The 72,089-nt window shown below is 34.5% G+C and overlaps 4 protein-coding genes and 1 pseudogene across 4 annotated transcripts; 3 read left to right on the forward strand and 2 right to left on the reverse strand.

Moving 5' to 3' along the window:
* Positions 1 to 14,257: 14,257 nt before the first annotated feature.
* LOC120128873 lies at positions 14,258 to 40,400 on the reverse strand (annotated as a pseudogene).
* A 2,155-nt stretch (positions 40,401 to 42,555) lies between these two features.
* On the reverse strand, positions 42,556 to 43,062 carry LOC120128782 (chaperone protein dnaJ 11, chloroplastic-like). The gene has a single exon (XM_039146414.1). The coding sequence runs from the start codon at positions 43,045 to 43,047 to the stop codon at positions 42,616 to 42,618; it is 432 nt and encodes a 143-aa protein (XP_039002345.1). The 5' UTR covers positions 43,048 to 43,062; the 3' UTR covers positions 42,556 to 42,615.
* An 8,354-nt stretch (positions 43,063 to 51,416) lies between these two features.
* Positions 51,417 to 52,145, forward strand: LOC120128874. Its single transcript, XM_039146486.1, has one exon. The coding sequence runs from the start codon at positions 51,417 to 51,419 to the stop codon at positions 52,143 to 52,145; it is 729 nt and encodes a 242-aa protein (XP_039002417.1).
* A 4,730-nt stretch (positions 52,146 to 56,875) lies between these two features.
* Positions 56,876 to 57,711, forward strand: LOC120128875 (probable protein phosphatase 2C 42). The gene is made up of 2 exons (XM_039146487.1): positions 56,876 to 56,997; positions 57,327 to 57,711. The coding sequence occupies exons 1-2, from the start codon at positions 56,876 to 56,878 to the stop codon at positions 57,709 to 57,711; spliced, it is 507 nt and encodes a 168-aa protein (XP_039002418.1).
* Positions 57,712 to 65,007: 7,296 nt separating this feature from the next.
* Positions 65,008 to 65,798, forward strand: LOC120128876 (probable protein phosphatase 2C 42). The gene is made up of 2 exons (XM_039146488.1): positions 65,008 to 65,129; positions 65,360 to 65,798. Exons 1-2 carry the CDS (start codon positions 65,008 to 65,010, stop codon positions 65,796 to 65,798), a joined length of 561 nt encoding a protein of 186 aa, XP_039002419.1.
* The last annotated feature ends 6,291 nt before the right edge of the window (positions 65,799 to 72,089 follow it).

Here is a 72,089-nt window from a genome sequence, read left to right on the forward strand (position 1 = left end):
AAAATAAATATTAAAATATGATTATATTTCATAAAAGTAATTTATATAAAATTAAATTTATAAATAGGATTTTTATTTAAATAAAAAATAAGTAAATAAATATTATTTATTATATATGTTTATATGACTACATAGTAATAAGAACAATAATAATTAAATATATAAACATATAAAATTAAAATATAAATAAACAATGACTAAAATAAATAAAGTTGAAACTAGGGTCTTAAAATATAAAAAATAATAAATTAAATAAATTAAATTTAGGGATTAAATTATAACTTATTAAAATTAAATGGTCTAATTCGTAATATTATGAAATATAATAATTAACAGTGTCATTTAGCCTTAATTATTTAATTAATGATCAAAATAAAAATTATTAAAGCGTAAGGGACTGAATAGGGTATTTTATACTAAATATATATATATATATATATATATATATACATATATAAGAAGTGATTAAATTATAATAAAACAGAATTAGAAAAACGAATTAAAAGGCTCAATTGATATTAGTGACCATAATGTAAATTTATAAAACTTGAATGACTACGGAAAGGGTTTTACCCGTATGTAAAATTAATGCTACGGTCCCTCCCCAAACGACAAGGGAGGGATTTATATATCCCTTAAACGGCCATTTTAGGCCTAAACTTTCATTTTTCTTTTTTTTTCTTTCTCTCTCTAGACGAGAGAAAAGATTTTCTCTCTACCTTCTCTCTACACCGGAGGGAGTCCAGTGTCCGGCCGGCAGCCGTGCTCCTGTTGATCGCCGCCGCTGGCCACCGTGAACGGTGGCCGGAAATTACAAAACCCACCCCAAATCGAAGCCCCTATTTTTCTATACCCGGATCTAAGGTTGTTTTAGCTTAAAACCTTACCAATCGTCGTAGATCTAGGATAGTTCCCTTCGACGTTCTGGTTCTCCGATGGCTCGTAGAGGCTCATCTTTGGTAAGTTTCTTTCCCGTTTCTTCTCTATTTCTTTTCTGGTTGGTGTTGTGGTTATTTTTCTCTCTTTTGTCGATTGTTTGCTATGGTTTGGTCTTTGTCGACTGTTAGTTGCTCTCTATCGTTTATTTTCCTTGGTTGTTGTCGCCTCTGTTTCCTGTCGTGTCTCTCTGTCGTCTCCTATTTTTTATTTTGTAGGTGCGATGGCTTTTATTACTATGGAGGTACGCCCTTCAGACCAGTTTCAGTGGTGGTTGCCTAGGTGAGTTACCATAGCTATGGTGGTGACTCACCATAAGGCTTCGACGTGGGCTGCCATCTGGTGTTTTAGAATCTATGGCGACGAGGTGGTGTGACCAAAGGATTCGGTCATGGTGGTGGCAGCAAGGAGGCACCTGGCAGAGGCTGCAACTGGCCTTCTGGAAACATCAGAGGCGGCTGAGGGTAGGGTTAGAAAACCTTAGCTGAAATGGTAAACCCTAATTGGGTTTTGGGTCTGTTAGGCTTCTGTTGGGCCATCCGGGCCTGATTGTAAATAATTTTTTATTAATAATAATAATAGTATAAATAAAATAATAATATTAATATTAAAAATAAAAATAAAAACAAATGGATAAAAATTAGTATCTTCAGTTGCCCCTCTTTGCTCATTCTTGTGTTAACAAGAATAAGGCAAAGATGAAAAGATAAATTTTTTTATCCATTTGACTTCACTTGATTATGATGGTAATGTTGAACCAATTCTTCTTCTTTGGGATTAGTTCTTCTCATTATGAACTTTTCCACTGGGGATGGCAATTTATCTCTTTCTGTGATTTAATCTAGCAAAAAGTTGAACAAATTCTTCTCATTATGAACTTATTCTTCTTTTTCAGATGAGTTCTTCTCATTATGAACTCCTTCTGGAAATGTTGATCTTCAAAAGAGGTATCGTTGATTCAATTTCAATATGTGATGAATCAAATTAAGGTTGAACAAGTTCTTCTCATTGTGAACTTCTTCTCCTTCTTCAGATGAGTTCTTCTCATTATGATCACTTCTGGAAATGTTGATGTTGATCTATCTCCTTCTATGATAGAATCAAACAAAGGTTGAACAAGTTCTTCTCATTATGAACTTCTTCTTCCTCTTCAGATGAGTTCTTCTCATTATGAACTTCCTCTGGAAAAGTTGATCCATCGAGTGATGAATTTAAGCAAAAGATTGAACAAATTCTTCTCATTATGAATTTCTTCTTCCTTCTTCAGATGAGTTCTTCTTATTATGAACTCTACCTGGAAATGTTGATCTATCAAGCGATGAATTCAAGCAAAAGGTTAAACAAATTCTTCTCATTATGAACTTCTTCTTCAAATGAGTTTTTCTCATTATGAACTTTACCTAGCAATACTGATCCATCAAGTGATGGGTTAAAATTTTTTAAATTCCTGTCAAATATTCAACATGGATAAAATGAATGAAAATTCCCCTATTTCGCAAATGTCTAAATATGATGCATGAATGTTAAGTTCATCTTTATTTGATTTCAAAGTGGTGAACTCGATCTTCCTTTACTTAGTCAAAATGTCATTTCAAGCTGGCATTTTTGATTTGGAAGAGCAATCTTTGTGTCTTCTTCATTTCATTAAATTCTCAAAAGAAATGTTTCATTTGTGGAACTCTTACCTTGATCAGAATTATGATCTAGATGCCTCATTTTTGTCTTTGATAACATCGGCTTTATTCATATGGACTTGTGTAGAAATCTAATAAAGCTTTCATCTTTGAAGAGATAATCTATCATCTTTAAAGAAAGAATCTATCACCTTTGAAGAGTGTAGATGTATATATGCCTGACTCAGCAGGGATTAATTAGGAGAGTAGAGTCTGTTCTAATTTGACTCTTGAAACACATCACAAGGAAGATTTATCCTAATTCTCTTCATGTCTCCACATCTAATCAGATCTCGAACAAGGTAACTTGGACCATATCATGTAGGGATGTTTAACAACAACTTGTCGTTCACATTAGTTGGCTCCACTAGTTTCTTGTTGTTAAAATTTCTGCTTCCCTTCTATGGAAAGAAATCTTCATCATATCTCACTTCAAAGCTTGGTGTTGAAGAAGACAAACTTCATCTTGGATCTATAAATGGAAATGCCATATGATGACAACATTGGTTCAGCATCGTAATTACTGGTTCGTAAAACACTTGACAACACATTCATCATTTCCTGTGGCTTCTGCTTAGATGTTCGTAAAACATTTGACAACACATTCATCCAGCTGTGACTTCTGTACAGATTTCTGGTCAGGGAAGCTCTTTCATAGTGTTAAAAACTTTTGTATGATGTCACAAGACCGTTTGAGAACAAAACTCAATGGGAATTTAAGTGAAATGTTGGTGTGTTTCATGACCAAAAAGTTGATCAAATTCACAAATATATGCTAATGCCGAATTGAATAAGAGATGTCAACTGATCTGGATATCATCTTGAGCAAGGAAAGTGTGATACCGGTCACGTTTTTTTCCGTAATGAGTATTGTAGAAAGTAAAAACACATCATCTATAAGATCCATGTATAGAAGGAGGTTCATGGAATTTTTGTTGTTAGAGATGAAACGCACATGATAAAACCAAATTGATGAAAACTCAGTTCAGTCTGACTGGCAATAATAACCCCAGTAACAACAGGAATAAGGGTAATATACGTAAGTTGAACCTCTTTATTCAATGTCATCAAATAAACAAAAACTGATGTGCAAAACAACTTCGTAGCCCCAACAGTATGGTTGAAACTAACTGCCAGGAATCTCAAATAAATATTTCCAATCATCACCGACATACCAAATACCAAACTCGAAGCTGAGTCTCGAGGAATTTAACCCTGGATCGAATGGTCTACATGGGGACCATCTTTATTCATGCAACCATGATGTATCTTAACAAAGAACACGTTGTCATGTGACACATGGTTAATGTGATTGGGTATTGGAAACCATACTTGTTGAGTAAATATTTGTTCAACATCAGGACCCTAATACAACTGTTTGATGAATGAAGCAATTATGTATAATCAGCTCGACTGCCACTGTTTCACCATTTTCATTCTTCATTCCTTTCTATCTTATTGGAAATATTTGTTCAAAGCAATGAATTTTCCATATGATTATATGGATCTTTAGCATGCCCCAACGTTTGCTGATACAAGCGTTCAGAATGCATTCAAAATTGTTGATTCTGACTGAAATGGGTTTTCGGCATGTCCCAGCGTTCAAAGGCGTTAACATTCCTGATTCTGATTAAAATAAGCTTTCAGCATGCCCCAGCATTTGGTGATACAAATGTTCAAAATGCATTAATATTCCAACTTCTGATTGAAATGGGCTTTCAGCATGCCCCATCATTTGCTTCTTGTTGATGTGAGCTTTCAAAATGCCCAAATATTCATATTGACGTGGGCCTTCAGAATGCCCCACATGGATCATTTCTGTCTGAAATAGGCTTTTGAGATGCCCCAATATTCTATTTCTGGTTGAAATGGGCTTTCAAGATGTCCCGCATGGATCTGTCTGAATTGGGCCTTCAAAATGTCCCAACCTTCTAAACTGTAAGGCCTACTTTCAATGTTTGTTTGATTTTAATATTCATAATTCCCACGAGGTCCAATTTTGATAATGTACTATTGTGGGTACTTGCGGCTTTATCCGTGCCTAGAATCTGTTTATCTTGAATACTCTCATTCTGGTGTCACTAAACAGCAGTTGTCAAGTAACTTGAGGAATTCTCTTCATGTTGTCACAAACTTAAGAAATACTCAATCATTCTGACGAAAATGTCTGAGATATGTGCCTCTTCTGAATGAGATGCTCATTCTTTGGAACTGTATGAATCTAGTCAGACAGAGTGGTATAAATCACTTGGTAATTCATTTCAGGTTGACACAGTGAACCTTGTTTTCAGTGAAGACTATTTCTGGAATATACTTTTCTCTGATTATGAAGCGATCTTTCAGGATTATTTCACAGATATTGATAGTTCTTATGATACCGAGGAAATCCTGAATTCTAATTCTGATGAGGAGAATAAACTGTTATACTTGACAAAAATGGGGTACTCAGAGGTTGAGGCTTTAATAGCCATAGAGAGATCTGGTCTGGATTCATCAATTGCAGAGTTGACAGATTTTATATGTGCTGCTCAAATGGCTAAGGCTGCTGAAACACTTCTTCCGGTAGAAGATAGAAAGCCATTATGCAATGACCCCAATTACAAGCGAAACTTGAGTTATGATTTTTTGGAAAAGAAATAAGTAGAGGAAGCTTGAAAAGAAGCCTCTTAATGAAGGTGATAATGCAGTTCATCTTCCAAATCTAATTATTGGTTTTGGGGTTCCTACCGAACCAGATCAGATAACTCAAAGAACACTTCCAAAAGATGCTATTGGGCCTCCTTATTTCTACTACGAGAACGTGGCATTTACTCCAATTGGTGTTCGGACCGAACTGTCATGGTACTTATACGATGTAGAGCCATAGTTTGTAGATTCAAAGTATTTTTATGTTACTGAACGGAAAAGGGGCTACATTCATAATCTGCCAATTGAGAACAGATTTTCTCTTATTTCGCTTCCTCCACGCATTATACATGATGCTTTTCCATTGACAAAAATAAATGATGGCCTTCCTGGAATCCAAGAACAAAGTTGAACTGTTTACTAACATGTACAGGAAGTGCCAAATTGACAGAAAGGATCCGTAAGGCTCTTGAAGCTTATGACGATGAGCTACCTTCGAGTGTCCAGAAGTATGTTCTTGATGAATGTCAAAAATAGAGTCTGGCATGGGTTGGAAGGAATAACGTTGTTCCACTTGAACCCGATAAAGTGGAAATACTTCTAGGTTTCCCTAAAAACCATACACGATGAGGAGGATCTGCATAGAGACATGTTCCCTTGTGGTATCAATGTCTTGTCTCTTTTATTTGGGATCAGTGATGCAGAGGTTGCCTTCTACTGTCTTGGCATACATTTGAAAACAAATGCACAAGAACTGAATAGTGATCGGTTGGAGCAATTAATGAGTAGATTTGGCGAATTCAACCTTGTTGTTGGTGGCATCCAATGTAACAACCTTACCGGAAGAAATAAACATCATCGGGATGAACTTGAAGATTTTTGTTGTTGCATTTTCTTACAATGACTGATACAGTGACTGGCTCTTCTGCTACTTCAAGATAGATACCTCCATATCCCATTCTTCCCGAACCATGGAAAGGTTTAGTTGAAATGGGCTTTTAGTATGTCCCTTTAGCACAAGGTAATCATTCTTGATGAGTTGCTGATAATGTCACAAGAGAGGGCATTACAAGTTCAATTCTCAAGACTTTCTGGCTTCTTGGACCACTTTCTTTCAAGAATGTGAAATGCTTCATCTTTTTGGCATCACTTTCTTTTTTTACAATAAAGGTAGAACATGCAACTTTCTTCAAGGACCTTCCTCATTTGAGAATGTCCTGTTTGAAAATGTTTTTTCTCCTTTCTTTATCAAAGAATGAAAGAATTTTGTAAAATATTGCCTATTATAGGTTCACAATAGAATCAAATCATAAGACATGAAATTAATGAATATCAAATAAATCAACTACTCTTTTAAATCATTCAAAAATCATAGTCATATGGTAAGTGTCAAAATTATTGATTGATTTAAGGCTTAGGTTGATTCTGGTAAAGTAAGGTCTATCAGGTTGATCTAGCCTATATGTCTCTTTGAGCTTCCATTATCTTGAAAGAATGGTTGTTATGCTCAGCTTATAGAGATACTTCTTGGTTCCAAAATCTCAGGAACATCTTTGGGATGTGCGGTGCTTCATCAAAAGCTTAAGATTGTCTCTTATGTCGTTGTTGCACCATTTGATATTCGAGCCACCTTTTCAGGTTTTCAACTCGAATCCTCCTTTGGTTTCAAGATGTTTATTTAAAAATTTACATCTTGAACCCCCCTTTTATCATTTTTCATATCATGCATTAAAGATTTTAAAAAACAATTTTTACAAATAAAAATCAATCCTGAGAGGCAAAATGAAATCTGAAGATATTCTCTTTTAATTAGATGCCTTCAATCTTGCTTTGCTTGACTTGGATCTGCTTTGCTGGAGATTTTTCCATAAGATTCATTCATCTCCAGTATTTCTTGCGCTTTTTATTGAATATGAATCTTTGAACTAATTGTACTTGATCAATCTTGTAACTTGAGGCTATATGAGTCACCTATTTTGATTCAATTTTTTTCTTTTTTCCTTTTTTTTCTTCAAGTATAATATTTCTTGACAGAATCTGAGCTTATTTGGATTCTCAAAACTTTCTCATCCATTTCTGGCAAAATCAATGCTTCTCCGGAAAAGGCCCCTTTTTTACAACATATGACCCTTCCTAATTATGCATCTACTTCCCATGGAAATCTTTATGCATAGGCAAGATTTTTTTAAAAAACTAGATCACCCTCTTGGAACTCTCACGGATGTACTTTCTTGTTGTGATCTTTCATCATCCGTTTCTGATGCATCTACCCATGGTAAATAGCTTTCAATCTATTCTCATCAATAAGGTTTAATTGTTCAAATTGAGCTTGGATCCCTTCAACCTCCTCCAATTTTACCTCCTTCAATATACAAAGTAGTGGGATCTCAACTTAAATCGGTAAAACTGAACAATAGGTATTGCCTTAGTGATGTTCGAACAGTATTTCGATATGCATATAAGGCAAAAGGTAGCTTCTCGTGCCAATCCTTGTAAGTTTCAGTGGTCTTGGTAATGATCCTCTTAACGTTCTTATTTGCTCCTTGAACTGCCCCATTCATCTTTGGGCGATATGTCAATGAGTTTGCATGCTTAAACTGTGCACTAAGTTCAGTCGTCTCCTACATAGAAGTCTTTGTAAAAAGTGGTATCTCCAGGGGGATGAATATTCAAGATTAACTTTCATTTACATGAAAACAATGTAATTAATGCATGATATATTTATTTAAATCAATCCCTTTTTTCTTCTTTGAGTATGCCCAAATAAATTGATCTCTGATGCTTCATCTCATCTCTTCTTGTATGAAGATTCACAGATAATTGAAAGTGTAGTTCTTTTGAAGTCTTTTGGTTTTACCAGTATGATGGTTTTGTATTTGGAAGGACAAAAGTTTGACTTATGAAGTCATGTATATGGTGGAAGGTAGTATCATAAACTAGTAAACATCTGGAGTTGGTCTCTCAAAAATAAGTAGAGACATTTCTTCAGAGTCTTAGATAATTGTAATGTCAGGATTTGGTTTTGGTAAGGGTTAAGTAATTGGCGTTGGATGAGATATGGAAGATATAATTTTACCACTTGCCAAAGATCTATAACTCTTGAAAAATTAAAAGAATATTTAATCTACTTGATACTCAAGGATTTCTAGATTAAAACTTAATTTCTTGTTCATAACCATAAAAGAAACAAAACTTTATTTATTGTAAAAAAAGGGAGAAAAGGAACAAAAAACAAGTTCAAACAAGATGCTGAAAATGAAAGGTACTATTGTGGTAGATATCAACTTCTACTTGTTTATCTATCATGTCTCATTATAATGTTGGGTGTGTAATAGGACTAAGGTTTTTTGTCCTCATTTGCCCCCTATTTCTTGATCATCTTTTGTGTCAACTTCTTTGGATAATCTCTCAAATTTACAAATCTTTGCTTCTTCCTGATCAGTCTCTATCATCATCTTTTTCTTCCCCGAGTGGAAATTGGGCTCAATTTTATGTTCAGAACAGCTTCCTTTGGTGATGACAGTTTTGTTCTGATTCTGAATGCATCTTGCAGCTGTGATTGGAGTAGTATTCATTAGACTCTTTACATTGTCCACTGCTTCACTTGTCCTCAGAAAATCTGATATAAATGTTTGAGGTTTCTTCAGAGTTACATTTTTCCCATTCATTCTTAAACTTGTGGGCCAGTCTCGAATTACCTCTCTTTTCATTTATTTCTCATTTTTTAGCATCGGAGAAGTATCAGGAGTTGAATATGTCATACATACTTCATATTCCTCAATTTTTCCTTTTTTCTTTTCAATATCTTCTGCTGTATGATCTTCATTTGCATTGACCCTATTAACTTCATTTTAAGGTTTGAATCCCAATTGTTTGATCAAAATGGATTGACTGTTAACATCCACTCTTATGATTTTATGAACCAAAAGGTCTTGAACTTGTCGTTTGAAGTTACCGCAATTCTCGATGGAGTGTCCTCAGATTCCAGCATGATATTCACAAAAGACCTTCTCATTATACCATATCGGGTAAGGAGGCAACAAAGGCTTAGCCTAACATGGGCTTTGAGTAACTCAGGATATAACTTGCTGCATGAAACTAAGGAAACTTGGGTAGAATTTCCCCTGACATCACAGTCACATTATAATTATTTACTTTGCTTTCTTGAAGACCTTGTGACTGACGATCTAGATGTTTGCTTTGTTTAGCTTTCTTCAATGGCACTGAAATTTCTTCCATGCTTCTCTTTAACTTGATTTTTTTCGCATTTTCTGGGGTCATACCCGATTTTTAGAGATTTATCAAATTTATACATCTCTTGACACGTTCTTGGTCATCTATTTCTATTGCATCAGCTATATATCATTCATAATCCTATTCAAATCTTTCACAACAGGATCCTCTAAGGGTTTTTCTCCATGGATTACAATATTCACCAAGTCCATCAATTTTGGTCAGTTGTTCCTTTGAATCATCCTGGAACTTTTTTACTTGATCAGTCATCTCTTGTTGTGTCTCGATAAATTGCTCTTGCAGTTTCTCGATTCTACCAACCCTTGCTAAAATCTCATTCATGGCTATTATCCTTCTTTAGGAAGACCAAGTTAGCTCCACTTTGATTTCAAAAATTATGTCATGGAATTCTCCACGAATTATTCCAGTTGTCATGATTAAATGCATGTAAAATAGTTTAAATAAAATTTAATTATACAAATATGTAAATGCAAAAATGAAAATATAAATACAAACGTAAAAATGAAAAAATACAAAATGCAAATGTAAATATGTGAATGTAACAATAAAAATGCAAATTGTGCAATACAAAAGCAAACGTAAAAGTATAAATGAAAATGCAAAGATGCAAAATGCAAATGCATGTATGAAAAAGTGTTACTCAAGAGTGATCATCTTAGAACATATTTCAGTCTTAACTTCAACAACACTTTACCTATATGGGAATACTTTCCCATTTTCTTTTCTAAATCCAAGTTAGTCTATCAGTTTATGGGTCATATTGCTTGTCTGGACTGCAGCTTCTTCCATGACATTCTCTTTTTCCTTCATCTTCTGTGTCACTTCTCGGAGTTGCTTATTTTCCCTTGTAAGAGAACCTTTATGTTCAAGAAGTTCTTGGACAAGATATTCATATATGTTGCAGTTCTTCTTCAATTTGGTGACCCCTGTTATCCACTCTTCTAGGATGTTTCCTAGGCCAGCATTTTGAAAGACTTGACTGATCCTTTGAAAATCTTCATGCATGGTTTCCACTTCTGTGCTCAATTTCTTGTTTTGATCTTTCAAATAACATGCTTGAGCTTTATAAAAACCGCCTTTATTCTGAATGCCCTGACTGATAATGCCCTGACTGATACTCTTGTTGTATAATGCTTTTGGTATCAATCTAACAAGATCTTTATGGAATACTTTTTGTATTAATATAACAGGATCTCTGTGTGCATTGCTTACTTCTATCCTCGGAGTTTCCTCAGGATATCTTTCCTTAGCCGCATCATAATTTGTTTGATCATAAAACGTTTTGTCCATTTATGATTTCTTTCCAATTTGATGAACAATCTTTCAAGTCAACACCTTTTGGTTATGCTATGATCATGCAATGCAGATAAAAGAAATCAATATAAACAAATTAAAGCAATGTAACATGCATGGGAAAGAATAAGAAAAATAAAATGGTTAGTACCACTAATGGAAAGAAAAAAATTCTATCTACCAAGGTATAAATCCTAACCTCATGCTTTCTAGTTCCATGCTTTGTTTGGAAAAATTAATCTAACTGCATGATTTCTAGTTCGCATGTATTTATTCAGGAAAAAGAAAATAAAATAAAATAAATTAAAAGCTAAAGCTTATTTCTCCTTTGTGTAAACCTACGGACAGAGGTTCAGTACTGTCTTAGATCAGGAGAATTTCTAAGGTTTATTATATACAGGTTTTCGGTTCTAAGAGTAAAGGTACTCGAATTGTCCTTGTTAGTGCCCCTTGGGCTGCTAACCCTCAATCCTAGTCCACTACAGACTTAAGCGGATCGAGTTCAATTCGAGGGGACACATTTCTCTATGCCTGACACAAAGAATAAATTCTCACGAAGACAGAGCATATGAACCCCGAAAGCTACTTGCTAGGTCTAACACGGAGAATAAATTCTCACGAAGACGTCGATTTCACTCTCATTTAAAAGGGACAAGCTTGATTATAAAGCTTATGTTATGAAATGCATATGTTGTGTGTGAGGAGAAATATTCAAACCTTTGACAAATAAAAAAAATGAAATTTAATAACTGAAAATAAAATAAAAACAATTAATAAAGAAGAATATAAAAATATTATGAAAACCATAAGTAATACAAATTTTGAAAGAAAAGAATTATAAATTAAATACATATGAATTTTTAATTTCTAATTTATAAAGACAATTTATAATTTATTTCAAAGCTTGACTAGTCCCCAGCGGAGTCGCCAAGCTGTCGTAATATGTTTTTGTCCGGGCACGAATTTTTTACCTGGCGGGAAAACTAAAATGAATAAATAAATGATTTTGAAAAAAATATTTTTGGAGTCGCCATTGACCTTTTTGGGTTAGGTAGGTTAAATACCTAAAAATAATCTTTTAAAATAGTTTTTAAGAAAACATAATTTAAAAGATAAACTGATCTACGTATAACCAAAAATATTTTTAGTAAAGAAGGGATTTGTGGTCGATTACGTTTAGGGAATGATTAGCACCCCTATAACGCCCAAAATTGGTACTCATTAATTATAAATTGTCTCTATTATTAGAAATTTAAAAATTCAAAAATATATTTAATTCATAATCCTGTTATTTTAAATTTATTAATATAATTTTAAGAAAATATACATCTTTATTTTTATAAATAAGATATTTATTTACTTAGAAATATCATAAAAGGACTTCTAGGTGCTTTAAGACAGCTCATTTCTTAATATATTAATAAAACATTTTTCTAAAAATAATTAAAATAAATTAATATATATTATTTATGAAAATAAGATATTTATTTATTTAAGAATATTAGAAAATGACTTCTAGGTGCTTTAAGACAGCCTATTTCTTAATATATTAATAAAATATTTTTCTAAAAATAATTAAAATAAATTAATATATATTATTTATGAAAATAAGATATTTATTTATTTAAGAATATCAGAAAATGACTTCTAGGTGCTTTAAGACAGCCTATTTCTTAATATTAAAAAAAATAAATATTAAAATATGATTATTTTCTTAAAAGTAATTTATATAAAATTAAATTTATAAATAGGATTTTTATTTAAATAAAAAAAATAAGTAAATAAATATTATTTATTATATATGTTTATATGACTACATAATAATAAGAACAATAATAATTAAAATATAAATAAACAATGACTAAAATAAATAAAGTTGAAACTAGGGTCTTAAAATATAAAAAATAATAATTTAAATAAATTAAATTTAGGGATTAAATTATAACTTATTAAAATTAAATGGTCTAATTCGTAATATTATGAAATATAATAATTAACAGTGTCATTTAGCCTTAATTATTTAATTAATGATCAAAATAAAAATTATTAAAGCTTAAGGGACTAAATAGGGTATTTTATACTAAATATATATATACATATATAAGCTGTGATTAAATTATAATAAAATAGAATTAGAAAAACGAATTAAAAGGCTCATAAATTGATATTAGTGACCATAATGTAAATTTATAAAACTTGAATGACTACGAAAAGGGTTTTACTCGTATGTAAAATTACGCAGGGATCCCTCCCCAAAACGACGTCGTTTGGGGAGGGATTTATATATCCCCTAAATCGGCCATTTTAGGCCTAAACATTCATTTTTTTTCTTTTTTTCTTTCTCTCTCTACCTTCTATCTACACCGGAGGGAGTCCGGTCTCCAGCCGGCAGCCGTGCTCCGGCTGATCGCCGTCGTCGGCCACCTTGAACGGTGGCCGGAAACTACAAAACCCACCCCAAATCGAAGCCCCTATTTTTTTATACCCGAATCTAAGGTTGTTTTAGCTTAAAACCTTATCAATCGTCGTAGATCTAGGATAGTTCCCTTCGACGTTTCGGTTCTCCGGTGGCTCGTAGAGGCTCCTCTTTGGTAAGTTTCTTTCCCGTTTCTTCTCTATTTCTTTTCTGGTTGCTGTTGTGGTTGTTTTTCTCTCTTTTATCGATTGTTTGCTATGGTTTGGTCTTTGTCTGTTGTTGGTTGCTCTTTGTCGTTTGTTTTTTGCTCTTTGTCGTTTGTTTTCCTTGGTTATTGTTGCCTCTGTTTCCTGTCGTTGCTCTCTGTCGTCTCCTTTTTTTCATTTTGCAGGTGCGATGGCTTTTATAGCCATGGAGGTACACCCTTCGGACCGGTTCTAGTGATGGTTGCCTAGGTGAGTCACCATAGCTATGGTGGTGACTCACCATAAGGCTTCGACGTGGGCTGCCATATGGTGTTCTGGAATCTACGGCGACGAGGTGGCGTGGCCAAAGGAGTCGGTCGTGGTGGTGGCAGCAAGGAGGCACCTGGCAGATGCGGCGGCTGGCCTTCTGGAAACATCAGAGACAGCTGGGGCTAGGGTTAGAAAACCCTAGCTAAAATGTGTAAACCCTAATTGGGTTTTGGGTCTGTTGGGCTTCTATTGGGCCATCCGGGCCTCGTTATAAATAAATTTTTTATTAATAATAATAAAATATAATAGTATAAATAAAATAAAATACTAATATTAATATTAAAAATAAAAAAACAAATGGATAAAAATTAGTATCTTCAACACCTATTTCAAAACAATAAACGGTTGATGTAAGTGTCCCTCCAACTCCAAGGGTCCTCTAAATACATGATAAAACTTGGAATGAAATGAACATATGCGTGCAGGGTACAAAACCCCAAATAATATAGCTTAAAACTAACTAATGACGGAATGTCCTTATTAGCTTAACGATAAGCTTGTGTTCAGACGAATTTGAAAATGCAACAAGAAGCATGCAAATGATAAACATGAGTGAGATGCTGAATAGGCGATCACTAACCAGAAGACTGTCCTCCAGATTGCACATTAGCATTCTTCTCTGTTGTTCCAGATGTCACCTGAAGAATCAGGCAATAGATCAGTGCCAACAATATGTGTGTGTTTATATTGTTTGGAGCAGATAACAAAACAAGAAGACTTACAGAAGCTTCTGAGCTCGATGCTTGCTTTGCATGCCTTTCTTCGTTGAGGAAGCGAGAAGGGATGTCCTTTTCTGAGAAGAGTAAAATAATTGGTTAATTTCCATTATAAGAAAAGAAATTCAGTAGCAGGAAGCCTGAAAAATGATTAACATCAAAGACCACTGGTAATCAGAAACTTAGCGACACTTGTGCAATTACAGATTAAAGTTACCAACCTTGCAAAAACGGTACGGAAACTTCTCCTCCTCCGACTCTAAGAACATTATCCTTCAAGTCAATAATACACTGTACAAATATAGGCAATAAGGATTATGCAAAGTTAGTGTAAAGTACAAAAATGGAGGTACATGTCAGATATTAAATAGATATGCTACCTGGTGCTTACGGAGCATATCCAACCCGAAGAGGAACTCCATATTCGGAGAGTCCAAAACCAAGAAGGAGCGAGGATAAAATATCTCTCTTCAATCTACAATAACATGAGAAACCAAGAAGTTAAACGGAACATTAAGCATGACAAGTGTATGGTTGTATCATCTACTATTAGCATGCCAGTAAAAGAATGGTCATATAAAAGCAACAAAAACTCAAAAAAAAGATTACACATCGTGTTTTATGCTAGAAAACCAATAGACAACCTTGATCGGAGCAACATGTATCTGTCCTAGTATCTCCGATTGGCCAACTCCATGAGCAATACCTCTATATCTTTGATAAAAGCCTCAGCAATCTGAAGGAGAGAACAACGAAGCAAAGCACGTGCCATCATCGATTCTAAAGTCTGAAGTGACAACTATAATTGCAATGATTTAAGGAAACATTTAGTCAACATTATTGCTATTTTTAAGAAGCAATAAAACGCACCTTCTCCATGTAAGAGAGAAATATTTCTATGACTAGCAAAAGGAACTTCCTAGATAACAAAAAAGGAAAATAGTTTGAAGTACCTGTGCACCACTATCGACAAATGCCTAAAGGAAAATTATAAAGCAACAGATTTAACAAACTTATCAGAGTACAATATTCAAACGGTATAATAAACCTTACAGGGTACTATTAAAATATTGCATAAAATCAACTAAAACATTATGGTAAACTGCAAAAGAAACGAAAATTAAGATCATAATACAGTGACCCTTGTGAAATATACATGTTATATTTAGGACTTGCCATCATATTTACCTTCAATGGGACACCGTTAACCTCCACACCCACGTACAAAATAACCTGATTAGAACGAAAAGAAACATTATATTCTAAAGTGGAAGAAAGCTATAAATTTTAATAGGTACACTTCACAAGGGAAGCAAGACTACATACCACCCTTGCAAAGCCTTCGGGATCATACTCTAAGGCAGCAGCCCAGTTCTCATCAATCACTTTCTGCATCACGATATTGTAAGATGTTAGCCAAAATATCATATCATCCAGAAAGAAAATAAGTATGGAAATACCACAACCCTTTGTCAAACCATAAACTAACATATTACATATTTCAAATTAAATTACGTTTCAATTAAGTCAGATATATAGAATGTTATGGAAAACTAACCTGCCGAATGGCAGCTTCAATTTTCTTTTGTGCTTCAACATCAAAAGGATCAGCCTGAAGAAGAGCCTATGGAGCAAGATTAAATAAATGTGTATCAATCAAAGACATGATCGGGAAAATATGATTTTATCACAAGTATGATCAAGCTTTAGTATTTTGAAAGTTCTGTGTACATTTTTTTATCAAATTATGATACATTCACCACTGGTTCACAACCAACTATAGGCATAAACAACTAGGATAGGTTACTTACAAGCTCCTCCTCTTTTCGTCGCAATTCAAATCTTCGTTGATTACGAGCTCATAGAATCTCCTGCAGTTTGTTGAGGTCATTTCCAACAACAGCTTGGGCAAGCTCAGGATCGGTCTGAAATAGTTGTCCAATTAGATTAGAATCTCGTCGAATATGTTGTTAGAAAGTTGCAGGGTTCACAGCAGAACCATCGGGATTGAAGCTCAAGTCATTGTCAGATGCTCTGCAATGAATCATACATTACACATCCGTGTTAAAATCTCGTAACAAGCATCCAATTCAGGTCAGCAATACTACAACATATAAGATTAAAAGAAAGCAACCCTAAACCAGATATGTGTTGGAATGGTAATTTGCACACTGTAGTACCGCATAACTTGTATATATTTACTGTTGAGATATGTACTGGTTTATATACACAAGCATGAACAACATATAGGCAGTTAACTCTAACTGCATTGCTAACTAACAGCTGATTCATTCAGCTAATGCCACGTGCATGGCTTAGTTACAAGTTTGTTATGATCAGCTGCATACTCATATTCATCATTTACATTAGACTGTTAACATTTTCCCTGCTTCTTCTTGTTTCCTTTGTTCAAAGGAATGCACGCATACTTTTGATCTAAATTCCTCAAACGCAACTCGAGCTAATGGTTTAGTGAATCCATCAGCAATTTGATGCATTACAGGGACATAGTTAACTCGCAATTGACCAGTTGCCACCTTTTCCCAAACAAAGTGCACGTCAAGGTCCACATGTTTGGACTGAGCATGGTAAACTGGATTGGCACTCATAGCCACTGTGATGGTATTGTCACACCATATAATCGGTTCACGACATTGTTGAATACCAAGGTAGTTAGGAGAGCATTTATCCAAGCTATGTCAGCAGTTGCATCTGCTACACTCTTGTATTCAGCATCCATTGTCGATCGAGAGACAGTCTTTTGTTTCTTAGAGCACCATGTAACAAAGCATTTTCCCAAGAACACACCATATCCAGTTATGGATCTTTGATCATCAACGCTAGCTCCCCAATCAACATCGGCAAAGGCAACTATATTTAGTCCACTATCGACAGGTGAAAAGACTAGGCCAAAGTTTAGGGTTGCACGTAAATAACGAAGTATTCTTTTAACGGCAACAAAGTGAGCTTCACGTGGAGCATGCATGTATTGTGCAACTTGTGCCACCCTACACGATATGTCTGGTCTGGTGTGACAGACATACAATAATGAGCCTACAACACTCCTGTAATCACTTGCATTACTTAACAAATTTCCTGTTTCATTGGAAAGTTTAGAAGCAGCTACCATAGGTGTAGCACACTCTGCAGCTGCCATCATTCCTGTATTCTCAAGTAACTCAAGGATGTATTTCTTTTGACTCAATAGGATCGAGCCACCAATACGCTGGACTTCAATGCCCAGAAAGAAACTTAAATCCTTAAGAGAAAAATGAGCTTGAAGTAGTGATATAACCTCTTCGATCTGTGTAGACGATTGCTCTGTCATAACTATATCGTCTACATATACTAGTACATACATGTATTCATTGCATGATTGTTTAATAAACAATGAAGGGTCTGCTCGAGACACTATGAACCCAAGTTGTAGCAGGTTTTCCTTAAGTTTTACATGACAATTACGAGGCGCCTGTCGAAGACCGTACAAATCCTTTTGAAGCTTGCACATGAGAGGCTTGCCATTCTCATCAAGTTGCTCAAATCCAGGAGGTTGTTGCATGTAAACGTCTTCATTTAAATCTCTATGCAGGAATGCATTGTTTATATCAATGTGTCGAAGCTCCCAGCCCTTAGAAACAGTAATCGATAGAACAATGTTGAATGTAGAAAAATGAACTACTGGACTAAACATGTCTCCAAAATCAAAACCATGTGTTTGAGAAAAGCCTTTAGTGACTAAACGAGATTTATATTGAAGTACAATCCCATCCGGATTTCTTTTGATTCCAAATATCCATTTGCATCCAACTGTGGTTCTTTCTTCTGGGAGTTTCATTAACGACCAGGTGCCATTCTTCTATAGGGCATTGTACTCTTCGTGTACAGCAGTAGACCAATGTGGTGACTCTAGTGTTGCATTTATTGTAGCTGGGACATCCTCCTCTTCAGCAGTCAAAAATATTTTGGGTTTAAAAATTCCACATCATGGGATGAACACGCACTGAAGGTCCCGTAGTACTGGATTCAGGAACAATGTCTCGATGATGATCATCAGCATCAGGTTTAGTTGGATTGCTGCACGAATCTATTACTGGCGTGATACTTCCAGATTCTGCAGCAGCACTAGTACTTTCATGAACATGATCGACTTCAGCGTGACTTGTACCAATATTGATTTCATTAGAGTCTATAGGTACAACACTTCCTGATGCAGCATCGCTTGAATCAAAACCGAGTCCATCATTTGCAGTAGGTTGTTCAACAATGGATGACATATTTCAAGCAACAACTCGTAATGGTTCGGAGGGCCAACGTACTAATTTTGTAGATTCAAACGATTTCAAGGATTCACAAGCTTCTTGACCTACAAAAGGGAAAATAAACTCATTAAATACAACGTGCCTAGAAATAAAAGTTTCCCATCTGATGCCAAGCATTGGAATCCTTTATGTCGAGGACTGATGCCCAGATAGGTGCAGGCTTGAGACCTAAATGTGAGTTGTGCTTCTGAAATAGTCTCAGATGGGGAAAACATTGGCAACCGAAGACCCTCATCATAGTGTAGTCTGATTTCTTGCCATAAAGTTTCTCGAAAGGAGATACACCTTGTAATACTGTAGTAGGGAGGCGATTGATCAAGTACACTGCTGAAACAACAGCATATGACCAGTATTTGACTGGAAAATATGCTTGAGCTAATAAAACAAGTGCTAGCTCAATAACATGGCGATGTTTAGTTTGACACCTCATTCGGTTCAGACGTGTGGGGGCATATTAATCGATGTGAGATTTCTTCACTGGCTAACATAGGTGATAAGGTGCGAAATTCACCTCCCCAGTCAGTTTGTAAGGCTTTAATGGAGCTGCCAAACTGATTTGCCACAAGTTTTTGAAACATACGAAATGCCAGCACAGCTTCATCTTTACTTTTTAACAGATATATCTAGGTATGTCTTGTAAAGGCATCTACAAATGAGACATAGAAGCGAAATCTATTCGATGTCACATGAGGTGGCCCCCATAAATCAGAGTACACAAGATTGAAAGAAGAATTAACTGATGTATTCGACTCAACAAAGGGCAGTCTATGACTTTTTCCCATATGACACGCTACACAAGTCTTATTTACATTAGTATGGACTTTGATGCCTATTTCTTTAGCTATCTTCATTATTGTTTCAGTAGTTGGGTGACCAAGGTGCCTGTGCCAAAGATCTTCTAAAGAGCAAGAGATTGAACTAGTGTTGGCTTCAGCAAGATTCACTCCTAAGGAGTTGTTAGTCATGGCAAACGAGAATAGGCCTTCATGGTCCTCACCCTCAAGTAGAACATTTCTGGTTTTCTCATCTTGGACATAGCATCTATTTACATGAAACTCTAGAAAAACGTTGTTGTCCCTAGCAAGCTTGGACACAGGTAGTAGGTTCTTGGTTATTTGAGGAACAAGCAGTAAATTATTCAGCAAAAGTATGCGTGAATTAGCAAAAATATGAGAGTGACCAATAGAAATTACATCAAGTGGCATGCCGTTGCCAACTAGAAGTTTACCTGGGCCAAGAAATTCAATTGCATTTAATACTTTGTTGGAGTCTGAGGTGACATGGTGCGTAGCACCAGTATCTACAATCCACCGATCAGAGGAGATGGAAGATGCATGAGCTTGTGGTTGCCCAGCCACAGTTAAACCGGACTTATGCTTTGCACATCACTCACACCAGTATCAGAGGATAATAACGTGGAGTTGTAAGTAAAGGAAGCTGACTTACACTCCGAGTGATTGGATCCTTGATCAGTAGTAACACAAGAAAATTCTCATCAAATCTATGCCAGCATCGATCGACAAGGTGGTCGATTTTCCCACAAAGTTGGCATTGCAGTCTTAACCTACCACGACCCCTGCCACCAGTTCGAGTTCCTAGTCGATGATCATAGCCTGAACTTGATATCGCAGAATTTTGATTTTCCCCCTGGCCAACGTTGGCACTCATAGGTAAGGTCTCCAGCTGGTCATCAAAGCTTGCAAGTTGAGTCTCTGCATCAAGAAGCATTATGTAGATGTTATCTAAGGATAGTGTTTCCCTCTTGGAGGTTATAACTGCCATGAAGGGTTGGTATTCCAGAGGGAGACCTTTCAAAATGTTTGCTATGTGTTCGACTTGAGGCACAACACTGCCACAAGAAGCTAAGGCATCGCAGACCTCCTTAACCCGAGTAAGATAAGTACGCATACTATCACCACCTTTCTTTAATGATTGAAGCTTGTAATGGAGACTCATTACTGCAGTCGTGGATCGATTGGCAAAGAATTGAAGAATTGTGTTCCATACGGCTTCTGCAGTTGCAGCCCCAACAAATTGAGGAAGCAGATGATTGTTGATGGTGGATAACAACCATGAGGCAAGAGCACTATCTTGTGCAACAAAATCTTCATAGGCTTCATTGACTCGAGTAATGCCATCATCATCAACAATTGTTTCAGGTGGAGTTGTCACGACACCGGTAAGAAACCGTTCCAAACGGTGGCTCTGAATGGTGAGCAAAATCTGCTGCTTCCAAAGGATAAAATTCATCTCAAGAATGACATTTACTTTCTTTTGAGTGAACGATTTGATGTTGGCGTTGAACTCCATCAAGAAGGGCTTTAAGCGGTGAAAGAAAGCGCCTCAAGATCTATGGCGAGAGATACCATGTTGGAATGGTAATTTGCACACTGTAATACTGCAAAACTGTATATATTTTTTGCTGAGATGTATGGTTTATATACACAAACATGAACACATATAGGCATTAACTTAACTGCATTGCTAACTAACTAACAGCTGATTCATTCAGCTAATGCCACGTGCATGGCTTAGTACAAGTCTGTTATGATCAGCTGCACACTCATATTCATCATTTACATTAGACTGCTAACAATATGTAACGAAATTACCTCGAGGCAGAACCAGAGACCATCATACTAGATCATCATCCTAATGCACTCAACTTCTCGAAGTTGTTCATTTCCCTCCCATTAAACAAAGTTGCTGCTGCTGTAATGGCACCATAGTCTGCCCATAAACCCCAAACAACTTTAAACAATCAACATTAACATATCCCACAGTCAACTCTCAAACTAAAAGAAAACTTCTTTCAGAAAAAAGGACAAAAATTAATATTATCAACTAAAACATAATGAATCTCAATAATCAACTTTCAAAAAACCACATAAATCTAAGAAGAAAACGGCCTCGCTTATTAACATCAAAGACCAAATAATTTAAAAAAGAAGCATGAAGATAAACGGGTACTAATATCTAACCTCAACTTCAAGCAAAGCTTTCAAATTTTCAACCTATCAGAAACAATGAAAGCATAAAATCAGTAAAAAAAAGATTAAGATATGAATAAGGATATAGACGGGATAAACGGGTACTTAACAGTTTCTGAGGATCATATTATGTGATTCTTACTAGAGAATTTCGGTTGTGTCCAGGCTTTAACTTCATCTCCAAGTAGATAAACGAAGTGCAAGTTATTTCTACAGTACGAAGTAGAGTTAAGCGCTTACATGACTTATATTAGTGGTAATCTTTGTTAGCTATGTGATACTATTGGGGTTTCAAAAATGATATCAATATTTCTTTTTAGGTTCCCAATTTTTCAAGTAGTATATTTGTCAATCCACGATTTATCACGTTTATTTGTATCTTATATTTGAGTATTTGTAAAATTTAGATATTCATATTTTCGAGTCACGGGTATCTAACTTATATATTTTTTTATTTTTTTAATTTAAACTTTTAAAAAAAATCATATGAAATACATAAAAATTTAAATTTCAAAATACACAATTCATACACAAAAATTAATGGTTTGAAGTTAGTTTAAGGATAAATATTTGATATATTTAGATATATATTAAAGTTATTTTCAAAAAAAAATATTAAAATATTATTATCGATAGTGATTTTTTCGTTTCTATCTCATATTGACAAATTAATAAGAATTTAAAAAAAATTAAAACTTAAAGTACATAATACAAACTTAGAAAAAAATAGAGATTTAAATTAGTTTAAGGTAAATATTAAATAACCTAAAATAAAAAAGTAATTTAAACTATATAATATATATATATATCTATATATATATATATTAAAACTACTGAGTCATATATGTTCAAATATGTAATATCCAAAAATTTAGATAATGACCAAAATGAAAATTTGAAAGTTTGATGGTCAAAGTAGAAAATTGGGAAAAGATTAAGGAATTAAGTGGTAATTCCCAAAAAGAATGTTATTCCATAAATGGATTTAGTGAATGACCAAATTATAAATTTTTAAAGTTAGTGATCAAAGTATAAACATAGAAAAGTTTAGGGACCAAGTGGTAATTTTAAAAAATTACCATTTACTTCGAAAATAAAAAGAAAAATATTATTTTCACATTTTAAATGTTGGAAAAAATAAAATATTTGGATTTTAAGATTTAATTTTATGTTTAATTTGGACATTGGATTTAAGTGGCAAGATTGAGATTTTGTTAAAAGGCAAGGCCAAATCGGTAAACTAAGATATTTGTTTCAATTTGACTTATGGACGAGGATAAGGTTCAAGTGTCAAGATTGGAAGATGATAAGGATAAGTATCTAGGTTTATGGTAATTATTAAGTTTCATTAAGGGTATATTTATTTCTCAATTTAATGAATTTAATATTCATTAAATGATTATTAAAGGATGATAAGCATGATATCAATCTAAAATATCATGCCAAGATGTTCATCTTCTCCAGCAAAGACGTGAGATAGCTTCCAAGGTAGAAAATATTTTATTTTCAATTTTTGAGCCAATTTCTTTGGAATTCGAGTTGCCGTGAAAAGGAAAGTGATCTACGCGAAAAAAAAAAACACTATTTGGTACTAATATTCTTTCTAATCTTGCTGGAATTCAAAGATCCAAATCTAAGGGGTTTAGTTCATGATAGGGTTCATGAAATGATGATGAATATTGATGTTTTTGAGGTTGTAGATTCATTTTCAAGCTTGATTATGGTTTAACATGTTCAATCTTCCTAGAAATAATTCTAAATTCGGACAAATTATAAGTTGAAGAAACTTTGTGTTCTGATGATAGTGATAAAGCATTTTATTTTAAAGATATAAGGTGATTGAAAGTTGATTTCATGCTTGAATCGAATCAAAATCGATGAAAACATAGTTTTAAGGATAAAGAATTCGGTTATGATGTATTGAGTGAGAAAAATTATGGAAAATATAAGGTCTGGAAATTATGTAAGAAGTATTCTACAAGCCTTAGAAAAGCCGGAACCATTTTATAATTTTTGAAAAGTTGGGGACCAATTTAGCATTTTGGAAAGTTATGAATGTTGTATAATTGTTTAATAGTTGATGTACTATGCTCGAAAATATTATTTTGGAATTTAAATAGTGTTTAGATGTGAAATATGATTATTTTAGAAGTTTGGAAGTTTGAAAAGATTGGTGATTTAAGTACAACATTAACTAGTTGGGGTACTTAAATGTAATTATGCCTTTGTAAAAGCATTTGAATGGTAATAATTTCAATGCTGGAATTTTTGGTATTAAGATCTAAGTGATAAAATGGTGAAGGACCATTTTGTGTAAATTGGAAAAGTTGGTTCAATGTTAAAAGGAATTAAAGTGTTAAGTAATTTGATAGAAAAATAGTTTCAAGTATATTATGGAGTTATTTTGGGATATGTTTATGTTAGTACAATACTAACATATGTATCATTATGAATTTGTGATTTTACATATCGTGTGATTTTGATTTGAAGGAGTCAAGTAGTAAAAGGGTTTATTGTGGAACATAGTGAGGCACATATTTTGGATATATAAAGTTTCAAGGTGAGTAAAATAATACATGACATGGTACATAGATGTTTATACATCATGTACATAGATGTTTTATACATCACAGGAAGACTTGCGACAAGTCTACCTATTTTATCAGCATGATATTATGTCATTTATATCTTCGACATGACATTGATATGTCATAGTGTGAAATTATAATGCATGATCATGGATAATGATATTTTACCATGAATGTTATTTCGGGTATGAATTGCCAATGTTAAATATGATAATATACTTTGCCATGGATGAATTGAATAAAATAGACTTATGCCCAAGTAAGTCATTGAGGGACAGGGTATAGTTGGCATGCCATAGAGTATAGCAGTTGCAGGTTTATAATACACTTCGGTGTATATAGTGGGCACAACCTTATGTGTAATACACTTCGGTGTATATGGTGGGCACGACCTTATTGTAATACACTTCGGTGTATATGGTGGGCAACCTTATGTGTAATACACTTCGGTGTTTATGGTGGGCACGACCTTATGTGTAGCACTACGGTGCAAATATTACTCGAATACCCAGGGTCCTCAGGGTTTTATAATGGGCTATTGTCTATGGTTATGGTTTATTGGTTAATAAAGGTAAGCATGCAAATAGTCTTACGAGCTTATGAGATAAATGGAAAGTATATTGATAAGAAAATTTATTTCATTTATATTATTTTGATCATGGTAAAATATTGGATATACAGGTAACATGATCTTATGACAATTGTTTTATGACATTAAATTTCATGCATGAGTTGTATTGCACTGTTTGTTTTAATTGTCTCACGAAGTTTATACTTAGCATGTGATGATTTTACGCGTAGGTAAAAAGCCAAGAATAGAGTAAAGAGTACAAGGCACTCCGAGCATCCAGGAATACACTACAATATTCGTAGACATCCTATGATGGAATTTGATTTGTTAGTGGCATGTAATTATTATGTCCTAATTGCTCTGTTAAATTATTTTGCAACTGGTTTGTAATGGTTAAACTAAACTGTTTTACTCTGTTTCAATATGGATATATAAATCCATATTAATAGGTTTTAAATAGTATGTGATAAAATGATATGATATTTTATATTATCAAATACCATTTTAAGGAAATAATTTTTAAATCACTTTTACTAAAAAAATACGTAAATTCAGGTGACATCTAATCTGTATATGTATAAATACGGGTTATGAGTGTTACATTATTGGCATCAGAGTACAGGTTCAAGCCTATCTAGGACTAAACCGAGTTTGTTTGAGTTAAAAAGTGTATACATGCCACTAGAATGTCAAAAGTACTGTAGTGTATATATATATATATATGATGATGCTTATTGAGAGTAAAGTTACTCTTTACTAATGTATGATGATTCGACTATGTTCAAATGTCAAAAATTAAAGACAAAGGTTAGAAAGTTGATAATGTTGAAAAGAAAGTCGAGATTGAAGTCGACAAAAAGGAACTTGAGACGACTGTTGTAACACGCCTTAAAAGGGTGAGTACTGTTAGGGATTTTCCTCCATTTTGTGGAAGAAATGCTCCAACTTTCAACGAAGTTTCTGAATTGGAAGAATCGATTAAAAATTTTGAACGGCTTACAAGAAAAGTCGAATCGGATGAGGATCCAGAGGAGATTTCTAAAACTAGTGATGATTCTGAGGTTCCTCCAGGTAAGCTTAAATAATTAACACGCCTTAAAAGGGTGAGTACTGTTAGGGATTTTCCTCCATTTTGTGGAAGAAATGCTCCAACTTTCAACGAAGTTTTGAATTGGAAGAATCGATTAAAAATTTTGAACGGCTTACAAGAAAAGTCGAATCGGATGAGGATCCAGAGGAGATTTCTAAAACTAGTGATGATTCTGAGGTTCCTCCAGGTAAGCTTAAATAATTTAGAAATATTTAAGTTAAGAATTAAATTGTTTAAAGCATTGTTTATTAAGTAAGCGGTAAATATGATTTCCGCTAAAAGTTTACAAAAAACTGAGTTATTAGTGAATCAAATGATTATGAGTTGGATTGAGAATAGATATCAAGTCCACAAAATTGGATAGAGTACCTTGTGAAGGTAAATATGCAAAAATGGATTGTCTAACCTTCTATGTTGCAATGAATTATTGTATAGATCGAGATTGATTCTCAAGAACTTGAAAATTGTCAAGTTCATAGTGAGAGGAAAATATTAAATTTGCTTGATAATGTGATTAGTCCTTAAACTAGTAGAATATCTACTAAATTTAAAGTGGTATTCTTTACTAATTCGCAAAAGTAAATTTAGTCTAGAAAATTAGAGTATAAAAGTTAATTTTAGTTTAATTATAAAATATATATTATTTCTTATTATTTTAACTTAAAAATTTATTGCAAACATGTCGGATACAATCTAAAAAATTTATAATCAAATTTTGACCTAATTTGACTTACGAGTATTTGGCAATTTTCGTAGAATAATATCAATTTATTTTTACTACAATAATATTACAGTATTTTTTTCTCAAAATTATACTCATTTTGATATATGATAAAAACACGGTCAAATAAGGACTTTATAGAAATTGCTTCCACTTTTAGCTTATGGCGAAGGTGTTTCAATTTATATAAAGAGATGAATTTTTAAAATTTTGAAATGAATGAATTGAATAATTTCAAGAGTGTAAAAATAAATTTTCAATAGAAAATATATAAAAAAATATATATATATATTATATGATAATTTTAAATTGTAGACACTCATTTTTGTCCTATTTTTTTATAAATATATATAGATATTATATAGTTTGAAAACATTTTTAAAATATATATATAATATAGTTTTAAAAACATGTTTGAAAACATTTATAATATATAGTTTTTTAAAACATTTTGAAAATAATATAATATATATTTTTAAAACATTTTGAAAATATAGAGTTTTAAAATATTTTGAAAACATATATTATATATTTTGAAATCATTTGAAAACTTATATAATATATAGTTTTAAAAACATTTTTGAAAACTATATAATTTTAAAAAATATTTTTGAAAACTATATAATTTTAAAAAACATTTTTTAAAATATATAATATATAATTTTAACATACTTTTGAAAATATATATTATATAGGTTTTTGAAAAATATTTTTATATAATAATATTATTATAATCGTTATTATTATTATTATTTCCTTTTCTTTTATTAATTTTATTTTCATTTTATTTTCAGGTCCGTTTTGAGTCCAAAGAGTCAAGGTCCAATAACAGTCAAAACTCCAGTCCAAATAACGGGCCTGAACCAACCCAGCAGCAAGATACGGTTCAGGGTCTGGAAACCCTAGTCATACATGTCACAGGCGGCACACAAGGGGGATAACCAAACGTCAAGCCCGAATCGATCGGTGGGTATCCCGGGACTGACCCATCCCGGGATGACCGGCCACATGAACGGCATGCCGGAGATCTCGACAACGACCCAAAAATAGCCTATGAAGGGTGGATTAGACAATTTCAGTGGTGGGTATAAATACCCACCAAACCACGGTGAGGGAAAGAAAACAAATTGAGGCCAACCATCGAGAAACCATCTACCATCGAACACTAAACAGTACACATTGGCCAACAGTAAGCCAAGAACATCCACACAACGAACAGAACCGGCCGAAACCAAAAAATCATCAAGAACCAACAGAACAGCAAAATACCAAAAACAACAAACCAAAATAAACCATAGCAACCAAGACAAACAGCCAGCAATCGAACCAACAAAGCCACACACAAAAAAACTGAAGCAAATACATATGCATCACAGAACGAAAAATTCGAAGCCTTTGTCATCAATAGAGCGAAGAACGGCACGGGAGAAGAAGAGACCATCAAACCCGAAGCGTCACCGGCGGAGAAGTAGAAAGGCCGAACCGTTTGGGCTAGATCTATTATTTGGGGTTGATTTTGGAGATTTGGACGTCGAATTTGGGTTTACGAGAATGAGGGTACTATTTTAAGGGTTTCTAAGTTTTCCGGCCACCATCGCTGGTGGCCGATGCGGTAGCCAAAATTTGGTCGGCCATTGGCCGATGAAGGCTAGTTGAGAGAATTCTCTCTTGTTTAAGGGGAGTGATATCTGAGAAAATGGTGAGAATGAAGGGGAGAAGAGTGATTTTGGGTATTTATATACCGAGGATTAAAGTGCAAATAGAGAATTCTTAAATCTTTTCTGTCGTCCCTGGTATTTTGAATCGCTTTGCAATTTGGTCACCATTTGTAAATTCGCCTCCGAATTCCCAATTTAATCAATTTTTCCCTGTTTATATTTTTTATATTTTGTGATTTGGCCACCAACTTTATTTTTTTACTTTTGCAGTTCAATTTAATGCCAATTTAAGCAGTAATTTCAATTTGTCTCAATTTTTTCCTCTAAGCATTTACTTTTTTTCTTTTTTTTGTTTATATATATATATATATATATGAGAAAATAACTTCAGTGACCGAAAATACCTTATAATATACGATTTTAACCAACTTTATTTTGGATTTGCGAAAATGACCAACAAATTCGCAACGCGAACTCCAATTTCGCAACTCAGTTTCCAAATTTGCAACGCGAATATGTAAATCGCAACGTGAATCTGTAAATCGCAACGCGAATCTGTAAATCGCAACGCGAATCTGTAAATCGCAACGCGAATTTATAAATCGCAACACATAAGTCAAATCGCAACACAGAAGTCAAATTCGCAAAGCGCGTTTATTTTCGCAACGCAAATTTTAATTTCGAATTCAAAACACAATATTAATTTCGCAACACAAATGTAAACAGTATAATCACAAATCATAACCTAAAACCCTAAATCACAACTCACTCACATCTCCATCTCTCACTCTTTACGATGACATCCGTCCCCATCTCCGACGAAATTCGTCCCCATTTCCGGCGAAATTTGTCTATCTCCATCTCTCAGAGCCACCCTCACAACCATTCACGGTCAGAAATGAAAAATCAACCACCGAGGGTTAATTTTTTTAATTATTTTTATTTTGAAATTTTTGTATTATTATTAGATTTTTCATATTTAAATTAATGATAAATTTACTGGTAATTTCAATAATAGATTAATTATTTCACTTAGATTGCTTAGTAAATTCATTCGGTTGTTGTCAATACTGCTAAACTGTTTAGTCTTTAACCCTGTAAAGTTAGAATTTGTCTTTGTTTTGTCTTTTAGTTGAAGTAATGCAATTCATTCAAGTTTCAATTTGCAGAAGACTATTTGAAACTTAAATTCGCAACACGAAAATGAAAATCGCAACGCGAACTCCAATTTCGCAACTCAGTTTCCAAATTCGCATTGCGATTTTCCAAATTCGCGTTGCGATTTTCATTTTCGCGTTTGCGATTTTAAATTTCATAAACTATCTTCTTCTGCAAATTAAAACTTGAATGAATTGCATTACTTCAACCAAAAACAAGACAAATACTAACTTCACAGTGTTGCGAATTAAGTTTCAAGAATAAACTACTACTCTTATGTTGTCCTTGAACCTGCACTAAACCTATATGTTGTCCTTTTAAATGTTTATATAAGTTCTTACTTCTGGAATGTTATCTGATGCATTTTGTGAACTATGATAGAATATTGACTTGGGTGAATACCGTGCAAGTTTGAAACATATTTAGCTTTGTTTTCACTGTTTAAATCATGCCTGTTTATAGTGTATAATTTGTAGTTTTTGGTATGTCTAACTTGGTATGTTTATTGTTTTTGTAGAAATTTTTTCGGCTTCATTGACCTTAAGGAATAAATTAAGCCTAGCCACTACAATTGCGTCGACGCTTACACCTGTACAAAGAAAATTGTTTGAGGATACTTGCTCCGGGCCATGGCTAAAAGTACAACATCTGGGTGGAGATGCTATGTTAACCCATTTGTTTCTTCAGACCATGACTAACGATCTACCCGAGAGGATACAACGTGGTGATGAAGAGATATGGTTTCATTTTCCTCCGACGTATACCTGTTTTGGGCGGGAGGAGTTTTGCTTAATCACTGGTCTACGCTTCGGACACGATGATGTAGGTCGGTACACTAGTCATATCGCCCGCCCATCATGGTTATCTCGGGTTTTTTCTGAGCTAGCAAAGGCGAAGCCAAGTTTACACGTCGACGACTTGAAAAGATTATTTGTTAAAGATGGTTTTACTCGGATGGATGACCTCGATGTTGTCTGAATATGCCATTTATTACTTTTGCATGCCGGCTTTTTACGCAAAGAGGCCAGACAATCTATTTATGAGGACCTAATATTATTGGTAGAGGACCTAAATGCATGGAACCTGTTTCCGTGGGGTTTATATCTATGGAAAACTACCTGGAAAAAGTTGTTTTCTGCCTTTGAGGACCGAAAAAGTTTGGTGGCCATGGTTCCAAATACACTTTGGCAGACTTTATTTGGGCCTTTAAGGTAAGAATTTATATATAATGTTTTCAAAATTATAATTAATTATTTAACAATTACTAATGTTTGTGTATTATATTGTTTGTAGATTTGGATATTTGAGGCTTTTCCCAGCATGTAGACATATGCAATCAAAAATTCAAATGATATTCCTAGGGCTATTTCCTGGAGGAGGATCCGGTTGTTGGATTGGGAAGAGTTACTACTATATACGACGATAAATGATGTAAGTTAAAATACTACCATATATAAACAAGTTATTACTAGTAGACGTTTAACTTTGTTTGAGCTTTTATATTGTTAGGAGGCCAACTATCCATTACAGAGGCTGACACCCACAGAGGCTGAGCTTGCCACTGATTGGTGGCAAGCTAGTAAGCGTTTTTTTGATGGCACGGATGATGAGCAGCCCCCACTTCGATTTTTCTTTCTTTCATATTTTTTCCTTTGAATTTTTCTTTCTTTCATTTTTCTCATCTTTCGATTTATTTAATTTTTTTTATTTTTATTTTTTGGTCATTTTTTATATATTTATGTACATATATATATATTTCCTCTTGATTTACCATTTATTTATTTTATTTATTTTTTCTTTTTTATTTATTTATTTATGTAGTTTTTTTCTAACATTTTTGACCTATTTTTTTAGAAATTCCAGCCAATCAAAGGTAAGTAACTTGAATCAGATCTTTGAATTTTAATTTAAATTTTTAATCTATGCAACTAAGACAACCGAAAAATTAATTGGTACCGAAAGGGCGGTTCAAGGGTGTTAATCCTTCCTTGACCGTAACCGACTCCCGAACCCTACACGTTTCTGGTACAACGCATATCAGGTAAGATGGTGTCCGACCCACCTAATTGTTTTTAAAAATAGTCGGTGGTGACTCCAATTCGTTTAATCCAAGTCGAAGCCCAATTCCAGGCCCAACCGAAAGACAGTTCCGACAGCTTGGCGACTCCGCTAGGGACGAGTAAGTGAGTCAGCCCGAAATTAATTTTCGGTTGTCTTTTTATGTGAAAATGGTAAATTTTAATTTTAATATATTTATTCGATTCCAATTATTTATCTTTAATTATTTTTTTTAAAAAATAAATAGTTGTACTAACGTTTTTTTTCAATGATTTCATATTTTTGAAAAATTTTCATCTCAGGCTCTATACCCGAGCTCCGAACCTTATTTAAATGGGGGTGAAAGTGACACCTTCGTGTGAATTTATTCACCGTGCGAGCCTAGCAAATAGCCTTCGGGATTCATATACCTTATGTCTTGTGTGAATTTATTCACTGCATAGGCATAAGGGAATGTATCCTCTCGAGTTTATCTTAGTCCACATAAGCTTGTAATAGGTTTAGGACTAAGGGTCTGGCAAGCCCAAGGGGGCATCAGCAAGGAGAACTCAGGTACCCTTTTAAAACCTAAACCGGGAGAGTACAGGGAATTAAAGCCCACCCTTAAACCTCATTGCAAACCCTAGGCTGCTTTGATTGTATTTCCTACTTTACTTTCTGTTCAAAGCATGCGAACTAGACAAATATGCGATTTAGGATTTGTTTGAAATTAGCATGTGGGATAGAGATCATGTCCGGGTATGAACAGTAAACATATGGGGTAGATATCATATGGGATAGGATTTTTCATTTTTATTATTGTTTTGATTTACCTCACTAACTATTTTTATTTTTGTTCTCTTTTGTTTTTTTTTCATCGTTTGCATCATTTAAAACGAGGTGTTGATCCACCAAAAACGTGTTTGTTAAACATGAATAATCTGTATTAATGGACAAAGGGGTTATAATACAAAGAGATAAAAAGCTCAGAAGCCCAGCCATGGTCAAAGAATACTTAGAGGCAAAGGTTGTAGGGGTAAGACGAGGAAAAGGTTACTGACCCGGAGAGCCCTTTCGAAAACTATGAGAACAAGATGGTGAAACCCAAGCTAAGCTGGAGACTATTATTGACAAATTCCATAAACAAGTCGATAAACTTCGGATGGAAGGCTCCGATGGCACTTTCGTTTGGAACAAGCTCGGCATAGAGTGAAAGTTGGAGATGCAATCCTTCGAGACCATTTTCGGGGCAAGCAGCTCGTCACATGCACAAGTTTAGCCAAAAGAACCAGAATGGTTCGACAAGATATTTAACCGGTGAAAAAAAGGCGGAAGACTAATAAACTTGTCAGAAGTTGTGCGGGATCTATAGCATCAAAAAGTTTTTTGTCTCTTCAGACGTAACACTTTTTTCCCCAAAAAGGATTATTCAGAATAACATGCACATATTTAGGATCAATGCTTAAACATTTCATGCATCATGCATTCTTGCATATTTCACATAATTTTCTTTTTTTTCATTGCATTCACATGAACTAACAAGGGATTTTCATAACGGAAGGGTACAAACACTGGACATACCTCCATAAGCTTCGGACACGTGTCATCCTCATTCAAACTGAAAAGAAGATGGAAGCCAGAATTACTCAGATCGAAGAGAACATGTTGAAGCTCCAGTGAGAGTTAGAAAAAAAAGATAAATCAGAATAGCCAGAGTACCCTAGATGCAATCATAAAATGCCAAGAGTCCTTGATCGATCAGATCGTTGCCAAGTTAGCTGACTTACGTCAGACAAGTGCTCCTGGGGCAGGATCATCGGAAGGGGTAACCATGCCACCTACCCCGCAAGTGGTTGTCTCACCCAGAATCTTACCAGGACATCAAGATAATTCATATAGTTACCGCATTTCGAAATTTGATGAAGAGGTCAAAATAATGATGGTAGAAATTACCATTAAACCAATAGGTAGGACGAGTGGAAAGCCTACTCTGAAGAAGAAAGAAAGAGAGATCATCAATATTTCAAAATCGTTTACAGCTGTACCCTCTTCTAGGCAAGAACCAAGGAGAAACAAAAAGCATTTTGATCTCATTCTCATGACATACAAGGAGCTCTACCAATAACTATTTGACGTACATGTGGTGTCACCCTATCCCGAGATACCTCTAAAGCCCCCATACCCTATGTGGTATGACAAAAATGCGCATTGTGAATATCATGGTGGTATTCCGAGGCATGCTATTGAAATTTGCCTCCCCTTTAAGAAGGTTATCCAAAAGATGCGCAACATGGGTTGGATTCATTTTAACAATTCAAAATCACCCCACGTTGCACAGAACCCTCTACCTAATCATCAAGAGAATAAGTAAAGTGCAATCACCGAGGAAAAGGGTAAAAAGGCTAAAACCAGATTTTTCGGAGTGAAGACACCTCTTGTTTGGGTATGGAGGCAAATGATAAATGTGGGGTTTCTTGCACCACATCCTAGCACATCAGGTTCCAAAGGTGGCAGTATTGTTGTTATCACAATGAAGATGGACATGATGTACAAGAATGTGTCGAATTTAGAACCTTGATCCAACTAATGATTGATAGAAAAGAGCTGGAATTTTATGATGAAAGCAATGACACTCCCAAAGCAGAAAGAGTCATGGGAAATGGGGCATCATAATTAGGCCTTATTCAATTTTGAGGCATTCTGTTTGAGTTTGTTTTTTTTTTCATCTTTTCTCAAGTTTTTTGTAAGAACATTTGAATAAATTTATGTTACTTTAAAGATGTTAAGCAATGAATCACATTTGCAAACTTGCAATTCTTTGAATATCAACTGAATTAAGAAACTCTGTAAATGGTTCAAAGTTACGGATCTTTGACAAAGTAACATGATTTAAAACAAGGACCTTGACCTTACCCAGAATATACCCTCAAACATCGTACCATGCTCTTGCAATTAGCCAATATAACCTTTTCCTTTTATAAGGTGCGGACAACATGGGGCATCCTTTTACATATGACATTACTATGCTTTTTATTTAAGACGTTCAGTGATGATCATGATCTTCACAGATGGAATAGTCGAGTAGGTAAATCTAGTTTAGGTCAGTTGCTTGGAAATTGAACTCTAAAGATGAAATTCCTTAACTTTCAAAAACACATAGACTATAACAGGTTCTTCTTGACAAACTTAAGAAATTTGATCTGTATACCCAGATTATAATATTATATATATATATATAATAAAGCTAGAGTTATCCCTCTAAAGCAATTGGTTAAACGCCCCGGCTTTATGGATAATATTCAGCTAGCATGATAAAGATAATTATACTATACAATAAAGCTTGAGCTGTCCCTCTAAGTCAATTGGTTAAACACCCCGGCTTTATGGATAAGATTCAGCTAACATGATAATGTGTTTTATATTAAGTTTTCCCTCTAGCAATTGGTTAACGCCCCAGCTTTATGGATCCAGCTAGCCATTTAATGGAAAATTTAAATACGGAGTTTCGGTAAAATGGACTAAGGGAGTTAAGGAACACCTGTTATAGTCAAATACACACGAGCACTCAAGAATTTAATTTTTAGACCGATATTTCTGCACTACCTTTCTTAGAGGAGCTTACAAAACTTGAACAAATATAAGATTTCAGAGAACCGAAATAAAAGGTCTAGTAATTGATAATGCTAGTTGCGTTATTTTGTCCGCATCTAATTAAAATTCCAAGCCAATCAATAATCGAAAAAATGAAAGTTTTTATGGCTAAATAGGAGGCCAACCTAAAGCTAACTCATCCATTTGAGCATTTGTCGAAGAACTGTAACCCTGAAAGCATTAAAAGGGCTATTGATTCCTTTGATATTCTTTGAACTCACGTTTATAATTTGATTCAATTGCGAACAATATTTTACAGAATTTTTATCCTTTTCCCTCCTAAAACGACAAAAATGAGAAAACATTTCCAAACATGACATTCTTAAATATAAAAGGTCTATAAAACCAAAGCTCGAGAAGTAAATGGGGCACGATCAATTCCAAGGACCAATTAATGTCTTCAAGCCAGATTTCAATTCCAAAACGGAAGATATCCGGCTGTCAGAATTTATCAGTAGGCTTTTCCATAAAAGGGGAGTCATCCAAAGATCGTCTCATTTGGTTCAGACTCGCTCAAAAGAACCACCTGAAGAATCATAACCGGCTTAGACCCGTGAAGGGAAGTCATATTTTTAAAGAAACTATTTGCAGCATAACTCAAGGCTAGAAGGGTTGTCTGCCAACAAAAGACCTTCGATTTCGACTACGCTCAGCTCCAAGGCACAAGCAGCTAGCTAAGTCCCTATCTACCAAGACTCAGAGAGACACATAATTTACAGCATAACTCAAGGCTATAAGAGTTATTTGTCACCAAAAGACCTTCAAGTTCGACTACGCTTAGCTCCAAGGCATATCATTTGCAACACAACTTAAGTCGAGAAGGGTTATCTGCCAACCAAAAACCATCGAGTTCGACTATGCTCAGCTCCAAGGCACATCATTTGTAGCATAGCTTAAGTTGAGAAGGGTTATATACCAAATACCCTCGAGTTTGATTACACTCAGCTTAGAGGGCTCATTATTTACAACATAACTCAAGGTTATAAGGGTTATCTGTCACCAAAAGACCTTCGAGTTCGATTACGCGCAGCTCCAAGGCATATCATTTGCAGTATAACTTAAGTTGAGAAGGGTTATCTGTCAACCAAAGACCTTCGAGTTCGACTACGCTCAGCTCCAAGGCACATCATTTGCAGCATAGCTTAAGTCGAGAAGGGCTATCTTCCAAAGACCCTTGAGTTCGATTACACTCAGCTTCGAGGGCACATCATTTACAGCATAATTCAAGGCTAGAAGGGTTATATGTCACCAAAAGACCTTCGAGTTCGACTACGCTCAGCTCCAAGACATATCATTTGCAGTATAACTTAAGTCGAGAAGGGTTATCTGCCAACCAAAGACCTTTGAGTTTGACTACGCTCAGCTCCAATGCACATCATTTGCAACATATCTTAAGTCGAGAAGGGCTATCTGCCAAAGACCCTCGAGTTCGATTACACTCAACTTCGAGGGCACATCATTTACAGCATAACTCAAGGCTAGAAGGGTTATCTTTCACCAAAAGACCATCGAGTTCGACTACGCTCAGCTCCAAGGCACATCATTTTTAGCATAGCTTAAGTCGAGAATGGCTATCTGCTAACCGAAGACCTTCGAGTTCGATTACACTCAGCTTAGAGGCTAACCAAGTTTACAGAATAGCTCAAGGCAAGAAGGGCTATCTGTCAATAAAATTATCGAGTTCGATTTCATTCAGCTCGATGACACCTCAATCACATGACTGTTCGGATGTAATCGAGGTTTACAAGTCAAGAAGAACACATGGGTTAACCGTGCCTTAGTGACAAAAAATGGCTTTCCGACGCTTAGCTTAAGTCGAGAAAAAACATCTGTCGACGAGGACCTTTCGAGTTCAATTTCATTCAGCTCAAGGGCCTATCAATCATATGGTGGAGTCAAGAAACTACTTTACAGTCGAATTTTTAACCAATGTCTTTAAACCGAGAAGAATACCGAGGTTGACTATAATTGGGCAACAAGAAGCCGCATCCCGATTTAAATTTCGAACTACGGTTTCAATTTCATATCATTTCAAGATGAACTCGACTTCGCGACGGAGGAGCCATCCGCAACCCAATTCGACAGGGAGTTATTTTTCAAATCCACCGAATGAAAATTTGTGTCTTTTTATCTTTGTCCTATTTTTCGTTCCACGAAAAAGGACAAAGATGGCCAGCTATAGACACTCATTTTCGTCCTATTTTTTATGCATATATATAGATATTATATAGTTTGAAAACATTTTTAAAATATATATATAATATATAGTTTTGAAAACATGTTTGAAAATATTTATATATTATATAGTTTTTAAAACATTTTGAAAATAAATATAATATATAGTTTTTAAAACATTTTGAAAATATATATTATATAGTTTTTAAAAACATTTTGAAAATAAATATAGTTTTTAAAATATTTTGAAAACATATATTATATAGTTTTGAAATCATTTTAAAAACTTATATAATATATAGTTTTAAAAACATTTTTGAAAACTATATAATTTTAAAAAACATTTTTTAAAATATATAATATATAATTTTAACATACTTTTGGAAATATATATTATATAGGTTTTTGAAAAATATTTTTTTATATAATAATATTATTATTATTATCGTTATTATTATTATTTTTTTCCCTTTCCTTTTATTAATTTTATTTTCATTTTATTTTCAGTTCCTTTTTTAGTCCAGAGAGTCACGGTCCAATAACAGTCAAAAGTCCAGTCCAAATAACGGGCCTGAACCAGTCTAGTAGCAAGATACGGTTCAGGGTCTGGAAACCCTAGTCATGCATGTCATAGGCGGTGCACAAGGGGGATAATCAAACATCAAGCTCGAATCAGTCGGCGGGTATCCTGGGACTGACCCATCACGGAAACGACCCCAAAAATAGCCCGTGAAGGGCGGAGCAGACAGTTTCAGTGGTTGGTATAAATACCCACCAAACCACGACGAGGGAGAGAAAACAAACCTAGGCCAACTATCGAGAAACCATCTACATCGAACACCAAACAGTACACATCGGCCAACAGTAAGCCAAAGAACCATCCACACAATGAACAGAACCGGCCGGAAACCAGAAAATCATCAAGAACCAACAGAACCGCAAAATACCAAAAAAACAACAAACCAAAATAAACCATAGCAACCAAGACAAACTGCCAGCAAATCGAAACCAACAAAGCTGTATACAAAAAATCGAAGCAAAATACATATACATCAACAGAAACGAAAAAGTCGAAGCCTTTCTCATCAATAAGAGCGAAGAACGGCATGGGAGAAGAAATGACCATCGGAACCCGAAGCGTCACCGACGGAGAAGATAGAAAGGTAGAACCTTTTAGGCTAGATCTATGTTATTTGGGGTTGATTTTGGAGATTTGGACGTCGGATTTGGGTTTACGGGAATGAGGGGGTTATTTTAAGGGTTTTTAGGTTTTTCGGCCACCATCGTCGGTTGCCGAAATTTGGCCGGCCATTGGTCGAGGAAGGCTGGTTGAGAGAATTCTCTCTCGTTTAAGGGGGTGATATCAGAGAAAATGGTAAGAATGAAGGGGAGAATAGTGATTTTGAGTATTTATATACCGAGGACTAAAGTGCAAATAGAGGATTCTTAAATCCTTTCTATCGTCCTTGGTATTTTGAATCACTTTGCAATTTGGTCACCATTTGTAAATTCGCCTCCGAATTCCCAATTTAATCAATTTTGTCCCTGCTTATATTTTTTATATTTTGTGATTTGGCCACTAACTTTATTTTTTTTTACTTTTCCAGTTCAATTTAATGCCAATTTAAGCCAATAATTTCAATTTGTTTCAATTTGGTCCTCTAAGCAGTTACTTTTTTCTTTATATATATATTCTATTTATTCTATTTTTATTTATTCTATTTTTATTTATTCCTTTCCTTTGAATTTTTCTTTCTTTCATTTTTCTCATCTTTTGATTTATTTATTTTTTCTTTATTTTTATTTTTTTGGTCATTTTTTTATATATTTATGTACATATATATATATATATATATATATATATATATATATTCCTCTTGATTTACCATTTATTTATTTTATTTATTATTTATTTATTTATTTATGTAGTTTTTTCTCTAACATTTTCAACCTATTTTTTTAGAAATTCCAGTCAATCAATGGTAAGTAACTCGAATCGGATCTTTGAATTTTAATTTTAATTTTTAATCTTCGCGACTAAGACAACCGAAAAATTAATTGGTACCGAAAAGGTGGTTCAAGGGTGCTAATCCTTCCTTGACCGTAACCGACTCTCGAACCCAACATGTTTCTAGTACAACGCATATCAGGTAAGATGGTGTCCGACCCACCTAATTTCGAACTCAACAGAAAGACGATTCCGACATAAATATTTAGGGACAATGGTCCCCTTCTATCTCACTCAATCCATCTTTGAGTGACAATAAAGTATATTTTACTAATAATAATTTTCAAAAGAATATTAAAAAGATAAAATTATAGAAATTGAAGTAATAACTTTTTTGACAGAATTAAGGTAGGAGTTTGATTTCATGAATTTAAAAAATATCGATATTAATTCATACAAAAGTAACTAGAATATTAGTTTAATAAATATAAATTCGCGTGAAATATAGAAATTAATAACAAATATGATGAATAAATGAATTTAAAGAGCAAACAATGGAAGCAAACATTTTCAGTTGGTTAAATTACTCATCTTTATTATTTTATATTTATTTAGATTATAGATTTTTTTATCTCTTAAGAGTACTCTATTATTCTCATTTAAAGCCTTTTTTATTACTTTAAATATGATTAAAATTAAATTTAAAATTTATGAAAAGAATATGAATATAAAAAATATCCAATGTATTGAAAAAATTAACTCATAAAAAATAGAATATGCAGGACGGATTTATTTGTCTCTCCCAAGTGTTTTGATATAATAATATTTTAATCTTTCTAATTTAAATAAGAATTTTGTGTTTCTCAACTTTTAAAAGTATGTGTCGAAAATTTCTTACATTTTGTTTTTGCCCAGCAAAACAACAACTTTGTAACAGTACCGTATTCCTCCATGATGTGAATGCCCTACCAGCATCAATCGGTTTCCCATCTTCAAGTCGGGTAAACCCGAATCCTGACCTGCCTCGAATGTATCCCCGTCTCACCATCTGATCCGACAGCGTCATGTATCCGTCCGATGATGAAAACGTGGCGTCTGAATGAAAATTTTGGCCATGCAATGGTACGGCGTCGTTCTCTCAGCGTTATAAACAAAAAATAATAGGAAAAATATCCATGAATCCCAACTGGAAAACATATGAAATAAAAAAAAAGGAAAAGAAACAAAGATAACAAAGAAGAAGGTGAAAGAAATTAGAAGTGAAGGGGGGCGACGCTAGGCCTTTGACAAGAAGAGAGTGAAGGATCACAATGATAATATTCATCATGCTTTAAATCTTCGAGCTTATGATACCCTTTCTTGAATACACCAAAACCAAACAATGTACCAATCACAATTACCATGATTGCCAAACATATGCAACACGAGCAGATCCTCCCAACACACATCTTCTTTTATTTATGCACGGAAATGAAACTTTCTGGTTCTTAACCCAGATTCTGGATTTGTTTTTTCTGTTTTTAGTTTGTCTCTTTCTTATAAAGAGAGTGAGGGAGACGTGAATAGAAAAGAGGAGGTTTTTGGATCTGAGAGAAAAACGTGGAGTGGAGTGGAGTAAATGAACAACTTGGGCTTAATATACATGGAGGATTTTGGTTGTCTTTGAGTGGAAAACGTCTTGCCCAAAGACGGTTTGTTTGGCTCTGAATAGAACATTCAGCGTTGAATGTTGAACCATTCAGCGTTGAATGTTGAACCATTCAGCATTCAGACTGTTTGTTTCTCACCTCTGAATAGTTCAGTGTTAACTGATTCAGCAAAACAGTGCTGAATGATTCACCACGGAAGTACATTCTGAATGATTCAGAGTCATTATCAAATAACATGTCACATCCATAGCTAATTCATACAGAACCTCTGAATTATTCAGTATTTGATCATTCAGCGCTTAATCATTCTGAAATAAACAAACAATCCCTTAATTTTGAATATCATCTTCAGTGTCATTCTTTTCCATTTCTATTTTTTATTTAATCATTTGGTGGTACATGTCGTCACAGGAATTTACTTTCAATGACTAAAATGAAAACATGATCATTGTTGTGGTTAGTTTATAACTTTTTGAATTTGGATGAATGAAGTAAAAAGAATTTTCTAATTAAATGACCAACTGCGTAGGTTATCTTTTACGAACCATGTCCGTTTTGACTTTGTGGTTTGTGGCACTGAATCTCTCTATAACTATCCTTGGATTACCACTTATTTTTGTTTTTGAATTTTGATTTTGTTTTATTTTCTGTTCAAACTTTATAAATATTAAAACGGTTAGTCTGAGATGAAGAATTTGTTAATTTGGGGTAAAAAATAAATTCAAATTTAAGCTAAAATATCATATATCTCAATTTAACCGGTTCTGGTTTTGTAGTTTTTAACGGTTCTAAAGAAGTCCGATTCTAAACTAAGGGTTTTCCGCTTCAATGTCCTGATGGATCTGATACTAAACTTAATCCTCCTTCAAGGGCAACACAAGTTTTGGAAACTAATTCCATGAAGATAAATTATCCTGAGCTAATAATACATTTATCTACTAGCTTTGTAGTCGCTAACATTAGCAGACAATGACTTGTTCGTACGTTTAGCAATTAACCTTGTAAAGGATACTGCAACGGGATTTGGGATACTTGGAACTAAAGCAGTGGTGGTGGACTTAAAAGTTACAGATAGTTCCTTTGTTCTCAAGACTAGAGGATCTCTTCGCTCCCCGTAGAAATTTGTCTGGTTGAAATTAGGATCTTCTTCATTACCTGAAACACAAACGCAACTTTCCAAAAGAGGAGTAAATGTATTTACTGAATTAGCGACATGACAACAAAGTACTAGAAATCACAACTTCTAACAACATTGGCAACACATGCGATGCACGTCGTCGAAAATTTCCTACATTTTGAGTCCAGCAACATATTCCTCTATCAAATGTCAATGACTACCAGCACTAATCGGTTTCGGATTTTAAACTCGGGTAAATCCGAGTCCTGACCCCCAAACGCTACTCACAACCCTTTCTCGTCTTCACTGGTGAAGATTTCCCAAAAGCTAGCAAATGAACCATGCAAATGGAGGCCAGCTTCGATTTTTCCATAACAATATCATTCGGTTTTTAGTTCCTGTGGCTTAGATTTTCTTTTGATTTGGTCTTACTATGGATTGCCTCGGCTGAAGATTAAAAAGAAAAAAAAAAGGGTTTGTGGCAGAAACAGATTCCTCTGTCAAATGTCAATGTTCTACCAGCACTGATCAGTTTCCCATCTTCGAGTCGGGTAAACCCGATTCCTGACCCGCCTCGGACGTTTCCCCACCAACGACATATCATACATGGCCCTTGCTGTCGGATCCGACAACGTTGCGTACGCGTTGCGTATCTCTATGAAATCACGGCCGTCCGATGGAGATCCCGTCGCGTCTGGATGGAAAACCTTGGCCAAGCTCCGGTATGCCGTCTTGATCTCATTGAACGTCGCCGTTCTCTCCACCCGAAGAATCTCGTACAAGTGTCCCGCCACCTTGTTCTCCGCGGCGTAGGCACACTTAACAGACGCAGCCACGACCCGCACCGAATTTCTAACGATCGCTGTATTAGTCATTCGAGGAACCGGAGAGCTACTGTTAACGACTCTAACTGTAAAAGGAGAAGAGACGGTTGCAATTGGATACATTGGGAAAGTATCAAGGGACGCCTAAAATGAATAAAATGACCTTCGAGGAACCGGAGAGCTACTGTTAACGACTCTAACTGTAAAAGGAGAAGAGACGGTTGCAATTGGATACATTGGGAAAGTATCAAGGGACGCCTAAAATGAATAAAATGACCATGAAAATAACAGGATTCTTTTGGTTTCTGCTTGTACACGATGGGAGAGAGTGAGGCGATCCTCTTTATGGGTCAAAGGTAGAAACGTAGATTGTATCATCCAATTATTTTTATATTTTACAATATTAAGGAATTTGATTTTAGTTTTAATTATTTTTAGTTAAATTTGAGTTATCAAATAAATCAAATTTAAGTAACTATTTTAATATATAAGTATAAATATTTTAAATGTTATTTAATAAATTAAACTTGAGTTAAAACTTAAAGATGTTAAAAAACTAAAGATCGACTCGTGTGTGGAATGAGTTAGATCATACTAAAAACGGATCTGAACAATGAAATTAGAAATTAGAAATTATTTTTTTTATCATAATTTATATAAATTTTAGTGAAATAATAATTTTATTATATCTATTTTTGGAGACTTGTGTATTTTAAATTGATTTCATATAAAGATGGTGTGTTGTGTTAATATGGTTTTGTGCATGCTGACCATCTGGCATTCCAGATTTGTTTCAGCTTCTAGAAGATCTTGTTCTCGAGCTCTAGGCTTTCGGCTTTTACCTCCGCCATTTAACAGTAGTTGATGTAAAACAGAAATTATAATTAACTGCATTTAAAAAAAAAAAAGATAAATATATTTAGACATGTTTGAATTAATAATTTAAAAAAATAACAATCGAACTAAAATTTAATCAACGATTAAAAAGATTAAACCTAAATTTTAAAAAAGTAATTAAAATTGATGTATGTGATGAGCTACTATGCTAGTACTTGGCAAACACTAAACAGGAAACTAATTAACAATTTATTCAAACATTGGTCTTGTTGAATGTTAGCTGTTTTTTAGTGAAGAAGTCATGAATGAAATTTGAAATAAAAAGAAAATGGGAGCCAATGTTGAATATAATTCTATTTCACTATAGTTTAAGTGGATTTTCATTACTACTTAGATGGTCTCAAATTGAATATAAGCGTTGAATTGATTTCAAGTCACGGTGCCTGAATCTTCCCCTAAAAAAAAAATCACAATTTAATAAATATCTTAAAAAATTACTAATACAATCTTTTGAAAAAGAACATAATTTAGCATGTAATCTGGGTTTTGTGCACTTGACTATTTATATTTAACTCTTCCATATATGGTTACGGATGATCATGGGTCGGGCTTTCGGTCCATCCGACCCGACCCGAGAACAATAACTCATTCACCCGAAATCCGACCCGACCCACATAATATATACCCTCCACCCGACCCGACATTTTGAGATAAAACCCGATCCGACCCAACCTGAAATAATTAAAAATATTATTTTATTCAATAAAAACAATGATTTAATTGAAAAAAATAATATATATAGGGGTATTATTATAATTATTCTTAAATATATATGTTAAAATTATTTTTTTTTAGATTCGGGCCGGGTCGGTATTTTTCACCCTAAAACCAAACCCGACCCAAACCCGAATTAAAAAAACCGACCTGACCGGGTCGGTTGTGTCAAGTCGGAACTCGTCGGGTTCGAGTCTCATGCTCATCCTTAAATATGATAACAATTCTTTTAATACAAAGATTGTTCGATTTGTGCACATTAAGTATTATATATATGCATGTTCGAACTAAATTTATAATATTATATATTTCATATAAATTTAATATGTTACTCATTATTATTATTTAAAATTTAAAATAAATATATATATTTAAACAATATTTATATTATCTTTACGTAGGTAGCCTGAGTCTGGATCTGGTCCCCGTCCTCTCTTACCACGAGGCAGAGGCAAAGACATCGGCATCAGCTAAGCAACTGCCCTACTTCGCACAAATTAAGACCCCACACTTATCGTACGTACCAAGGTTTCTAGAAGATTAATACGTGACATTATCAAATATTTTTTTTTCATAAAAGACATTAATCATACCCTTTTTTAACTTTATATCTCCCTAGCTAATCACATTATTTTATGAAAATATTATGCATTTAAATTGGTGGTAATGTGTGAACTAAATTAGAAAACTAACATTGTATCAGTTAAATAATACAATACCTAAATTATTTTAAAATTTTAAAATTTTATAGTAATTAAATTAAAATTCAACTACCTCTAGATATGAATTTTTTAAAATAGGTACAAATCAATTTATTTGTTGGAGAATAGATTATATGAGGCATATAGATGTAGTTGTACTATACCTATTATGTGGGGTCATGATCTATCCGATTTGTCCAAACACCCATCAACTGAAAAGATCGGACGACGGAGACTGAGGAAAGGAACCGACCCAACTTCAATCTTTGGTCCCTAATTTGTATAAGCATTATCTGCCTAGGTGTTATTAGTTAGCACGTGCGATAGCTTCTAGAAGGCCATCTTTGTTGTCGATCCCCTCTTCAATCATTGGGATAACGATAACTAAATTTCCAGGCAAATATTATTAATAAATTGAATAGTTTATGTAAAATTCATCAAGTAATGATAGAGTAAAAGGAATTTGGAATTGGTTTACTCATTTAAGTTGAAGTATATGCAAAATACAGGTTTGGTGAGAAGTGGCTGTTAGAATTGAGACGTACAATATTACAAAGTTAGGTATTGCTTCAATTCTAGGTGGCTGTTCTAAACAAATAGCCACGAGACATTTGGATCGGACAAGGAATTAAATTGCTGCATTATCTAGAGAATATATAACTAAATAAACCAAGCTAATTTATTTATATAGGCCGAATCTTGGATGATGCAATTTTCAACTTTTATTTTTTATCATTTTAATTATAATTATATTTTATCATTTTAATTATAATTATATTTTCATTATCTTATTATTTCAAATTAATTAAAATAATATTTAAGACCTTGCTTAGATCATAAAAAATGACCATAAAAACATAAACACTAATATAATGATGGATAGATAATAGATGGCGAGTCTTCTGAAGATTAAATTACAATATCGAGATATCTGAAGATCTATTAAACAATAAACCGGTCTAATGTTGAATGATTACTGATGTAATTCTACATAAGACATATGATGTTCTAGAATGAGACTCTATTGGAAATACTCTAACTGGTATTGTCTTATATTTACACTTATTAGATTGATCATATATTTTGTTAGCTATATTTTCTATGCAGATTTTATTGAATTACATATCGACAAAGTCATTAAAAACTATGAGGGGCATTAGACAATTAAACCCATTATCTTTTTTTATTCGTTTTGTGTATTTATATCTTAATTAACTTTTTCATATTTCATAGTATAAATTATAATTACACATTTACTTACGTTTAAATTTTAAATTAATAGTTAAGGGACCGAAAATAAAAAGTATGAAACCCTCTGAAGCTCCCTCCGCCGATGCCAGACTCCCCAAAAAACAAAGACGTAGAGATGAAGACTCGCCTGACTCTTCCACCATAGCAAGCGATGGTGCCACTACTCTAATGGAGTGCGATGGTTCCCCACATGCTATTTCTTATAAGGACGATGTGATAAAATCTACTGTTGCTCACCCAGATCCTAAAACGATCGATCTAGATGATGATGATATCGAACTACTTAAAGAGGATATCACTCTCGGCTTCTCTAACGGGATTCTAACCATAGATTTTTCAGAAAGAGTCCAATCATTGGCCGTTAAAAGCATGGATTTAACACTCGTAGTTAAAGTTCTTGGTCGAAGAGTGGGTTACAATACCCTGTACAATCGCATATATAGTATCTGGAAGCCTTCCTTCCCTCTCAAACTTATAGATATTGAGAATGACTACTTCCTTGTGAAATTCAGCAATTATGGTGACTATTTGAAGGTACTTACAGAAGGACCTTGGACTATTTTCGGGCATTACTTAACAGTTGAGCCATGGTCTCTTGATTTTCAGCCGAGCCAAGATTATCCTAGCCGTCTCATGGCATGGATTCGATTAGCGGGACTCCCAGTCACCCTATACAAAAGGAGTTTCATTGAAGCTATTGGAAACCAGGTTGGCTCTGTGATCAAAATCGATTTCCAAACGGATAATGTTTGCAGGGGGCATTTTGCACGCCTAGCCGTTAGTCTCAATCTCCATCGGCCTTTGGTATCCAAACTCCTCATCAATGGTCGTCTTCAAATCATAGAGTATGAGTCTCTTCCTACTGTTTGCTTCCATTGTGGCATTTACGGTCACCATAAAGACATTTGTCCGCAATTACCAGTACAAGAAGAAGTTCAACCAGCGTCTGAGGTTCATCCGGTGCAGCCTCTGACGATAGACAATTCAGTCTCGGATGAAGCATTCGGGCCATGGATGCTCGTAGAAAGGAAAAACGTAATTCAAGGAATCTTAATTCTACAAAGCAGTCGGTCCATGATTCTAGCCCCATTATAACAAATTCAAATCCCATTTTTGAAGTTGTCCCCAATAATCAGGAAAATCACCCAAAATCTAGGGTGATCGAAGTGGAACCCACAGTACCCCCTACAACATCTCCTTTGACCCACACAGACAAAAACAAATCGAAGGATAAGGCTCTAGCAAACCCAAAAAAAGCCACAACTGTCCCTTCCGGCCTCAAGAAGCAAACTCATCTCGGAAGTAAGCCCGCCAAATTGCATGTATTATCTAAACTTCCCATGCATGGATCACGTAATGCATCTAGTCGAGCTTCTTCATCCAATTTGTCACGTTTGAACTTGATTGAGAACCTTGACCCGAACAAGCACCAAGCTGTAAAACTAGTAGATGGAGATAATCCCCATATCCCAACCGAAGTGCTAGCTTCTTCTGCAACGAGCAAAGGAACTGGAGCTGTGATAGAATAATGGGATCTTATGCCCACTCTCTTCACACTCTATTTTACTTATGAATCTTAACATATTTATGTGGAACACTCAAGGCTGTGGCCATCGGAATTTCAATCGCGTTACCCGGCAATATATGCGAGATCATTCTCCGGATGTTGTAGGATTCGTTGAAACCCGTATAAGTAAACATGTCGCTGACAGAGTTATTGCTCAACTTAAAATTCCAAACTCTTTTAGAGTAGAAGCTGATGGTTTTTCTGGAGGCATTTGGATCTGTTAGTATGATCACATTCAAATAGATGTTCTTTTCAGTCACTTTCAATTCGTCCACTGCAGAATCCACTGTAAGTCCAACAACCATTCCGCTCTCGCTACTTTTGTTTACGCAAGTCCAAACCCTGCCAAAAGGAAAACTCTTTGGTCTTATCTCCAATTACTCTCCAATCATATTAACGAGCCTTGGGTTATCCTAGGCGATTTTAATGCAGCATTATCTCCAAATGATCGAAAAGGTTGTGTTAGTATCCCTGTATCGGATCAAGATTTCAGTAATGTTGTCTTTGATTCAAGTCTACATGATCTTGGTTATCAAGGACCTGACTTTACTTGGTATAGAGGACCCTGTGCCGTTCGCCTCGACCGATGCTTATGCAACGACAAATGGCTTGATGCATATCCTGATACATTGGTTTATCACCTTCTCAGAATGAAGTCCGACCATAGACCACTTTTACTCTCTATTGGAAAAAACTCCAATAAGTGGCATCAAAGTCAATTTCGATACTTTGCGGGATGGACTCTCCACAAAGATTTCCATAAACTTGTGCCCGATAACTGGAATTCTTCACTACCAATTACACAAGCTATCTCTAAATTCAGTAGCGCTGCCAAAATCTAGAACCAGCACTCTTTTAGGCAGCTTTCTCACCGCAAGCGCAACATTTTGGGGCGTCTAAGGGCATCCAACGATATCTAGATAAAAAGCACAGTGCTTATCTCTTGCAACTTGAGACTAAGCTTCAAGCTGAACTTGAATTAATCCTTGATCAAGAGGAGCTCTTATGGAAGAAAAAATCTCGTGCGTATTGGATATCATTTGGCGACAGAAACACAGCTTATTTTCATAAAAAAGCCATTACAAACAGGAGAGCTAATAGAATTTACTCTCTTCAAATCTCAACTGGAGATTGGTGCTCAAACCTTAATACTCTTCAGCAAGAAGCCAACTCTTACTTCCAGGAACTATTTTCATCTTGTGAGGAAGAACATGGCACCTATCCTATTTCGGGGTGTTTCCCAACTCTTCCCCCTGAATTAACGAAAAAGCTAGAATTGATGCCAAACTTATTGGAAATAAAGGAGGCGCTATTTGATATGGCTCCACTCAACTCTCCAGGAGCTGATGGTGTACACGCACACTTCTATCAGAAACATTGGGACATCGTTGGAGCTTCAGTCTGCTTTACGATCAAAAACATTTTCAGTGGTAATAATATTGATCCCTTTTGAACAAAACAATTCTTGCCCTTATCCCCAAAATCCCAAATCCCTCGAGCTTCAAGGACTTTCGACCTATCAGTCTTTGTACGGTCTTATATAAGTTGGTCACTAAGATCATTGTCAAGCGTCTTCAGCAAATTATGCCTCGACTTGTCGCGCCTAATCAAACCAGCTTCATTCAAGGCCGTAGCATCTCCGAAAATATCATTATTAATCAGGAGGTTATCCACTCCATGAAATCCAAAAAGGACAAAGAAGGTTGGATGGCGATAAAGGTGGACTTGGAAAAAGCTTTTGATCATCTTCGCTGGGACTTCATAGCCGATACACTCTCCGAAGCAGGCTTCCCACCGATAATTAAGCGACTCATCTTACATTGTATTTCATCTTCTTCTATGCAGGTCCAATTTAATGGAGGGCTTAACAATGATTTTAAACCACAATGCGGAGTTCGACAAGGAGACCCAATCTCTCCTTACCTTTTTGTTCTTACCATGGAAAGACTTGGGCATCGCATTCATCTTGCTTCCGAGGAGGGCGCTTGGAAACCATTTAAGTTAGTTCGTGGATGTATTCCTATCACACACCTATTCTTTGCAGATGACTTAATATTGTATGCCAAAGCAACTGCAGCGTATGCAATTCTAATTGACAACATTCTGGAGGAATTTGGTCGTTACTCGGGCCACAAAGTCAACAAGCTCAAATCCCATGTTTACTTCTCGCCCAACACAAGTGTAGAATCAGCAAATACAGTCTGTTCTCATCTCGGCATCAAACAAGTTCCTAACTTGGGAGTCTATCTTGGAATGCCGGTGATGCATAAGCAAGCCACTTGTGATTTTTATAACTTCATTATTGATAAAATAAAATCAAAGCTCCATGGGTGGTCGGCTAAAACCTTATCTTTTGCAGGACGGATTACCCTCGCTAACTCCGTACTCATGGCTATCCCAACTTATTTCATGCAAACTTGCCGCTTCCCCTCTCGTGTTTGTCACGATATTGAAAAACTAGTTCGACATTTCATTTGGAGTTCTAGTAATCAAAACCGAGGCATCCCCCTCGTCAGTTGGGATACCTTATCTCAACCTAGGCATAATGGAGGACTCGGCATTCGGAGGCTACAACATCATAACTCTGCCTTCCATATGAAACTATGTTATGCTATTGCTTCGGATACGGAGAAATACTAAATAAAGCTTCTTCGTCAAAAGTATAAGCTTCTCTCCAACTGCCCCCCTCCATATTCCGACCGAATTGCTCCCACTTATGGAGGTCCTTATCCAAAGTCTGGAATAGTTTCTACAGCTTCTTATCTTGGTCTATAGGCGATGGAACTGTGATCAAATTTTGGCATGACATTTGGATGCCAAATCTTGGACGCTTATCAGAATGGAAACTATATCATGTTTCGATTGAAGACAATATGCTAGTCTGCGAAGCTGCCCTGCCAAATGGTAATTGGAACTGGAATCTACTCCGGCAGTCACTCCAGCCCTCCATAATTTTGCATCTGCTGAACGTTCAACCCCCTAACCTGACATCTGGTAGGGATCGATGTTGCTGGTCTCAAGGAAAACATGGTGAGTTCACAGTAAAATCTGCATATGATCTTATAGCCAAGGATCTTTGGGACCCCAAAGACGCAATATGGACTAAGCTTTGGTGTATGACCATCCCAGAGCGTCTTAAAAATTTTCTATGGCTTTCATACAAAGATCGCTTGCTTACGAATGTCAATCGATGTGTAAGGAAACTTACGGATGATCCTTTATGTCAAATATGTGGCTTAGCTAATGAAACTACTCTTCATGTTTTACGTGACTGCCAGCACTCTTCAGCACTTTGGCAGTAGATTATCCGATAGCAGCCCCTACCGAACTTCTTCTTCACTAACGCCTCTGATTGGCTCGTGATGAATCTTGAATCAAACAACCTTTTTGCTGGCACAAGCATCCCATGGAAGGTACTTTTCTCCTCCATTGCATGGCAGATCTGGAAGAGGCGAAATGCATGCATATTCTCGAATTTGTTTATCCATAATGACCAACTCCTCTGTCTTAGCAAAAATTGGGCCCTTTATATCATCGAAGCAAATACCATTACTCCAACAGATTCTGTTGCTGCTCGACCAAAACTTGTGCAATGGAAGCCAGCGCCCCCAGACTGGTCTACTCTTAACACGGATGGAGCGGTTCATAAAGTTTCCTCTTACGGATCGGTGGGTGGCACCATCCGGAATACGAATGGTGACTGGATCATTGGCTTTAATAAACCGGTTGGAATTTCAACGCCTCTTCAAGCCGAACTTTGGGGAATTTTTGAAGGTCTTCAATTGGCGATCTCCCTTAATATCACACGCCTTCAATGCCAAACCGACTGTGCCGAAGCTCTTAATCTCGTATCTTCGCCAATGGCTAGTTGCAGCCCCATCACCCTTGTTCGCTCTATTGCAACTCTCATCTCAAAGCAATGGACGATTGAATTCATCCTCATTCAGCGTGAAGCCAATGCTGCAGCAGATTTCCTTGCTAAATCTACTGTTACTACAAATGAACAAGTTCAGACCTACATAGAACCCCCCCAAGAGATTATATCTATTCTCCACCGTGACCTCTATGGTCCTGCCTCCCTCCGCACTTAGTATTTCTTTGTAATAGTCTCCTTTCTTAATTAAAAAAATTAAATTAATATTAAATATAAATTTGAATAATATAATTATATGTGTAATTACATCAATTTTCATCTCTCATTTTTAGAACCAAAGAGTGTAATTATATTAAAATTAAATTATTAACTGAAATTAGGTTAAATTATACGTTTAGTACTTAAACTGTCAATTTTGGTCTCTTTTAGTACCTAAACTTTTTTCAAAATCATACCTAATGTTTAATTTTTATATCGTTTTAGTACCTCACGTTAAAATTTTAATGGGTGATTTACATGCGATTGCACCTTTTTATGGGTAAATTACATCATTCATCACTCAACTATCTTTTCACTCCTATTTTGGTCACTAAAATTTAGTTTTTTTTTTAATTTAATTACTTAACTTTCAAATTTCTCCTAATTTAATCGCCATAACTTTCAATTTTTTTATTTTTAGTTATATATTAATAAAATAATAAAAAATATCATGTCACAAAAGCTATTAATAAAATAAATTAGAGCGATTAAAATAGAAGCAATTTGAAAGTTGAGTAGTTAAATTGAAAATATTTAAACTTTAGTACCAAAATAGGAGTGATAAGATAGTTGATTGATGAATAATGTAATTCATCTATAAAAATACAATGCCTTAAAATTTTAATGATGATGTACTAAAATGAAACAAAAATTAAATATTAGAAATGATTTAAAAAAATAAAAATTTAAATTCTAAAACAGACCAAAACTAATAGTTTAAGTACTCAATACAAAATTTACCCTTAAAGTTATTGTAAACTTTTTGGTACAATAATCATTACGCGATTTACTAATATTTGGGTGAAGTATCACTCATGGACAAACTTGAATTTAAATTTCAGTTCTTAACTTTTAAATTTAAATTTTCTTATAAAAGTACAAATTATAAGATTTAAATTCGATGTAATTCTTAACTTTTAAATAAAAAATATTTAATTTTATAATGTCTTAAATATTATAATAATGCTTAATCAACTGTAGGAGCTGAAGTTAAAAGATTAAGTTTGGATAAAATTCCAATAATATCAACTTATATGATAGCCATCCCATCAGTAAAGAGTCTTGTTAATACGACCATTCGTCAAATTCAGTAACTGACAGATGCATTAACATTTGTATATTGGCATAGAACCAGACAAATGGATAGGGTTTTACGTTTTGGGACATTAATTGGACAACATATTTTAGATTGGTGGGGGGCTGAACCAAGTTTGTCGGAATCCAGGCCCTTCACCCAAGTTGCTTCATCCCTTTATAAATCCCTTCTTAGTTAAATGAATCCGGGAAATTTTCATAAATGGTTATTACAAGTGGTTCCACGACATGTTGCTTTGCCAAAACTGGAAATTGTTATTGATTAGTTGCAACCCTGTCAAGCCGGCGGTAATTAAAAAATGATTTAATATCTATTTTTGGGTAAATTTGTTGGGATATGATAGTGAGAAAATAAATTTGTTTATTTAAGGCGTTGGAGAATTTTTTTATAAAGAGGGCAGAGTCATTGTATTAGGATCTTACTCGAAGGAAGGAAGGACCATGAGTGTCTCTATGAATGATATCCAAAAGTTGAGGCAAAAGGGAATCAAATACCATAACTGAACCATTTGTGGGAGGGTCCATTTTTACGATAAAATCGACCACTTTATTCGGCTCACGATAAACCTTCTTGAACTCAGTGAACCAACCCTTGTTGCAAAGATGAGTGATGGACCTCACTAGCGCGGAAGGGATGTCTATGGATGAAGCAGAGAGTAGGCAATTGTTGTCGGTTTGCACTATCATACGCTCAAATTGACTGTCGCAACCGTCTTTTAGGTGAGTTTGAAATTGGGTTTCGACTTGAAATAAAAGTGTTAGAGCCACCACCGATAATTTAAAAGTAATATTTAGGTTGATCGGACACTATCTTACATGATCTGTATTTTACCAAAGATATGTCAGATTCGGGAGTCGGTTACAGTCAAGGAATGATTAACACCCTTGAACTGTCCTTTCGGTACCATTTAATTTGCCGGTTGTCTTAGATGCGAAAATTGAAATTGAAATTTAAAACATTCGATTCAAATTACTTAAATTGGATTGGTTAAAAGTATCCCTAAATAGAGTAAAAAATGTTAGATTTAAAAAAAATATTAAATAAATCAAAGAGGGAGAAAAATAAAATAAAAATAAAAAAATAAAAAATAAATCAAAGGAAAAAAGATAAAGATAAAAAAATATTAAATAAAAAAAATTAAATTTTAAAAGTAATAAAATAATAATAATAATAAGTAAGTAAAATAAAATAAAATAAAACAAATAAAAAAATACTAAAATTAAAAAGAAAAAAATGAATAACAAAAATAAAAAATGCTAAAATTTAAAAGGAAAAAATGAATAACTAAAAATTTAAAGGACCAAATTGAAATAAATTGAAATTGATGGATTAAATTGGTACTAAAAATGAGTTGCAAGAGAAAAATAAAAAGTTAGGGGCAATTTGCAAAATATAAGAAATGTAAACATGGATTAAATTGAATAAATTGAAAATTCAGAGATAAAATTACAACATGTGACCAAAATAAATTACACATCAAACTTACAGGGACTGTGGAAATAATTAAACTATTAGCTAATTACACACATGTCCCTCGGTTATAAATAGCCAAAAAAAACCAAAAATATTATCATTTAACCCAAAACCGAAAAAAGACAAAAACAATATCTTCAAATCTTCTCCCCAAAAACCGATCGGCATTTAGCCAGTCACTCTATGCATCTTTGCCGTCGCTCGAAAAACCAAAGTCACCTCTTTCGAAAACCCTCAATCCCTAGAAATCGACGCCAGATTATCTCAAAACAAAGCCAATTCACGTAGATCTAAAAAATAAATTTTAATTTTTACTTTTCCCGATGAACCTCTTTACCTTCCAACAACGCTTCCCTTCTTCCCGATTATTTCGACGAAAGCTCTTGGCTTTCATCTTGAAAGGAAAACTAAAGATCGACTCGTGTGTGGAATGAGTTATATCATACTAAAAACGGATCTGAACAATGAAATTAGAAATTAGAAATTAGAAATTAGAAATTATTTTTTTATCATACTTTATATAAATTTTAGTGAAATAATAATTTTATTATATCTATTTTTGGAGACTTGTGTATTTTAAATTGATTTCATATAAAGATGGTGTGTTGTGTTAACATGGTTTTGTGCATGCTGACCATCTGGCATTCCAGATTTGTTTCAGCTTCTAGAAGATCTTGTTCTCGAGCTCTAGGCTTTCGGCTTTTACCTCCGCCATTTAACAATAGTTGATGTAAAACAGAAATTATAATTAATTGCATTTTTTTAAATAAAGATAAAATATTTAGACATGTTTGAATTAATAATTTAAAAAAAATAACAATCGAACTAAAATTTAATCAACGATTAAAAAGATTAAACCTAAATTTTAAAAAAGTAATTAAAATTGATGTATGTGATGAGCTACTATGCTAATACTTGGCAAACACTAAACAGGAAACTAATTAACAATTTATTCAAACATTGGTCTTGTTGAATGTTAGCTGTTTTTTAGTGAAGAAGTCACGAATGAAATTTGAAATAAAAAGAAAATGGGAGCCAATGTTGAATATAATTCTATTTCACTATAGTTTAAGTGGATTTTCATTACTACTTAGATGGTCTCAAATTGAATATAAGCGTTGAATTGATCTCAAGTCACGGTGCCTGAATCTTCCCCTAAAAACAAAATCACAATTTAATAAATATCTTAAAAAATTACTAATACAATCTTTTGAAAAAGAACATAATTTAGCATGTAATCGGGGTTTTGTGCACTTGACTATTTATATTTAACACTTCCATATATGGTTACGGATGATCATGGGTCGGGCTTTTGGTCCATCCGACCCGACCCGAGAACAATGACTTCTTCACCCGAAATCCGACCCGACCCACATAATATATACCCTCCACCCGACCCGACATTTTGAGATAAAACCCGATCCGACCCAACCTGAAATAATTAAAAATACTATTTTATTCAATAAAAGTAATGATTTAATTGAAAAAATAATATATATAGAGGTATTATTGTAATTATTCTTAAATATATATGTTAAAATTATTTTTTTTTGGATTCGGGCCGGGTCGTTATTTTTAACCCTGAACCCAAATTAAAAAAATGATCTGACAGGATCGATCGTGTCAAGTCGAACCCGTCGGGTTCGAGTCCCATACCCATCCCTAAATATAATACTGTATTTTATTAATATGAAATAAATACAAAGTAATATTTATCAAAGATAACTATCAATTATTTAATAGTTAACACTCACACTTATAGCATTTTTTATGCTCAAAATTGAAATCTCAAGTAATAACAATAATTTTTTTAAGATATAGTTTGTTTGATTTGTGCACATTAAGTATTATATATATATATATATATATATATATATATATTGTAGACACTCGTTTTTTTTATTTTAAAAAATTATTTATTTATGATTTATTATTATTATTATTAATATTATTATTAATTTTTTCCTTTTTTCAGATCCCATGTTCAACCTCACTATCTCCATTATTCCAACAAACTACCCCCTCAACCCAACAACTTCCCTTTCCATCGTGCAGCCACTACCCCACTTATTCAAACCAAATCACTTTTCTTCTTCCTATATATATATATTATTTATAAAATGCCATGGGGGATCACGAATCATGGAGAAAAGGGGGAGGAGGTCAAAGCAGATTACTCTTCATGTGCTTGCTTGCAAAAGAATGATGGCTATAATGCCCTCTTCACCACTGGAGGCTTAATGTATGTTCGTGAATGAAACAATCTGCAATATGCATTAACAGTAGCATTTCTTCTTGCTGTGTACTCTGATTATCTCTCTGCTGTAAATTTCAACACGTGATATGCTGCCAACGCCTCAACAATGAAGACCGAGTCAAAATTCACTTTCACTGCTGGGTTGAGGCGGCTTCCAACGAATCAGCTTTGGTAATATGGAGATGAAGGTTTACACTTGAGTATTCATGACACAGAGCACGAACCGAGGGATTAATGAATCTGTTCTCGGTTTGCTGGAGCCCGTTTTGAAATAAAGTATAAAATCACGAAACAAAAAACGTTCTCGGCGGCAGCGGCAGCGGAAGTAGCGGTGGCTCAAGGGAAGTTAGAGACGGGTTTTTTTGGTTTCGTGATATAGGGAAATATGGGTCCGGTGAATTTTCCGTGGCCGTGATCCAAGCAAACCAGGTGCTAGAGGACCAGAGCCAGATTGAGTCGGGCCAATTCGACACCTTCGTCGGAATCTATGACGGACACGGAGGACCCGAGGCGACATGTTACGTTTGCGATCACTTGTTCAACAATTTTCGAGCAATGGTGGCTGAATCGGGGGAAGTTATGACTGCTGAGACCATTCAAAGAGCTTTTCAACAAACAGAGGAAGGGTTTACGGCCTTGGTGTCGGAGCTATGGAATACTCGACCAAATATGGCAACTGTTGGACTTACAATCATTTGAGAGCTTTAATTATGTTCATTCACGTGCGTTGAACAAGATAATGGGGAATTAGTATGCCTTTTGCTAGAATTGGTCACTAGGCTCAATTTAGCCATTGAATTCTCAATTTATTCAATTTGGTCCCTATTTATAATTTACATTTTTTATTTTTAACCCATCTATCTCTTTATTTTTTTTCTCATGCAGCTCATTTTTAGTTCCGATTTAGACCATTAATCCCTATTTGTTTCAATTTGGTACTCTAAGTTTTTTTATTTTTATGTTTTTTTCCCATTTATTTATTTTTTTATCTAACGTCCTTGACCCTTTTTTTAGAAGAATTTCAACCAATCAAAGGTAAGCAATTTGAATCAGGTTTTAAATTTTATTTTAAATTTTAAATTTTTGCAACTAAAACAACCGATAAATTAATTGGTACCGAAAGAGCGGTTAAAGGGTGTTAATCCTTCCTTGACCGTAACCGACTCCCGAACCCGACACGTTTCTGGTACAACGCAGATAAAGTAAGACGGTGCCCGACCCACCTAAATTTGTTTTAAAGTGGTCGGTGGCGACTCCCAATCCATTTTTCCTAAGTCAAAGCCCAATTTCGGGGCCCAATCGAAATGTGGTCGCTACAGTTTGGCGACTTTGCTGGGGACATGTAAGTGAGTCAAGCCGAAATTAATTTCCGGTTGTCTTTTTATGCGAAAATGGTAAATTTTAATTTTAATTTATTTATTCGATTCCAATTATTTACCTTTGATTATTTTTCAAATAAATAGTTGTACTGATATTTTTTTTTTCAATGATTTCATATTTTTGAAAAGTTTCTATCTCTGGCTCTATACCCGAGCTCCGAACCATATATAAGTGGGGGTGAAAGCGATGCATTCATGTGAATTTATTCACCGCATAGACCTAGCAAGTAGCCTTCGGGATTCATATAACTTATGTCTTCATATGAATTTATTCACCGCATAAACATAAGGGAATGTGTCCTCTCGAGTTTAACTTAGTCCACACAAGCAGTGATGGGTTTAAGACTAAGGGTCTGGTAAGGCCAAGGGAGTGCCAGCAAGGAGAAATCGGGTACCGTTTTTTATAACCTAAACCGGGAGACTATGGAGAATTAGAGCCCACCCCAAAAACGCATTTCAAAACCTAGGATTCTTGAATTGTTTCCTGCTTTACTTTCTGTTCAAAGCATGCGAACTAGACAAATATGCGGTTAGGATTTTAGCATGCGGGATAAAGATCATGTACGAATATGAATAATAAGCATGTGGGGTAGATATCATGTGGGGTAGGACTTTTATTTTCATAACTGTTTTGATTATTTTTTCACTAACTCTTTTCATTTTTGCTTTATTTTATTTTATTTTCATCTTTTGCAACATTCATTCAAAAGGGGTGTTGATCCACCAAAAACGTGTTTGTTAAACATGAATAATCTGTATTAATAGACAAAGGGGTTGTAATACAAGAGATGAAAATACAGAGGACAATCTATAAGGCGACTATGTGTCACATTGAATCCAGAAGATGTGATGCCCATAATTGAAGAGTACATCACTCTGCTACATTTTAAAGGACTCAGAATGAATCGGGTCTACATCAAGCACAATGAAAGTCTATCTTTGAAGAACTAACTGGCACAGGTTGCAGGGGCAATATGAAGGTTACTGATCTTGGGATTCTCTTCAAAGAAAACAATGGCAAAACGATAGCTGAAATTGGAGACCCCTGCTGACGAATTCAAGAAACAGACAAATAAACTTCACATAGTTCCTATCAATTGAGGGCTCCAATGATGTATTCGTTGGGAACAGGTTCACCAAAAGATAAATGCTAGATATGCAGTCATTCGAGACTTCTAGGGCCAGTATAAAAAGCAACTCAACATTTGCACGGTTCATCCAGAGAAGCCAGAGCGGTTCGACAGGTTATTCAATCGGTGACAAAAGAAGGCAGAAGACTAGTCAATATATCAGAAATTGTCAGGATATTTTTGTCTCTTAAAAGATAAAACACTCTTTGTCTCCAATACGGATTATTTCTAATAACAGACATATTTTTTGGATCAATGCCTCGAATATTGCATGCATCATGCATTCCTGCATATTTCGCATTACTTTACTCATTTTTATTAAATTCACATGTCTCATCAAAAATGAGAACATTTTGATCCTATGACATATAAGGAGCTTTACCAACAATTGTTTGACGCACATGTGGTGTCATCATATCCAGAGAAATCCATGAAGCCCCTGTACCACAGGTAGTATGATGAGAACGCTCATTGTGAATATCATAGCGGTGTCCCAGGACGCACTATCAAGAACTACTCCACATTCAAGAGAATCGTACAGAAAATACATAACAAAAATTGGATTGACTTCAACAACTCGGGGGCATCTAAGTGAGGCAGATCATTTTATCATTTGAGGCATTTTGTTTGAGTTTATTTTTTTTTCCATTTTTTCTCAAGTTTTTGTAAGAACATTTGAATAAATTTATGTTACTTTAATGATGACGAGCAATGAATCACATTTGCAAACTTGCAATTCTTTGAATATCAACTAAATTAAGAAGCTCTATAAATGGTTCAAAGTTACTAATCTCTGACAAAGTAACATGACTTAAAACAAGGACTTTTTACCTTACCCAGAATATACACTCAAACACCGTACCTTGCTCTTGCAATTAACTAATGTAACTTTTCCTTTCATAAGTTGCGGATAACATGGGGCATCATTTGCATATGAAAATTACTATACTTTTTGTTTAAGACGTTCAATGATGATCATTATCTTCACAGATGGAATAGTCGAGTAAGCAAATCTAGTTTAGGCCAGCTGCTTGGAAATTGAACTCCAAAGATGAGATTCCTTGACTTTTAACAACACTTAGGTGGCGTTTGGTTCGCTGGAATGTTTCTGAGGGAATTGAAATCTGTGAAGGAATTGAAATCTGTCAGGAATTGGAATCCAATTCTATATTCTGTTTGGTTGGCAGGAAATTGAATTGGAATCCAATTCCATAATCTGTTTGGTTCACAGACATGTCAGATGAATTTGATTTCAGTAATGTAAAATGACAAGATTGCCCTTCTTATTTTTTTTACTTAATTTTAGTTTGTTTTATAAATTACAAGTAGCAATATATTATAAAAATTTTAAAAAATTAAATTTTAATTTTATTGATTGATTATTCATTTTAATAAATTATAAAAATCATGCTAATAAACATCATAAGTTAAAATCATCCCAATTAGGGATGACCATGGGTCGGGTTGGGTCGAGTTTTTGGTCCACCCGACCCGAGAATAAGGGAACCTCCATCCGAGACCCGACCCGACCAAAATAAAGTTTCACCCGGACCCGAATATATGAATTAGAAACCCGACCCGACCCGAAATAATAAAAAAATTATTTTTATTCAATAAAAACAGTGACTTAATTGGAAAATATATATAGAGAGAGGGGTATTATTGTAATTATTCCTAAATATATAAGGTAAAATTATATATTTTTTGGGTCGGGTCTGGTATTTTTCACCCTAAACCTGAACCCGACCCGAATATAACACTTAAAAAAATGATCCGACCCGACCAAAATAAAGTTTCACCTGACCCGACCCGAATATATGAATTAGAAATTTGATCCGACCCGAAATAATAATAAAAAAAATATTCAATAAAAATAATGACTTAATTGAAAAAAATTATATATAGAGGGGTATTATTGTAATTATTCCTAAATATATAAGGTAAAATTATATATATTTTCGGGTCGGGTATTTTTCATCCTAAACCCGAACTCGACCCGACCCAAATATCACACTTAAAAAAATCGACCCGACCAAAATAAAGTTTCACCCGACCCGACCCAAATATATGAATTAGAAACCCGACCCGACCTGAAATAATAAAAAAATATTTTTATTCAATATATGAATAAGTTATCAAAAGATTGATTAGGGTAGTATGATCAAATTTCAATTCCCTCCAACAAGGGAATTGAATTCCATCATAGAATAGATGGAATTCATTTTCCCTCATTTGATGGAAAGTTGAAGCCATGAGGGATTCTAATTCCCTTGGAAAACTTGAACCAAACATGGGAAAGTGGTGGAATTGGATTCCAATTCCCCCTAATTCCAAGGGATTCATGCCAACCAAACGCCACCTTAGGTTATAACAGGTTCTTCTTGACAATCTTAAGAAATTAAATCCGTAAAAAATGAGTTATTCCGCTAAGGCAATTGGTTATAGAGGAAACTCGAAAGCCCTAACTTTATGAATAGATTGCATTCAAACCATGACATTGCTCGGACACTTGGCTACTCGGTGTTTGCTCCACTGCTATTGTCAGGCTGAAGACTTTGTGATGAGATGAACCCTTCAGTTAACCTGATAAAAGTGATTATAATATTAAGCTTTCCATCTAAAGCAATTGGTTAAAAGCCCTGGCTTTATGGATTTGGCTAGCCAGATAATGGCAAATTAAATCAAAATTATCTAAACAAGAAATTTTCGGTAATGATGGACTAAAGGAGTTAAGGAACACCTGTTATAGTTAAATACACAGGAGCACTCAAGAATTTCATTTTTAGACCGATATTTCTGCACTACCTTTGTTAGAGAAGCTTATAAAACTTGAACAAATGGAAGATTTTAGAGGACTGAAATAAAAGGTCTAGTAATTGATCATGCTAGTTGCGTCATTTTGTCCGCACTCAATTAAAATGCCTAACCAAAGAAAAAGCATGTTGCGATATTTCAAAAAATGACATTTTGGGTTACCGAAACCTTAGAAAGAAAGTCAACCTGAAGTCAACTCATCCATTTGAACATTTGTCAAAGAGCTATAACTCTGAAAGCATTAAAAAGAGCTATTGATTCATTTGATATACTTTGAACTCATGTTTACAATTTGATTCAATTGTGAACAATATTTTACATAATTTTTATCCTTTCCCTCAAAAAACAATAAAAAGGAGAAAAACATTTTCAAACATGACAGTTTCAAATATGAAAGGTCGGTAAATCCAAAACTCGAGAAGCAAATGGGGCACGATCGATTCCATGGATCAGATTGGCAGACAAAATGCGAGACTCAAATCCAAGAGATAAAATATAACCCATTCATGTTGCATGCATCTTAGACATACTTAAGAGCATCACATTTATCATTTTTAGCATACATAATTTTTTACAGCTTTTAGAGTCAATTTCAACTTCGCAGCGAAGGAGATTGGACTCGAAACGACACAATTTGCTCGAGAGTAGATTTCAACTTCAAGACGAAGGATATCTGACTCGAAGCCAAACTTTACAATGAATGGGTCATCCACGGTTTCAACTTCACGACGAAGGGAATCGTGTTCACCCGCAACATACAATACTTGGATTTTAACTTCACGACGAATGATATTCAAGTAAAGGCTCAACTTCACGACGAATGGGTCATCCACGATTTCAACTCCACAACGGAGGATATCGTACCCACACATCCACGATTTCAACTCCACGAAGGAGGATATCATGCCATTTGAGGCTCAACTTCACGACGAAAGGGCTTCCCAGTTTCAGAGCCAATTTCAACTTCACAGCGAAGGATATTGGACTCGAGACAGCACAAGCTCAACTTCACAATGAAGGGGCGGCTGACTGTCAACAAATAAACTTCCCAGTTTCATAGCCAATTTCAACTTCGCAGCAAATGATATTGGACTCGAGACAGCACAAGCTCAACTTCACAGTGAAGGGGCGGTTGACTGTCAACAAATAATTTCCCAATTCCAGAGCCAATTTTAACTTCATGGCGGAGGATATTGGACTCGGAACAATACAATTACTTGGATTTCAACTTCATGACGAAGGATATCCAATTCCAGGCTCAACTTCACGACGAAGGGGCACTCGCGGTTTCAATTTCACGACGAAGGGAATCGTGCACACAAGCAGTATCCATCTCCAGATTATATTTCAACTTCACGGCGAGGATATCTAACTCAAAGAAGGAGTGTCTGTCAACAAACTTTCCAGTTTCAGAGTCAATTTCAACTTCACAGCTAAGGATATTGGCCTCGGAACAACGCAACTTACATTGGATTTCAACTTCACAACGAATGATATCCAATTCAAGGCTCAACTTCACAACGAAGGGGCCATCCACGGTTTCAACTTCACGACGAAGGGAATCGTGCTCACCAGCAACAATACAAGCTTGGATTTCAACTTCACTACAAATGATATTCAAGTCAATGCTCAACTTCACGAAGAAGGGGCCATCCACGGTTTCAACTTCACGACGAAGGGAATCGTACCCACCAGCAACATTCATCTTCAGGAACAAACAAATTATCGATCGCCTTTGAGATTGTTTCTCTCGAAACAAGGGGTCGTCTCTCTTGAGACTAATTTACTCAAATTTCTCTTGAGACAGTTTCTCTTGAAAGAAAATTTGTCTCTCTTGAGACAGTTTCCCTTGAAACAAATTTTGTCTCTCTTGAGACAATTTTCCCTTGAAACAAAATCTTTAAATTTGTTTTCCTTGAAACTAATTTCGTCTCTCTTGAGACAGTTTCTTTTGGAACTAAGTTTTATCTTTCTTGAGGCAGTTTCCCTTGAAACAAATTTTGTCTCTCTTGAGATAGTTTCCCTTGAAACAAAGTTTTGTCTCTCTTGAGACAGTTTCTCTTGAAACACAAGAAACCCTTTTGAAATTGTTTCTCTCACAAAAAAACCTTTCTCCTGCCAACAAAAGACCATCGAGTTCGATTACATTAAACTCAGAGGTAAATCAAATTTACAGCATAGCTCAAGGCGAGAAGGGATATCTGTCAACTGACGAGTTCGATTTCATTCAGCTTGATAACAGCGATGAACTACTTTCTAGAAGAATTTTCAAGCCGAAATCTTTAAACCGAGAAAAAGACAAAGGCCCAATTCCAGGAATCCTAATCACATTTGAGAGGGCCAGACAAAAACTTATTGTCTTTTTTCGTCTTTGCCCTATTCTTATTAACATAAAAATGTGCAAAGAGGGACAGCTGTAGACACTCGTTTTTGTCCAAATTTTAAAAAATTATTTATTTATTTATGATTAATTTTATTATTATTATTATTATTATTAATTTTATTAATTTTTTCTTTTTCCAGGTCCCATGTTCAACCCACTATCTCCATTATTCCAACAAACTACCCCTCAACCCAACAACTTCCCTTTCCATCGTGCAGCCACTACCCCCACTAATTCAAAAAAAAACCCATTTTTCTTCCTATATATATATATATATATTATTTATAAAATGCCATGGGGGACCACGAATCATGGAGAAAAAGGGGAGAAGGTTAAAGCAGATTACTCTTTATGTGCTTGCTTGCAAAAGAATGATGGCTATAATGCCCTCTTCACCCCTGGAGGCTTAATGTATGTTCGTGAATGAAACAATCTGCAATATGCATTAACAACAACATTTCTTCTTGCTGTGTACTCTGATTATCTCTCTGCTGCAAATTTCAACGCTTGATATGCTGCCAACGCCTCAACAATGAAGACCGAGTCAAAATTCACTTTCACTACTGGGTTGAGGCGGCTTCCAACGAATCAGCTTTGGTAATATGGAGATGAAGGTTTACACTTGAGTATTCATGACACAGAGCAAGAACCGAGGGATTAATGAATCTGTTCTCGTTTTGCTGGAGCCCGTTTGGGAATGAATTAGAAAATAACGAAACAAACAACGTTCTCGGCGGCGGCGGCAGCGGAAGTAGCGGTGGCTCAAGGGAAGTTAGAGATGGGTTTCTTTGGTTTTGTGATATAGGGAAATATGGGTCCGGTGAATTTTTCGTAGCCGTGATCCAAGCGAACCAGGTGCTAGAGAACCAGAGCCAGATTGAGTCGGGCCAATTCGGCACCTTCGTCGGAATCTATGACGGACACGGAGGATTCGAGGCGGCACGTTACGTTTGCGATCACTTGTTTAGTAATTTTCGAGCAATGGTGGCTGAATCGGGGGAAGTTGTGACTGCTGAGACCATTCAAAGAGCTTTTCAACAAACAAAGGAAGGGTTTACGGCCCTGGTGTCGGAGCTATAGAATACTCGACCAAATATGGCAACTGTTGGACTTACAATCATTTGAGAGCTTTAATTATGTTCATTCACGTGCTTTGAATAAAAGAATGGGGGATTAGTATGCCTTTTGCTAGAATTGGTCATTAGGCTCAGTTTGGCCATTGAATTCCCTATTTTTAGTTTCGATTTAGTCCATTAATCCCGATTTGTTTCAATTTGGCACTCTAAGTTTTTTTTATGTTTTTCCCATTTATTTATTTTTTTATCTAACGTCCTTGACCCTTTTGTTAGAAGAATTTCAACCAATCAAAGGTAAGCAATTTGAATCGGGTTTTAAATTTTAATTTTAATTTTAAATTTTTGTAACTAAGACAACCGATAAATTAATTGGTACCGAAAGGGCGGTTCAATGGTGCTAATCCTTCCTTGACCGTAATCGACTCCCGAACCCAACACGTTTCTAGTACAACGCAGATCAGGTAAGACGGTGCCCGACCCACCTAATTCGTTTTAAAATGGTCGGTGGCAACTCCCAATCCATTTTTCCTAAGTCGAAGCCCAATTCAGGGCCCAACCGAAAGACGGCCGCGACATATATATATATATATGTAATACCCCAAAAATCTAGATGATGACCAAAATGTAAATTTTGAAAGTTAGATGGTCAAAGTAAAAGATTGGAAAAAATTTAGGGAATTAAGTGATAATTTCCTAAAAAGAATTTTTTCCATAAATATATGGTTTACTCTTGAGATTGGAGTTTTATGGAAATCATATTGTTGGATTTGGAATTTAGTAAAGAAAGAGTTAAAGCCGGTAAGGAATCGGTAAATTCCGATCGAATTGGAATGTTACAAAAATTTGAAGGATGTTATAAAATGGTTGGAAATATTATTGTAATATTTTAGATCAGAGAAAGTTGGTTTGGAAATATGCAATTTTTCAGATTTAACCGAAACAGTGGAATTTAGTGACTAAACCGTAAGATTTGAAAATTCAGGGGAAATTTTGGATATAAAAGTCAAAATAATTTATATTTGACTTTGTAATAGGTTAATAATCAGATGGCTTGGTTTGATGGTGAATAAGAAGATTCATTAAGGGTGTTTTGGTCTTATCACAATTAAATGAGTAATATATTCATTTAAAGTGGAATGAAATGTAAATTAAGATGACATTTCAACCAAATGTGTTCATCTTCTCCTCCAAAAGCTGCGTGGGTTTCTTCAAAGGTAAGAGATCTTCAACTCAATTTTCAAGCAATTTCTTTAGGATTATGAGTGTGATGAAAATAGAAAATGGTTATTTGCGAAAAACGCTATCATTTGGTACCAATATTGCATGATAATATAGCTTGATTTCAAATATCCTCAAATCTGGAAATTTGGGCTTATACTATGGTTGTTGAAATTGACGATGATTATTGATGATTTTGAGGTTGTAAGAATTGATGAAGAACCTAAGGATGAAGTTAAAGAAAACAGTTTGGATTTTGATTATGGCAGTAGGCTCGAAAATTCACCAGAAAATATATAAAAATAATTTGGAGGTTATTTTATCTATTATGTTCATATATGGATCTAGTTTTGTTTAAAACAAACGGGGATCAATTTCAAGTTGTATACAAATATATATGAATTTTTAACTGAGGAAAGGTTAGAAAAGTCGGATAGCAGAATTCTGTACAAAACAGATTCTGTTGGTGAACTTTGAAAATTCACCATAAATTGTACATAATGAATTAGAAGGAGTTATTTATATGGATAGATTCTTATTCGAGTCTAGTTTTTAACGGAAGAAACGGAATTCAATTTCAGTGTCTATATCAATATAGAATAATGATTCTTTAAGGGTAGTGCGAGTTGTATGAATTCTGGAAAATTAATGAGTTGTTGTGTAAGTGTTGTATAATTGATGTACTATGCTGGAAATTGTTGTTTGAGAATTGAAATGAGTGTTAGATGTGAAATTGATTATTTTGGGAAGATTGAAATGATTGGTGATTTAAGTACAATAATTGCATAGTTGGGGTACTTAAATGTATTTATGCTTTTGTAAAAGCATTTGAATGGAAATAATTTCAATGTTGGAATTATTGGTATTAAGAATTTAAGTGGTAAAATGGTGAAGACCATTTTGGGTAAATTGGAAAAGTTGGTTCCAATGTTATAAGGAATTATTAAGAGTTGAATATTTTGATAGATGATGAATTTCAAATATAGTATAGAGATATGGTGGAATGTATTTATGTTAGTAAAATACTAACATATGTATTGTTATAAATTTGTGATTTATACAGATCATGGTTGATTTGCAATTGAAGCAACTCAAGTATAAAAAGGGTATATTGTGGACAATAGTGAGGCACAAATATTTTGAAAGATATAAAGTGTCAAGGTGAGTGCAATACATGAATGAAATTATACATGAATGTTTTATACATCATAAGGAAGACTTGCGATAAGTCGACCTTGTTTATATCGACATGATTTTATATCATTTTTTATAAATTGACATTGAGATGTCAGAGTATGAAATTAAAATGCATTGATCATGAAAAAATGTGATATTTTACCATGAATGTTTTCGGGTATGAACTGTCCAATGTTAAATTTGATAATATACTTTTCCATGGATGGATCGAATAAAATAGACTATATGCCCAAGTAAGTCATTGAGGGACAGGGTATAGTTGGCATGCCATAGAGTATAGCAGCTGCAGGTTTATAATACACTTTGGTGTATATGGTGGGCACGACCTTATGTGTAGCACTACGGTGCAAATATTACTCGGATACCCAGGGTCCTCAAGGTTTAATATTGGGCCATTGGCTATGGATTATGTTTTATTGGTTAATAAATGGTAACCATGCAAATAAGCTTATGAGCTTACGGAAATAATGACAAGTATATAGGAAAAATAAGCTTACGAGCTTATGGAATTTAAATGGTAAGTATTTTGGTAAAATAAGCTTACGAGCTTATGGAATAAATGGTAAGAGATTTTATATTATTTTGATCATGTTAAAATATTGGATATGTTAGTAAAATGATTTTATGGAAATTTGATTTTTTATATTGAAAATCATGCATGAATTGTATTACAATGTTAAATGTTTTAATTGCCTCACTAAGTTTATACTTAGCGTGTGATGATTTTCACGCGTAGGTAAAAAGTTTGTAATGGAATAAAGAGTTCAAAGTGACATCGAGCATCGGGGAGTATATTTCAATATCAGTAAGGCATCCTATTGTAAAATTTTGAAATAGAGAGTGGCATGTAATTAATAATATTTAATTTATTTTGTTGAATATAGTTGGAAACAAAAATAGAATTTTTATAGTGAGGAAATGTTAAGTTTTTATAAGTTAATATGTAATTTTCGGAAATTACTGTAGCAGTTACTGTAATATGAACAGTAACCACGTTTTTAAACAAAATTTTCAGATTGTTAAAGGGGTACCGATTCAATCGATTCCCCCACTGTTCACTGTTCGGGTACTATTCACTATTCATAAATAAAAATATTTTGAATTAAATTGTTATAACGAAACAAAATTTTATATGATATGATATTTTTATAATATCATTTACTATTTTAAGAAAATAAATTTTAAATCGCTTTTGAATCGTAAAATGGTTTTAGAAATTCGGATAGCATCTATAATCTGTATAGGTATAATTATACGGGTTATGGGTATTACAATATATATATATATATATATATATATATATATATATATATAAATTTATAATATTATATATTTCATATAAATTTATTATGTTACTCATTATTATTATTTAAAATTTAAAATATGTATATATATTTAAACAATATTTATATTATCTTTACGTAGGTAGCCTGAGTCTGGATCTGGTCCCCGTCCTCTCTTACCACGACGCAAAGGCATCGGCACCAGCTAAAAGACTGCCCTACTTCGCACAAATTAAGACCCCACACTTATCGTACGTACCAAGGTTTCTAGAAGATTAATACGTGACATTTTCAAATATTTTTTTTCATAAAAGACATTAATCGTACCTTTTTTAACTTTATATCTCCGTAGCTAATCACATTATTTTATGAAAATATTATGCATTTAAATTGATAGTAATGTGTGAACTAAATTAGAAAACGAACATTGTATCAGTTAAATAATTGTTATCCCTTGTTCCCATATATAAATGTGGTAAGGAGGAAGCAAGATAGTAGGCTACCCCCAACACTAGATTAATAGCAGCTTCCGTATGAGACCTCCAAATTATAAAATGCCCTTCATGAGACTCGATCCCACGACCTTAAGGTTAAGAACCTTGTGCTCTATCAACTAAGCTGGATGGTCATTTCTGTATTAGTTAAATAATACAATACCTAAATTATTTTATAATTTTAAAATTGTATAGTAATTAAATTAAAATTCAACTACCTCTAAATATGAATTTTTTAAAATAGGTACAAATCAATTTATTTGTTGGAGAATAGATTATATGAGACATATAGATGTAGTTGTACTATACCTATTATGTAGGGTCATGATCTATCCGATTTGTCCAAACACCCGGCTATTTGACATAACTGACACTAATTTTCTCTAATATCCCCTTTCTGACACCGTTTGACCAATATTTCCCGAAGTAGCACCCTTTCTGCTGAGCTGGCGAAAGACGCGTCCTCGGGGACGCGCTTTACCCGTGTTTTCGCTGAGTTGGATGCCACGTGTGGAAGACGCATCCCCGGGGACGCGCCTTCACTGACTCGACTGCCACGTGTGGAAAGCGCATCCCCGGGGACGCACCTTCCATTAAATGCCATAAATGCCCCCATCCGTTTTCCCGAACTACCCCCTCCTCCCCTATATAAACCCCCTCAACCCTCCCTCATTCTTCACACCAAAATCATATTCTCATCTCTTATATAACTCAAATTCTCCAACTATTTGAGTTTTAAATTTGTTATTAGTGGTAAGAAATTTATTTTTATGTAAGTATTTTTTTAAATAGTTATTATATTTTATATTAATATATTTATGTAAATATTATTTTTTTATTAAAATAATATTTATATAATTATTATTTATTTAGAATTATTAATTTTTTATGCTAATTATATTGTTTTGTCTACAGTTATAATGGAAAACGAAATGCTTTGCGATTGAATATTGATCATATCTCCAGACATTTTAGCGATATGGTAATATTTTTTATAATTACTGTTAATATTTAAATTTATTTGTATTTTAAAGTTATTATGAATTTATATTAATTTTTATTTTTTATAATGTATATTATTTAGGATACTGATCGTATTTTAGAGACTTTTATTAAAAATCCACGTATACCGACACCGGAACATATTTTGCCATATTTGGCTTCTGCCAGGTTCGGGTATATTGCAACAATTATAGGCGGTTGCAAACTTGAACCTGTCCTAATTTCTGCATTGATTGAGAGGTGGAGGCCCGAGACACACACTTTTCACCTTCCTTGTGGAGATACCACAATTACATTGGAGGATGTCTCTATGCATCTGGGGCTTCCCGTCGACGGAAATATGATGTGTGGTATGGCGGATGGTGATTGGCAATCAATGTGCATTGATTATCTTGGAGCTACTCCGCCAGAGTTTAATGGAGGTAGAATAGCTTTATCTTGGTTGAAAGCTAATTTTGAGGTTTTAAATGAAAATGCTTCAGAGGATCAAGCAAAGGCATGTGCTCGGGCATATATTCTACGAATAATTGGAGGAATATTGATGCCCGACAAATCTCGCAACCAGGTGCATTGTATGTGGTTGCGGCATCTGATCGATTTTGATGAAGCTGGAAGATATAGTTGGGGCGCTGCAGTTTTGGCATTTCTCTTTAGAGAAATGTGTCGGGCGATGAATTATAAGAAAACTGCTATCGGTGGATGTCTTCTGCTTCTACAATCATGGGCGTGGTTCCGCATGCCTTTCTTATGCCCAATCGTGAATGAACCATACGTATTCCCCTTATTGTTGAGGTAATTTTTGAACTAAATTTTGATTTAAATATTTTCAATTAAATAGGGTTATATTTAGTTTATATTATAATTCATAGGTGGTCGATGAAAAGAAAGGACCATAAAAGTATACCTACTGGGTTAGAGGAAATTCGTTTACTTATTGATATGAAAGCTGGGTCTGAGGTATGTTTTTAAATTTGTTTAATTATTAATATTTTAATTTAAAATGCTAGATATAATTAGAATATTTTATTTATTTGAATTGTATATTTATATTTCAGTTTCAGTGGATACCTTATGCGAGCGATGAAGTGAAAGCTTGCATCC

Source organism: Hibiscus syriacus, unplaced genomic scaffold (assembly GCF_006381635.1).
Source record: "Hibiscus syriacus cultivar Baekdansim isolate YM2019G1 unplaced genomic scaffold, ASM638163v2 tig00110482_pilon, whole genome shotgun sequence".
NCBI classification, from domain to species: domain Eukaryota; kingdom Viridiplantae; phylum Streptophyta; class Magnoliopsida; order Malvales; family Malvaceae; genus Hibiscus; species Hibiscus syriacus.

Excerpts from the sequence above, each read along its gene's own strand:
- LOC120128782 (XM_039146414.1), bottom strand. The coding sequence starts at position 43,047 with ATGTATCCAATTGCAACCGTCTCTTCTCCTTTTACAGTTAGAGTCGTT.
- LOC120128874 (XM_039146486.1), top strand. The coding sequence starts at position 51,417 with ATGAATCTTGAATCAAACAACCTTTTTGCTGGCACAAGCATCCCATGG.
- LOC120128875 (XM_039146487.1), top strand. The coding sequence starts at position 56,876 with ATGCCATGGGGGATCACGAATCATGGAGAAAAGGGGGAGGAGGTCAAA. Across the intron at positions 56,998-57,326 it reads TTCACCACTGGAGGCTTAAT|CGGCAGCGGAAGTAGCGGTG; the intron begins GTATGTTCGTGA and ends TCTCGGCGGCAG.
- LOC120128876 (XM_039146488.1), top strand. The coding sequence starts at position 65,008 with ATGCCATGGGGGACCACGAATCATGGAGAAAAAGGGGAGAAGGTTAAA. Across the intron at positions 65,130-65,359 it reads TTCACCCCTGGAGGCTTAAT|AGCAAGAACCGAGGGATTAA; the intron begins GTATGTTCGTGA and ends TTCATGACACAG.